The sequence below is a fragment of the Taudactylus pleione genome, unplaced genomic scaffold (genome assembly GCF_031769625.1).
Source record: "Taudactylus pleione unplaced genomic scaffold, aTauple2 ptg000019l, whole genome shotgun sequence".
Lineage (NCBI taxonomy): Eukaryota > Metazoa > Chordata > Amphibia > Anura > Myobatrachidae > Taudactylus > Taudactylus pleione.
This window is the reverse complement of record NW_028284421.1, coordinates 36520119-36592207: the sequence shown is the minus strand read 5'-3', so window position 1 is coordinate 36592207 and position 72089 is coordinate 36520119. Positions and strand designations below refer to the sequence as shown.

The following is a 72089-nucleotide window of genomic DNA, read 5'->3' as shown; positions in this document are numbered from 1 at the left end:
AAGTGTTTACTTACCGCCGTTTGACATCCCGGGGCTAGACGGACATAATCACCCACCCTATTGACAGCAACGGCTACCTCTTCCCACATTCTCCCCTTCTGGCTTAGACTCATATTCCTGTCTGCCTGTGGCAGGATGTCCACACACTTCTGTATCAAAACCTCCATCTCCTTTCTTGTGAAATGTGGCTGCCTTTTTTTTTGGCAGCTTTGGCCGGAATACTGGGCCCAGCAGCCTCTTCCATGTCATCCTCCTCACCTATTTGTGTAAATATTCAGATTTCACAAATTCACAACTTGCCCAATCTTATGTTTCAAATTAATCATTGATACAAAATGCATGAAAGACTTACCGCCTGACTCTTGGGCATTGTTTCCCTGGTCTGTCGCCATGTCTGAGGTCCAAACAAGAAATACACCAGAATTTTAATGTGTTTTCGTGACGTATTTATACATGCGTCCTTATTTTGCGGCCACATCATTGATTGTGCGTTCCTATGATCCCTCCTTAATTTGTGCGGGAAACGAAACACTATTTATGGCTTGGTGTGTCTCGAGTCGAGGTGGCGTTTTTGGATTGTTGGAGGTTACCTTGGCTGGAGTTTATTGATTACGTATAAAGGAGTTGGCGGTTGGAGATTATTTTGTTTGGTAGATTTGCGTTTTTATTTTCCGTTCTCTTTGTTGGTTTATATTTTTTTGACCTCGTTTCTTGATTTGGTAAGTTTTGTGAAGTCTAACTTTTGAGCAATTGTTGTTTCATTGTGTTTCTTCTTTTTTTTAAATTTTGGATCCATAATTTCATCTATTTTAGCTTTTGATTAATTTGGGACCCAAAGACCTTTTGATTTGGACTCTTATATATTTGCTCTTGGTAAGTCCATTTTTTATCTTGTATTTGCAAACTAATTAGCGCATTTTTACTACTTACTATTGTGACTTGTATTTGCGAACTAATTAGCGCATTTTTACTACTTACTATTGTGACTTGTATTTGCGAACTAATTAGCGCATTTTAAAATGCTTATTAATCATTTTAACTTTTTTGAGGTTGCCCTTTCGCTTTTTGTGCAAACATTTCAACCCATTTTGATGTACTGTGTGCAATGTCGTTTTGCTGTTTCGCCAAATGTGTGTTTCGCATATTTTAAGTTTGGTCTAGCACAAAATTTAGAAACAAAAATGCACAGAGTGAAATTTGACAAAGAATTTTTGTGATTAATTTCAGTTTGGACGTATCATGACAATACCCCGGCATGTAAGCAGCAATGGATGGTATCATCAAGCTAAGTTGTTTTAATTTCCTTTTGGGGTGGGTCAAAAGCCTTACATTGAAATCTTTGAATTTCAGGTAGATCTGGGGCGGATTGTTCTGGCCATGCTCCCGGAAGCCGACCAACCTCAATCTCGTCCCAGGCGTAGGCATCGTAGGCATGCAAGGCCCCAGATATTTCGAACACGTGTCACCCTTTTTGGAATGCCCGGTGATGAGGTTTTAAGACACTACCGTCTACCTCCCAAAATCATCATAGACACTCTCTCATTAATAGAAAGTGATCTTGAGTGGTAAATTGACAGTCCAACAGCAATACCACCACTTACGCAATTTATGGCGGTGTTACATTTCTGTGCCTCAGGATCGTTTCAAACAACGGTGGGAATAGTGGCGGGCATCTCCCAATCCTCCTTTTCCCGGATCCTGAGGGCAGTGATGGAGGCACTTTTCAAGCACCTCCATCATTTTATTCAAATGCCTTTGGATATGGGTGCCCTTAGTGTGGCCAAGGCCAATTTTTACCAAATAGCTGGCTTCCCACACATCATAGGGGTTGTGGATGGTACTCACATACCACTTCAGCCTCCAGCACGGCTGGAGGCCATATTTCGAAACAGGAAACACTATCACTCCCTGAATGTAATGGTGGTATATGATGCCTCCCTCCAGATCCTGTCCCTGAATGCTAAATTACCAGGAAGTGCACATGACTCGTTCGTCATCCGGCAATCAGGGATATGGCATAAATTAAACAACCTACAAGCTGGTGATGCGTGGCTTCTGGGTAAGTGGAGACCTTTAGTACATAACAATGTTAAGCTTGATACACAGTGTTCCTGATGTTGTCTATTATTTTTCACAGGAGACAGTGGATATCCTTGCATGTCCTGGCTGCTCACTCCTTATTTGGCTCCCACACCAGGCCCACAAAGTGCATATAATTCCGCACTTACAGCCACCAGGCAAGTGGTGGAGCACTGTATCGGCCTTTTAAAAGGCCGATTCCGATGCCTCCACCGCTCTGGTGGCGAGCTCATGTATTTGCCGGATATGGTGTCGAAAATTGTGGTCCTGTGTGGGATATTTCACAACATCGCCATAAGGAGTGGTGTCCCAATGCAGCCAGAGGATGCCTTACCTGAGGATGGCCCCCCCGAGGTTATTCGGAGGTCAGTATGTGGGGGGGGGGCCATACGCGATGATGTGGTGGCCAGATTTTTTAGGTAAGTTTTAACAAAACAACAGTGTTTATACCTAATGTGTTTGGGTTTGTTTGCGAACATCTAATTTTTTGTTGTTTTTTTCACCATCTTCTGTTTGTTCACATAATCTTTGGCACTCCAACGCTCACTACTTCCTGCTACCCTTACCAAACCTGGATCTGGACATTTTGGGAATATATTATGGAACCCATATCGCAACGCCATGTTTGTGGAATCATGTTGGCATGGTCCTTCGTCAACCAGTTCTTGATTTGTTGTTTTTGGTTTGTTTTTGTTTGGTATGTGTTGTATTTGAGATTATCACTGTGTGTTTTTTTTGTGAGTGACCACTTTGATTTATCAGTTATGTTGTGAATAAATGTTTGTAGAGTGAAATGTTCTTCCTTTTTTTGGACGTTACCAGCAAGTGTAACCAGGTTCACACACGTTACATTTGACTAAGGGGTAATCCAGTACTGTCGCCAGTTGAGCTAAAATGAAATATGTTTTCAGGTTCCAAACCCACACCAAAAGGAAGCCTGTACAATCATTTGGCTTTGTAAGATTGGCCTAAGCAGCTTGCACACCAACTAGGAACCTGTAAAATGTAGAAATATCTAATTGACACTACACCCAAAAAGGGAAATTACATTGTGACTGTTATGTGTTTCTTGTGGCTGTTTTACATACAAATACAAAACACAATCTTACTTTAAAAAAATGGAAATCCTTGCAGGAACAGTCTACTTATGTCAGGGTAAACAATCTTTGGGTTTGAAAAAACGAATTAGCCAGAACGTATGTTCGAAAAATACAATTTATTTTGAAAAAGAAAAACCAAAAATAAAACTACTGACGAAGGATGCCAGACAGACGGTCAAGGGCCACGAGCACCCCAATTATATGTTGGCGCATCTGGGCCACACAGTCTTGGACTTCTTGACGACGCCTCTGTTCCTCTGTGGGTGAGAAAAGTGTGTGGATTAATACAACAATAGGGAAACCACATTAAAAATTAAAAAACACAACGAAATCACTCCATAAAAAAAAAAAAAAAATGAAATGGGGGCTGCAAAAAATACAAGGCCTATGTACAAATTCCCACAGGTGTGATATGTGTATGTTGAAATCAGCAGGAACAGGTAAAGGCAATCTGCTAAATCACCAAAAGTCTACCCAAAAACCCCGAATAAAGGAACGACACATGATTACATACAAACAGTTTGTGCTTAAAAAAAAGGCTAAAGAAAAAACATACCGGTAGACAAAACGGCAGCTCCGGAAGTCCCACCATCGTCCTCCTCGGAGGACCCTCCATTCCCCAAAGATCGGGGCGGGGTTATTACGGACTCCGGGGAGGGGGTAATTGGAAGAGGGGTGGTTGGAGGAGAGGGGGAAGTGGGACGGAGGGGAAGGAGGCCCGACATTTCCGGGAGAGGGTCTTGGAAGGCTGGGGAGGAGTGGGGAATAGGGGAATTATTGGGGGTGGAGTGTTGGCTGGGGGTTGGGGAGAGTGGGCGTGACCGCCGTCTGGCCGGACGGTGACGGCGTAGTCTTGGCTGTCCCCCTAAAAGATGTAAAACAAATTGTGGTTAGTTTCAGCACAAATCCTGGCCAAAAAACAATTTAAAATCACCCCCACCAACAAAAAACATGCAAATATGAGTAGAATGAATAAATATGAAATAGAGGGAAAACATGGCCATGCAAATATGAGGAGAATGAATAAATATGAAATAGAGGGAAAACATATCCATGCAAATATGAGGAGAATTAATAAATATGAAATAGAGGGAAAACATGGCCAGGCAAATATGAGTAGAATGAATAAATAGGACAGACATGAAAACATGCACACGCAGTTTGGGCCACAAAGACAAACATGAAAACCACAATACATAAAACTTACTTTCTGAGATCTGCATGCGAAAGCATGCCAGCAAGCGGGGCGTTCGCCGTTGCAGGTCCGACCACCTGCGCTCCAGCTGGCCGATGTTGCGGCGTGAGCCGAAGGAGCGCAGGCGGGCCCGTGCCTCCGCATATGCGGAACGCTTCTGCCGGTTGGTGATGGGTGGAGGCTGGCTGGTGATACGCCTATCCATCACCTCCGTTAGCACCAGCAGCTCGCGCCTGGTGAATGCGGAGACTCTCATGATGGCAATGGTGTTTTTCCTAAAAATCATTTTTGATAAAGTGGCCAAAAAATTACTGATTGGCTAATATATTTGGGAAATTAACAGGAGCAATTCTATTGGTTAGTGTGAGTCATGTGTTCGACAGGGCCAGAAATCTCTTGAGAGTTATGATAGGCTTGATGCAGTGACATGCGTAAGCAAATTTAAATAAAGAAATGAACCCCGGGACATATGCGGGGATCCAAAGCAATAGAACAATTGTTTCATTGTGGGTAACATGTTTTTTGAGCAATAAAAGCGAATGTTTAAGCCGTACGTATTCTGCGGGAAAACACAATCACGGACAAGAGTAAAGTTTCTTGCATTGTGTTGAAAAAAAAAAAACAATTAAGCTAATTGATACATTGATTGGCATGATACGATTGATGGAGGTAGGCAGAATAAAGGAGCAGGTAATCGACATCTGACAAGGCCACTTCCGGTTTATACTTGTGCGTGCGTTCCCTTCAAGCCATTTCGGGGATGTACGCTCGCTATTTCGCACGCTCGTTAGTTAGAGGAGGGGTCGTCTGAGTTTGGGGAGGATTTTTAGATGCGTTCGAAAATACGAGCGAGCCCTTGAATTTAAATATTTTTGTACATACGCCTAACGTACGTTCGCCCGCTTGCGAGTGGGTCTGAATCAGGGCCACTATTTGCTATTTAGCTACTTTACAGTTATTCAGGACAAGATAAGAGATTTCCTGTTAAAGGGAATGTCCCTAAATGCCCTCTCTTTATGACTTATGTCCTACTGATACCAGTCAGCCTTCTGTTATGGCAATTCAGTATTATATATATATATTTATATTTTCTGGTTTCCTGCTGCTTAACAGTAATGTTACACTCCCAACGTGAGATAATAATTATTACTCCGGTAAAGTCTTTTTATAATCCTCCAGGGACCCCCTCTATGTGGACTGAGTGGGTATGTGTGAGTGCTGAATAGTGGTTACTCACTGTAGTTTCACTGCTTATTGCTACCGCTTCAATCAGCGCTGCTCCTGCTGTTCGTATACCTCAGCGCTGCTCCTGCTGTTCGTATACCTCAGCGCTGCTCTGATTACCAGCGCTGTGATGCCCAGCGCCTTAGACACTAGGCCAGCCCCGCCTCCTGCATCGATCCTCTCTCCTGCTCCCCCTGATGGATGACGGCTTCCGCTGCCTCAGACAGGAAGTGCCTCCTTCACATGCAGGGACCCGCCCAGCTCACACCTCCTCCGGAGCCCGGTCACCCGGCACTCACTGCCGGGATTCCTTTTATGACAGAGTCCAGCTCCGGCGCCCCACACTGGCACCACTACCGCTGACCAGAGCGCTCCGTGCAATTCAGTCCGATGTGGGCTCTGGAGGGGGGAACATCAGTCTGCCCGCTAAGCACTAGCGCAGCCCTATTTATCCCTACCGCCGTGCGACTCTCCCCTTCCCGCTCACAGCGCGAGCTCTTCTCCTAACTGACAGCTCGCGCTGCTTCTGGCATGTTCCACTCCTAGAGTCCCCTATTGCAGCCAATACTGTGTGCTAAAAAAGTCATGCACTGTCTCTGCGGTGGCCTTGCCCACCCCCTCACAATCTATACAATAATATATACAATTACCATAAATACATATATTAATTTAACATTCACAATTACCACATCTGGTACAATTACATCAAGGTGCCAGACAGCACTCTCTATCTAATTGGGGTACCTCCCCCTAATGTGTGCCTACTCTAATGTGAGCCTGTTGTTAATATGGCTACACTCTCCCCCTGGTAATCTATGTAGATCCAGTAAGTAGATTACCGTCACCTAAACATATTTACATATAATTATTTGACAGTTATTTCAACCCCCAATCCTAGTGTATCCGAAGTAGGGCAAATTTAAATCTATGCTGGGGTATATTATCCTATTCACTCTTCTAGGCTCCCCTAAACGATCATATGTCAAAATCACTGGTTGGTTTCTTTGCCTACTAGGCCTTACCCTATTCCCCGATTCATTCATGTCACCATCCTCGTGGGCAGAGCAGCTTTCTCTTAAACTTTCTCCATCACTCTCCATAGAAAGTTTGTTATCAGTTTCGCATATAGGTATACTATCCCCTACATTCCCAACCCTTTCTGGCAGAATTTCAGGTAAGTATTCAAGTATAGGAGGACCCGCCATGTAGAAATATCCTTGTCTCTCATTTTCAGTTTCTGGTTCTTCTCAATCACTTAGATCCAAATGACTGATATTTGGTTTCAACGTCTTTTCCGGTATATTTCTTTCAGAAGTCAACAAACCTGGAGGTTGAAAGTTATCCAACCGAATTTCATTTCCAATAGGAAGCAGGTGTTGCCTATGGTAAGTATACATTTTATTAGACCACCACATAAGGTTCTTCCTTCCACCGGTTAGCTATCTTAAATTTCCTAGGTATCCCTAATTGTCTAAGACGTACTCTATCTCCAGGAGCTAGTTCCTGATTGCGAACCCTCCGATCATATAGTGTCTTATTTTTCTCTGCAAGTTTGTTAGCTGTTCTGTTGGCCAATTCAAATGCTGTTTGCAATTCGCTCCTAAGATTTTCTACATACTTAATATGGGAGATGGGAGATTTAGGTGTTGGACTAATCCCCTTACACACATCTATAGGAAGTTTGGCTTCCCTTCCGAACATTAAAAAATAAGGTGATAGTCCTGTAGATTAATTTTTTGTGCAGTTATAAGCATGAACTAATTTGTTAATATATTTCTTCCACTTGTTCTTGTCCAATGGGTTTAATGTACTTAACATATTCAACAAAGTGCGGTTAAACTGCTCAGGTTGAGGGTCACCCTGGGGGTAATACGGAGTGGTTCTGGATTTTTTTATGCCACAAATGTTACAGAGCTCCTTTATTAGCCTGCCTTCAAAGTCTCTCCCCTGGTCTGAATGCAGCCTATTTGGTAGGCCGTAGTGTATAAAAAATGTGTCCCATAAGGTGTTAGCTATGGTAACTGCTTTTTGGTTATGGGTCACATAAGCTTGTGCATATCGAGTGAAATGGTCTGTAACCACCAACACATTACATTTCTTTCCAGCATTAACTTCTAGAGATAGATAGTCAACACATACAAGATCCATCGGTCCAGTACTTTGGATATGTCCTAATGGTGCTGCTCTGTTTGGTAATATTTTCCGTAGGATAACATTTCCGCATGATTTACAGTAATTCTCGACCTCCATTCGCATATTGGGCCAATAGAATCGATCTGCCACCAAACCAAAGGTCTTTTCAACTCCTAGTTGGCCATGGTCATCGTGTAGAGCATGCATCACTATCTCTCTATATTTGTTAGGTAGTACTATTTGAAGTTTCTTTTTATTTCCTGCTTTTAGATCACCTCTGTATAAGAGTCCATTTTTAATAAACAATTTGTTTCTTTGCTTACGTAACAACTGAGCTTCTTGGGATGAATGGGAAGATTTAGTGGAACTGGCTGTATGTTGGTTCACTTCTATACATAAAGGTCCTATCTCTGGATCTTTCAATTGTTCCCATTGTAATTTTTTGTGGTTAACTTTAGGTATCCCTTCCAACTCATCCACACTTAACCAGCAGTATGAGAGAGGCAGAACTTTATCAGATGCCCCCAAACTACTAATCATTTCCTGGCAGTTTTCAATGTCGATTCTCTTATTGTGACACATTCCTTTGACATCCTCGGCAGGTACTTCTATCCATTCTTCAAGTTCATCAGCCACTTGATTCAGGATTCTGGACAAAGAGTCAGCATCAGCGTTATTTGCTCCAGACTGGTATTTTAATTTAAAATCATAGAGAGCCAATGCAGATAACCACCTATGTCCTGTGGCATCCAATCGGGCAGTGGTTTGAATGTAGATTAACGGATTATTATCCGTGTGAACCACAAAAGAAGCCCCATTAAAATACTCATGGAATTTATCCACAATGCACCATTTGAGGGCTAAAAACTCAAGCTTATGAGTGGGGTACTTTCTCTCGCTGGATGACAATCCTCGACACAAAAGACACTGGCCTTAACTGATCTTGCTGAGTCTGATACAATACTCCCCCAATTCCTTCTTGGGAAGCATCCGTATGCAAAGTATATGGTTACTCAGGGTTGGCGTATGCCAATACTGGCACGTTTGTTAAATAGGTCTTAAGCTCCACAAAAGCATTCTCGCAATCTTGAGTCCATCTACTTCCAAAGGATTCATTATTCTTGTGATATGTTTAAGTCTCTCTCATGGGTTTAATTCCAGATGTTCCTGTAGGTGGGTACCCTTTAGTCAAATCAGTCAGAGGTTTGGCGATTTTAGAGCAGTTAGGCACAAATCTGCGGTAATAACCGCAAAATCCTAAAAAAGAACTTAACTCTTTAAGCTTGGTGGGTCTTGGCCAATTATTTACAGCTTCAACTTTTGATGGGTCCGTGGCTATCCATTGTCAGCTAACGATGTGACCCAAATATCTCACCGACTCTTGACAAAGTCGACACTTATCTAGGGATAATTTCAATTCCCCTTCCTCTAACCTATCCAGAACTTTCAATAACCTTTTGTTGTGTTCTTCAAGCGTGTTTCCAAATATGATTATATTATCCAAATAAACGATGGCCTCTCTATAGTTCATGTCTCCAATGATCCGATCCATTGTCCTTTGGAAGGTGGCCTGAGCTCCTTTTATACCCTCGGGCATCATCAAAAATTCATAAAATCCCAGGGGGCATATGAACGGAGTTTTTCTCCTGGTCTTTTGAACTCATTGGTATTTGGTAAAAACCACTTCTTAGGTCTAACACAGAGAACCACGCACTACCCTGTAAACAATCTAGGGCTTCGTCAATTCTAGGCACTACATATTGATCTGGTACGGTTCTCTGGTTCAGTGTCCTATAGTCAACGCACATGCTCACATCACCGGTTTTCTTCCATGCAATCACAATTGGAGACGCATAAAGACTGCGAGACTCGATGATTATCTGGTTCTCAAGCAATCCCTTTAAGTGTAATCTAACGTCATTGAAATCAGCAGAACATTCCCGGAATGATGTTTCATCCATCAATTTAATCTGATCTTCTGCTCCTTTGGCTACTCCCAAGTCCCATTCCCCTAAGGAGAAAACTGATTTTCTTCTTTCTAATTCATGTATTAAATATCCCATGTCTTGTAGGGATATGTCGCTATTGCGGAAACACTCAGCAAACCCAGTTTCTCCATCATATCCTACACCTCCCACCCCTGTCTGAACATTCCATGTATTAACTGGAGGGGTCCTCTTGTTTTCTTGACACCATTCAGCGAGCATGTGATCTATGTTTCTGTTAGTCCCAATGATAATGGGAAGTTCACTCCTCCCTCCAGGAACTTCTGAGCATATTAAAGCGATATAAGGTACCTGAACTTCTTTGCCATTAGCACTTGCTACTTCTAACATTACTTGTACATATCCTAAATAAGGGTATTTTTCGGTGCTTAACCCCCAGATGACTAGTCCGGTTAAAGATTGTATGGAAGCTTCAGACAGATGTTCACAATACCAGGACTCAAATATTATAGACACTTGTGAGCCGCTATCTAATAGTACATCACATGGGTTTCCATTGACCTTTGCAGACACAATAGGGGCGGGTCCCAACAAACCTTCTGGTAGAGCGCCATTCCACCAAGTGTTCCCCATAGCGCACACACTGATTTCTAGTGGGCCTGTGAGGGGGTCACAGACCTTCCTCGTCCGTTTCCCAGCTCCCTGTTATCTCTGTTTTGTTCAGCATGAGGATGAACATTGTCATCAGGCACAACATTCTGGGTACATTCATAGGACATATGTCCCCTTCTCCTGCACCTATAACACCCTCTATTTATAGGCTGGACTCCTCTGCCCATACCCATATTTGTAATGGTAGAGGTATTCACCCCTCGCCATGTAGGCTTTGCACTTTGTGAAGCTATAAACTGGTCTATTATTGCATTCTGTTCTTCCATTAATTTAAGTATCTTTTCCTCAAAGGACGTTTGTTCTACAGCGGTTACCACCACTTTCACTTTTTTTTACAGTGTTTTCTCGTAATTCTATTATAGTTTCCTCTTGCTTAACTTCTTTCATTAATTCATTAAATGACAGAGGTGGTTTCCTTATTTCTGAGCACCTAATTTTTTGAGCTACAGGGTCTGATGTTAGATCACCCCTCAGCAATTGCTTCATTCTACTCTCATCGATATCCTCCTTTTTTAACCCATCCTTCTCCACTATCTTATACAATAGTTTGTCCAGTCTAAACAGATATGTACTCAATTTTTCCCTTGGCTCCTGGAATGTATGATGAAGCCTAGAGATTAGATCTCCCACATCTTCCAGCGTCCCATAGACATAATCCAATGCCTCAAAATAAATGTCTATGGTGGCATTGGATTACTCCTTCTTGTAGCCTGAATAACCCCCATAGCTGGTCCCCTCAGGTTTTCTACTACCCTTTGTTTTTTGATATGGTCAGGGCATTTCCACTCTTCAGTCTGCTGTACTGCCGCCTCTTTCCATGCATCGTATGGTTCCTCCCCAGCAGGTACTGGCTGTATACCGGAAAAGATTCTTAACCTCCTATAGCTTACTTCATAATGCCATCTCTCTAACTGAGTAACTACCCCTTCCATGATGTTCTCAAATTGACTCCCACATTTCTCTTCACTACTATTCGTATCTCCTCCACCTTCTCTCTCATTATTTTCTCTAGTGGAGCTAACTCTTTGTGATGGTAAACCTGTCCCCTCCTGTTCCCCTTCCTTTGGCCATATTATGTTCCATGTTCTCCCAGAATTATAATCTGCGGTCATCATCATAGGGACAAGATTAGGATCTAAATCTCCTTCTATTTCTATGAGCATGGCGCATACCAATTCTAATTCTCCTCTCCACTTATCCACTCTATGAGGGTGTATAATCACATATAATGTTCTGACTTGTTTAATTACATATTCATCTGTGAATTCAGAAAAATTCCCTCCCGCAGCAAAACACCTTTTTGGGTCTACCCCTTTCCTCTGACACCATAAGTACAAGTCATTCCCATTTAAACATTCCATTTTTAATTTTCCTTTCTTGGTAGCCCTCGTATCTCAGCAGTACGCCTCCAAAATGTAACCCCCCCTTTACTCTCTAAAAGGGATACTGGGTTTACTGCTACTCAATATGGTATAGGTGCCTCCACCCAAACTTTATTAGGTTGTCTGGGAAACCGTGCTAACTATTTGTGTGGTTCACAATAGTTAATATACAATTCTCTAATGTACGTATATAGTTATTCAATATGCAAAAATTATATAACAATACTGTTATTTTAAATTTACCACCTGAATCCTTCCTTCCTTGTTCAGGAAACGGTTGTCATGGTACTTTCTGAATATCTGCTAAAGTAAGTATTATTCAATGACAGTCATAAGTTAATTTATTTTATAGCAGATAATAACAAGAAGTATATTCAGGGTATTAATACATTATAATATAGTTGTATATATCATTCAAACAGTATACATTTGCATAGAATACCACATCGGGTATAGAGTTAAAGTATAAGTTCATAAAATGTAAATATTGTCTGTAAATGTTATTGTGAAATCCTCGTTTAACTTGGTGATGGATTTCCTGTATGTAACTTTTATAGTCGCTGATGAACTCCAAGCTCCTACAAATGCAACTTTTAATGTGTCCTCAAAGTTCAATTCATACACAGTTACTAAGTTGCTAATTCTGCAATTAATTTGTCTCACACTTTAATAACTTGTCTCCTGTGAGATTAGACAATACCAGGGCATAAGATGGTGTACAGTAAATTATCCTGACTCACACAGGCTGCTGGGGAACTTGCGGTAGAATAAGTTTAGTTGCCAGAAAGGTTAATAATATCCCTCTTCAGATCCTTGCTCTACTCTGAATTATTGCCACACAAAGCTTTTCCTCAGAAGACACTATTTGCTATTTAGCTACTTTACAGTTATTCAGGACAAGATAAGAGAAAGTCTCTAAATGTCCTCTCTTTATGACTTATGTCCTACTGATCCCAGTCAGCCTTCTGTTATGGCAATTCAGTAATATATATATATATATATATATATATATATATATATATATTTATTTCTATTTTCTGGTTTCCTGCTGATTAACAGTAATGTTACACTCCCAACGTGAGATAATGAATATTACTCCGGTAAAGTCTTTTTATAATCCTCCAGGGACCCCCTCTATGTGGACTGAGTGGGTATGTGTGAGTGCTGAATAGTGGTTTCTCACTGTAGTCTCGCTGCTTATTGCTACCGCTTCAATCAGCGCTGCTCCTGCTGTTCGTATACCTCAGCGCTGCTCTGATTACCAGCGCTGTGATGCCCAGCCTCTTAGACACTAGGCCAGCCCCGCCTCCTGCATCGATCCTCTCTCCTGCTCCCCCTGATGGATGACGGCTTCCGCTGCCTCAGACAGGAAGCGCCTCCTTCACATGCAGGGACCCGCCCAGCTCACACCTCCTCCGGAGCCCGGTCACCCTGCACTCACTGCCGGGATTCCTTTTATGACAGCGTCCAGCTCCGGCGCCCCACACTGGCACCACTACCGCTGACCAGAGCGTTCCGCTCCGTGCAGGTCAGTCCGATGTGGGCTCTGGAGGGGGGAACATCAGTCTGCCCGCTAAGCGCTAGCGCAGCCCTATTTATCCCTACCGCCGCGCGACTCTCCCCTTCCCGCTCACAGCGCGAGCTCTTCTCCTAATTGACAGCTCGCGCTGCTTCTGGCATGTTCCACTCCTAGAGTCCCCTATTGCAGCCAATACTGTGTGCTAAAAAAGTCATGCACTGTCTCTGCGGTGGCCTTGCCCACCCCCTCACAATCTATACAATAATATATACAATTAAATACATATATTAATTTAACATTCACAATTGCCACATCTGGTACAATTACATCAAGGTGCCAGACAGCACTCTCAATGTAATTGGGGTAACTCCCCCTAATGTGAGCCTACTCTAATGTTAGCCTATTGTTAATATGGCTACACTATGATAATGAAACCTTAATGTGCAAAACTGTAGATATTGGTTATCTAGTGTATACTGATAAACTTCTGTTACACCCAGATCTATCTGCACACCAATATCTACACAACATCTCTTATACCAAGATCTACCCACTGGTATAGTCACAACTAGTTATAAAGTTGTTATACACTAGTTATACACCTTCCCATGATGAGCAACCATTTAATAACTGATTCCCCTGCCCTTCCAGCTATTTCCTCTACATCCCCCCTCCCTCTGCCCCATGCACTTCTTGTGCAGTACTGGTTACTAGTTGGAGTGCCACACCTTCTCTGTCTGACCGTACTGTACTGTATATAGACAGAACATTGCTGAACTAGAGATTGTACCGTCATATTCACAGTCCAGGCTGCTGCTGCTGTGACAGCCAATGTATGTATGATAAGACAAATGACAAATAACACTGTGATTACATATTATTTATCTCTCTCTCTCAATCAAAATAATTTTAACTACTAGATATACATTTGTCTCTCATTTGTACTACTAGATAATAATATGTAATGGGATTAGGAGGGCAATGTGGGGAAAACTTTAAGACAATTAAATATTTAGTGAATGTACAATAGGCATTGTGTGCACATGTGATTGTAAGACCACGTAGATTGTTATGCTCTATTCCTTCTTAAAAGCAGAAAGAAAGTTGTTACATAACACAGATCTCCGTTTTCAGTGAGATGCAGCATAAACCACACGTTCATCATAGAGAAACACATTAGGAAGTAAAAGGGTTTATATCGGAGCTTTTCAGCTTGGGTGCTGATAGTAGTCATTATTAGTATTTTCATTTTACAGATAACCACTGAGCAAACTTTGGGTGTTAGATATTTAATAACAAAGTGCAAAATAAAGAAAGTAATTAGTTTTTAATCAACCTAAGATACAGATATATTTATTAAACATAATCTGTGCTGCTCCCTTTTAGTTGTATTAATTAGAGATGTGCGCTGACTCCCGTGTTTTGGTTTTGGATCTGGATTTATCTTCATGTTTTTATTTTGCTTAACCACCCTCAAATGTTTTGGTTTTGGTTTTGGATCTGAAATTTAAAAAAATTATAAAAGTTTTAAAAACAGCTAAAATTAAATATTTTTGCAATCCAAAACCCTGAAATTCAGATTTAAAATTCAAATTCCAAATTCCGAACCGATCAGAATGCTTTTGCATCTCTGATTTTATCGGACCATGCAGCCAAAAATTATCTGGTCGGCACCATTGTTGTATAGTGTGTACTTAACATTACACTTATGATTCCTGATTAATGGAGCTGATAAAACTTCCATCAGTGATCATACCAATATTATGATTTACTTTGTGTATATTACCCCCAATTTTTTTCTATTGTCATTGGTACATAAGAAAGAAGATTTTACCTGCTGTATTACAGAGGTGTCTTATTTATGTAACTCCTGCTCACCGGTACTGTGTGGGCTGCAAGCTCTTTTGATGCTATCTTTTGCATGATCTATTAATGGTGCCTCCGTCCAAGCAAAGTGTTTATAATATGACAATACATTTTAAGGATTCAATGCATAAAAACACTGTGACGATGTGTTTACAAAATACAACAATATATGTTTTATTACACAGGAAAACTTCTGGGTAACTCGTAAAGGAAAGAATTATTGTTATGGAATGTTCAATCAAGAAATACAAGTTCCACAAAATGATAACAATAACAGTTATGCTGCCCATCCACTAGAAGACAGGCACAAGACTGCACCTATTATGACACTGTAATCGTGCAGTCTTTTGTCAGTCTGTGATGAGCCTACACTGAACGTTCAGTCGTTCAGTGCAGGCACATCAATCATCTGCAAACATGGTGAACCTGACGTTATCGTCAGGTTGTCCAGCATGTTTGCCCGATGATAGATGTCTAAACGACCAGCGGGAGTGCGCATCACTGGTCGTTTTAGACATTTTTAAACGATTTGCAAACGATGATTGAACGATAACGTTATCGTTCAATCGATCAATTTAATCGCCTAGTGGATGGGCACCTTCACATTACCATACACAAGTACATAGTATATATACCTTTTTAGCAAAGTTATCCAAAGAGAAATAACAACTCCCTCAATATACTACTTAACACTTTCTGCTGCAAGTAACTACTACTCTCTTAACGTGGGTACACACCTGACAGATATATCTGCAGATGATAGTCGTTCATACACACTGAACGGCCATCATCTGCTTGTGCCCTCGGGTCCCGGCGGCCGGAGGGCTGGTCAGGGGCGTGTCCCGCCCCCTTCCTCATGGCTGCCGCTGTGTGTGTATGGGCGGTCTGCCAACCGCCCATACACACCTGCCGATGGACAGATATGTCTGCAGACAGACATATCTGTACATCAGCTGTGCTGCATAGCCAATGCGACATGTCGTGGGTACATACTGGCCGACGTGCAGCAGATATATTGGCCAATCAATTGATCGGCCAATGTATCTGTCAGTGTGTACCCAGCATTACACACTAAAGGTGCATACACTCGGGATGATTTCATTAATGACAAATCGTTCAAAAAATCGTTCAGTTTCTGAGGTATAACGATGAACGAAAACTACAAATGCGCGCTCTTGTTTGCGGCAGGTAATCAAGATGCATCTGCGTGAGTGCAGTGGCGTCACAAATAGGCTGCGGGTCGCACTTGGATGTCACCCCCTGAGGGGTGACACAAAAGTGCCGACTTCTCCTCAGTGACAGGAGCTGTGTGCTGCACTGTAGCTTTACATGCAGCGCTCAGCTCCTGACACAGTGATGGAGCTGACACTGCAAATAGACTGGTCCCCGTGGGCTGTCTGCATCTACGGGACCACCAGAGTGACTAAAATGGGGGTTTGAGCAGTGTGGCCACGCCCCCTACCAGTGAGTCCGCGCCCCTACCTGAGAGATCACGCCCCTTTTTTTTACCAGTGCACTGCTTTTCCTCGTGCACTATACTCTCTTGCCCGCACCGGGTGCCACCCAGGGTTAGGACACTACTGTGTGAGTGATTTTTACTGCAACAGAATCCTTTGATCTTCCTCCAGATACAGTCAGGTCCATAAATATTGGGACATTGACAGAATATTCATATTTTGTCCTCTATTCACAACCACAATGGCTTTGAAATGAAACAAACAAGATGTGATTTAATTGCAGACTTTCAGATTTAATTTGAGGGTAATTACATCCAAATCAGGTTAATGGTGTAGGAATTACAACGGTTTCTATATGTGCCTCCCACTTTTTAAGGGGCCAAAAGTAATGGGACAAACTAAACAATCCTAAATCTAACTTTCACTTTTTAATACTTTGTTGCAAATCCTTTGCAGGCAATTACAGCCTGAAGTCTGGAACGCATACACATCACCAGACGCTGGGTTTCATCCCTGGTGATGCTCTGCCAGGCCTCTACTGCAAATGTCTTCAGTTCCTGCATGTTCTTGGGGCATTTTCCCTTCAGTTTTGTCTTCATCAAGTGAAATGCATGCTCAATCGGATTCAGGTCAGGGGATTGACTTGGCCATTGCATAACATTCCACTTTTTAGCCTTAAAATACTCTTTGGTTGCTTTTGCAGTATGCTTCGGGTCATTGTCCATCTGCACTGTGAAGCGCTGTCCAATGAGTTCTGAAGCATTTGACTGAATATGAGCATATAATATTGCCCGAAACACTTCAGAATTCATTCTGCTGCTTTTGTCAGCAGTCACATCATCAATAAATACAAGGGAACCAGTTCCATTGGCAGCCATACATGCCCACGCCATGGCACTACCACCACCATGCTTCACTGATGAGGTGGTATGTTTTGGATCATGAGCAGTTCCTTTCCTTCTCTTCTCTTCCCATCACTCTGGTACAAGTTGATCTTTGTCTCATCTGTCAATAGGATGTTGTTCCAGAACTGTAATGGCTTTTTTAGATGTTGTTTGGCAAACTCTAATCTGGTCTTCCTGTTTTTGTGGCTCACCAATGGTTTGCATCTTGTGGTGAACCCTCTATATTCACTCTTGTGAAGTCTTCTCTTGATTGTTGACTTTGACACATATACATCTACCTCCTGGAGAGTGTTCTTGATTTGGCCAACTGTTGTGAAGGGGTTTTTCTTCACCAGGGAAATAATTCTTTTGTGATCCACCACAGTTGTTTTCCGTGGTCTTCCGGGTCTTTTGGTGTTGCTGAGCTCTCTGGTGCATTCTTTCTTTTTAAGAATGTTCCAAACAGTTGATTTGGCCTACACCTAATGTTTTTGCTATCTCTCTGATGGGTTTGTTTTGATTTTTCAGCCTAATGATGGCTTGCTTCACTGATAGTGACAGCTCTTTGGATCTCATATTGAGAGTCGACAGCAACTGATTCCAAATGCAAATGTCACACCTAGAATCAACTCCAGACCTTTTACCTGCTTAATTGATAATGAAATAATGAGGGAATAGCCCACACCTGTCCATGAAATAGCTTTTGAGTTGATAGTCCCATTACTTTTGGCCCCTTAAAAAGTGGGAGGCACATATTGAAACCATTGTAATTCCTACACTGGTCACCCGATTTGGATGTAATTACCCTCAAATTAAATCTGAAAGTCTGCAGTTAAAGCACATCTTGTTTGTTTCATTTCAAAACCATTGTGGTGGTGAATAGAGGCCAAAATCTGAAAATTCTGTAAATGTCCCAATATTTATGGACCTGACTGTAGGGCAACATAGAGCATACCATGTGAGAAGAGTAGTTCTGGCAGGTATATTCTGACTTTGGCAAGTGTCTGTCCTTGACTCTTATTCATTGTCATTGCAGTATAATCGGAAATTGAATCCGTTTGATCGTAAAATGGAAGGTGATGTCTCTTGGAATCAGCGCAATGTGTGGCAAGGTGTGCAATGACCTCTTATGTTCTCCGCACAAAATTTCAACAGATGTTGTATTTGTAAGAGCGACTTTACGATCATATGGCTGCCATTGACTAAAACTTTCCTTGTGTTCAGGTTCCTAATGAGCATCACAAATGCACCCTCTTTTAGTCATAGAATGTGAGGCAGAAGTACATTCATCCTGTTCGTGTGCAAAATTCTATTGGATAGCGCACTCTTTCACTCTCATCTTCAGTCGCAACTGTGTCAAGACTGAAATATGCTCTCTTCTTCTGGAAGTTGTTCAATGATCTTGTTATTGATCTCAGAACAGTGGGGATTCTTTAGGCAAAGGATTGCTCTTTCTTTCAGTTCGTATTCAGACAGGATTTGAATGTTAGTGCCATATATTGTTTCAATAATGTCACTATTGCATAACATTTCATTTGGTATTTGAATGAAAGGTGAATCTAGAAAATTGGCATTGCCAGAACCAACCGCAGATAAAAATTCGGTGAATGCGACCTTGTTACGGTTTGTACACATGGGAGCAGTAGATTGTTACCCACGTAATTACACAGACTCTTTATTTCATCACTCTCTCATTCATGTGATACAGAGATGTCAATTAACTCTGCTAATATTGTTATGGTTACTATTTTTAAGCAGACTTGCCTACCCTCCCGATATCCGCGAGAGCCTCCCGTTTTAAGATGGGAGCTCCCGCTACCCCGGAAAGTAAAGAAAACCTCCCGGTTTCCCGACTGTGCAGTTGAATATCCAGGCTGCGCATGCGCGAGTCTGGATGGGGCAGAGACGGGGCTTGAGTGAGGAGGATGTAGCAACGTGACTTTGCTACTGCAGTACTAGAGGCTGGCCACTGCGGGGTTGTGAGCAGGGGTGGCTGCCTAGCACATAATCAGACACAGACTCCCTGCAGTGCCTTCCCACCCGGGGTCACATGGCAGTGACTGCAGGCAGCAGCCTCCTGTCGTCCTTCCTCTGATGGTTGACGCTAGATCCTATGTGGAGAAAGGACCTCTGGGACGTATCAACCACGTGACCACTGCAGGAGGGCTGGACCGCTCCTGCGTTACCATCCACGTGGGCATAGAGGGGGAACATATATATGTGGCGAGCGTAGCGAGCCACAGTGCCCGAAGCGTGGCGAGTGCAGCGAGCCCACGAGGGGACACTTTTGGTTCCCCATTAGCATCCCCGCCCCTCCTCCTTTCATGCTGGGTCACGTGGGTGTGACGTCACAGGTCCATTAGAGCTCTCTAGTCTAGACCTAACCTTCCTCTGATGGCTCTAAATAAACCGATCCCCTAGAAAAACAGTAAATGTAAGTAGCAGACACTCGGGGACTTTTGTTTATTGTATGACAGAGCTTGCAAAGTAACAGTAAACTAAGCAGCTTTGTTTACTGTTGCTTTGCTCTGCGCAGATGGTTCCCGTGGATGGAAGGATCGAGAGTGAAGGTTGGGAATTACCTTATCTTGCAGGGTTGTGATCTGTGTGGACAGTTGTCTGGAATGACAGACAGTCTGCACTCTGCAGGTCCCCACCGGGAGGAGAGACTGCCTGTCATTCTGGAGAGCTGTCTAATGAGATCATAAACTTGCAAGATAAGGCAATCCAGTTAGTCCAGACAGCCCCAGCTTCTCACTGAACCCCCTCATATTCACTAAAGTGAAAGCCCACCCTTTTACAAAAGACTACCATACTTCTACCTATACTGACAATGGTGCACCCTTGTTACTGTCCCCATAGTTCTGTCTGTTTTCTATTAGATTGTGAGCTCTCTCACCAGCAGGGCTCTCCCTACCCTTTGCTCTCAAATCTGAATTTATTTTGTCTAACTTTAATGTCCCTTCTTTATGCATACTCCATTGTCTTGGAATAGTGCTACTGTAGCTGTGAAATAATTTACAACAATAAACATCCAGCCATATTTTAGAAAAGTGTATGCTTGTTTTGTTATTCCAATGCTTTATTTTAGTTTATGCATTTTACATATGTTTTCACCTGCCTCTGCAAGACACCCCCCTTAGTGGGAATAGATGCCCCCTTAAGTGAAGCTAGATACGCCCTTTGGTCGGAGCTGGCCACGCCCCCTCTGTGGCGTCCATGCTGCGGATTTTACTACAGCCTATAATCTCCCTGAAACTAGTTTTCAGAAGTAGGCAAGTATGTTTTTAAGATATCAATGGACTCGATTCAATTGAACGTCAATTAAATAGTGCTGGGAAGGAGCTCCCAGAACTTTTCAATTCAGCGCGCTGCTAAGGATTTCTTCTTGTACCCCTTCAGGGATACAGGTGCGATGCTGTTTTATGCCCTTAGTGCAGCGGAAACAGCATCGTGCCGGGCAGTTTAGTTGGAGAATGCATGTTCTTGCAACTAAACACCATGTTTAAGGTGCAAGGGCCGCAAGAATGGTCATTTTCCGTCCTAAAAGTGCGCTGAATTGAATAGCTCCTGGAGCTCCTTCCCAGCTCTATTTAATTTGCGTTCAATTGAATCGAGCCCAAAGAGTTATGAATTAAATGTATAGATCATATGTACTGTGTTATTTTGCACTACTGACTAATGTTGCCGAACATGTCATAATATCTTCTTCATTCTCAGCAAGATTGCTGTAATAATACTGTGCATGCCATCATCGCATTAAGAGCCGGGTCGGGCCCAGGGGCAGGGGAGCATGGCCTAATCGCAAGAGGTGTGGCCACGCCCCCTCAGAAAAAAACCTAATTGCAGCACCACAAAGCAGCACTGTGCGCCTGGGAGGGGGGCGCTGTGAGCCCCTCAGTCCAGTGCAAATCTGGGGGTGGAGGTGCGATCAGTGTGATCGCTCCCCCCCACAGGCAGAGTAGACTGCTGCTGCTCAGCAGCAGTGAACAGTCTCCCGCTGCAGCTCAGGACACAGCAGTGTGTTCTCACTACCCGTATTTCTCTTATATTTTCGCCTAGATCACTCACTCCGCTCTTTTACTAAGAGGAGTCACCTCTTTCACATATCACACACACATTGCAATTTAACTTTCTTTATGACCATGTGGATGAATTAGACATTACCCCATGTAAATTATTTCTACAGTGTATTTATAATTATATATGCAATTGTGTTCCTTTAAGTCTATAGTGCTAGTGCTTTGTAATATATTAAATTAAAAGATGTATTTTCATTTTGCTTATATCTATATATACATTAGGAGCGTGCCTTGGTATATAGTACTGTTTCTTCTTCTCCCTTGTTGTTCTATATGTTATCAGCTGTGAGCAGAACTGAGGAAAAGTCTATTTTCTTGAATACTCTGCACTTTTCAACTGGTGTCAGAAGATGTTTTCTAAAGTTTTAAGTAGGCTGCAGTAGGCTGTGCTATAGGGCTGAGTCTGGGTACTGCTTATCTCCGGATGGCTTGATGTCAGCAAGAAATCTACTCGGCTCACCCTACTCAATTGCCACCACTCATCACTCATCTTCATCCAGCTCTGACGCCTCCTATGACGCAGCTCCCTGCTGTCAGCTGCCATTCTCCTCACAATAGAGAGCTCGGGCTTCGTCTCTCTACATCAGGTACCTGACTCAGGCTCCCTCCTTTTCAGTCGTTACATCAGGCCAACTGCTCACTGCCCACTGCGCACTTCTTTTCTCTGCAGCACTGGCCCTAAACGGTTTTAGGCAGCCACAACCTTCTGGCAGATTCTGGCCCACACCGCCAATTATGCAAAAATACACATATTTAATTCATATTTGTGGTACAATAATGTATCATAACAAATTTTACAGTCAGGTCACTTATACTGGTTTTATCCTAAATAGGGATTACATTTAATGCAAATCTAATAATGGCCATGACTGCTGAACTCTGTGGGTGTGATTACGTCATAGTGGGAATCACCTGCACCACCCATAGCATAAATACATAATTTTTTGCTGAATGCAATTAAGACATACAGGGGACTATTTACTAAGCCGTGTTAGGAGACAGAGTGAAAAGTGATAAGAAGTGATAAGGTGCCAGCCAATCAGCTCCCATGTGGTCATTTTTCAAACACAGCCTGTGAGATGATAGTTGGGAACTGATTGGCTGGCACCTTATCACTTTCCACTGGTGCCACTAGGGGGGGCGCGGGCCGCAGTAGGTGACATCAAAATAGCAGAGCTGCTCTGCTATTTTGGTGTCACCCCGTGGGATGGTGTCACCGTGACATGGAGAGAGGCAGGGAGAGATGTGGGCTGCCCCAGCAGCTGCAAGAGGGCTGGGGAAGCCCACTATGTGCCGAGAATGGGGGGTGGTAATGCCCCCAAGATCGGCACACAGAGGGGGTGTAGCTTCACGAGACAAGGCCACACCTTTTTTCACAAAGCCACACCCCATTTCGGGTGCAATACAGCTACTCCTGCCGCACCAGGTGCCATGGAGGTAAGTGATGCCTATGTCACTTTCTTATCACTTTTCACTCTGTCTTCTAACACTGCTTAAAATAGACCCCTGAGACACCTACTCTGAGGTGTGCAGACATTTTTGAACAATGCCATGAAAGTAATCCTGGGGAGTGGGGAATTTCACTTGTTGGAGGGGAGCCCATACATACCACAGCGGTGGAGAGAACGTGTTCTGGGTGTATATATCTGCTCTCAATACAACATGTACATACCCACACAACAGAATGTAAGCTCTCAAAACCAGGGCCCTCTTACCTCATGGGCTTCTCCTTACTTATACTTTCTTGTACTCCTTACTCCCCACAAGGGCACCTAACACTTGATTGCTTACTCCCTGTTTCATATTTTGAGTGTTATAATCGCTAATGCAGCAATGTGTATAAACCATGTCCTTGTCCTGCACTGTAATGTACTGTAAGTCACTGGTCTCACTTATTTGTTTATGTACTTTGTAAGGTACTGCGGAACACTTCTGGCACCATATAAATAAAGGATAATGGGATTGATTCAGCACGGATCGCAATTGCAACTGTGTATGCAGATAAAGCGATTCTTAGCCACTGCGCATGTGTTTGCACCACACTGCACAAGCGCGGCGATCGCACTGTGATTACGGATGCAGAGGAATCAATCGCAGAGTGACTGACAGGCTGTAAGCATTTGGGGGTGGTGATGGGGAGTGGCTGGAGAAACACAGGCGTGTCTTTCCATTTGAATGCTGTTGTATGGGCCTGCATACTCACTGCGTGCAACGAGACTTGCAGTTTCTGTGATGGGTCAGAGCTGCTGTAATTGTGCGTGAGGGGCCGATGTGCTTCGATGTTACCGATGTATACGCAGTACTGCGAGGTATTACAGATATGAGAGAGCAGCAGTGGGGTGTTTCTATGCTGGCTGAGCTGGGGCAGGCAGTAACATATTTTCACAGCTTCATTGCGTGCGATTACGCAGCTGTATTCGCAATTGTGATCTGTGCTGAATCAGGCCCTATAATAATAACAGCTGAAGTTACATAGGTGGTGCAGCTGCTGTGGGCCAATGTTCATATATGTCTTTTGTTATTTTAAAACATTATGTTTAACTGATCGGCCATTCATTACAAATGACACTACAGACAGCAAGTCAACTTTAAAGTAAGTAAGAATAAAACACGTGTATATATGAGACAGGTCTGCAAACAATTCACATAAGAGAGTGAACATATGTAACAAAATATACATCACGAGACCAGGGGTGTTTTAAGAGAGGAGGGGGCCCATGTGCAGCCTCCGTTTGGGTCCCCTCCTCTCTGTCAGATCAGTAGATTCTGGCTTTGCGGGTCTCCGGGAAAATGGCGCCAGTGCCTTTTTCCCAGGGACATCTTTTCTGCTCATGCGTGAGTCACTGGGAAAATGGCTGCCGCTCTTTTCCCAGTTACTTTTTGCTTTTTGCCGCTTTACTCCGGTCTAGCGCTGCAGAGCAGTATACCGGAATCTGCGGAAAGGTAAGTATAACTAGTATGGGTGCAGGGTGTATGGTGTGGGCCCTCCTGTACCCAGGGGCCCGTGTGCACTGCATACCTTGCACCCATTATAAATACGCCCCTGCACCAGGCTGTGGTAGGGCATCAGTGTCATGAACACCCAGGACTACCTCTAGTGGTATGATGGCATGCACCAGCTCTTCATATTCTAAGTAGTCCATCTAAAGAGGAGAACCACCAGTGGTCTGCCCTGCAGCCTTCCTCATTTCAGCCATTTTCAACATCACTCTTCTTTTGATGTGTGTGGACCCCCGTGTTTTGGTTTTGGGAAAAATACCCTCAAATGTTATGGTTTTGCCAAAACCAAAATAAAGTGTTTCAGTTTTAGTATTGGGTCTAGATTTCTTTAAAAATTTATAAAATCATGTAACTTGCACCTGTTTTTGTTCCTGTGTTGTATTATTAATACAAATAACAATCATTTCCAGTAACTTTTTACCAATTTTGGCACCTGAAGGCCAGGTCAGAGACTCAGAATGAGCTTCTGCACAGAAGCTCATTCTGGCTACAGGAGGACACAAGATGGCCGTGGGAGGGAATGCTATGCTGCGCATGCTCAGCTCGGCCACTCCTCCCATGGGCCTTTGCGGAGCAGAGCCATAAGTGACAACTCACAACTCCGCCTCCATATTAGTCGCCACAGCCCAACGCCCCTTGGACCACCAGGCATCTGCAGCAGCATCAAGAAAGAAGGCAACAGGCAGGCACTGACTGCAGACAGTCACGGGAACTCCCACTCCAGCCTTTAGGTAAGTAAGCTAGACTGCGAGACAGAATAAGAGGGGCGGCAGGGCATGTACCCACTGAGCACTGGGCATAGAGGGGTGCTGGCCATGCTGCTGAACCTGACTCTGAGGGTCTGGGGCTGTGTGTGCATCAGAATTCCAAAACTTGTCAGAATCCCGGCGCTGGCATCCTGACCAGCGGAATCCCGAAGGTAAGTAGCGGGGTTGGGGGGAGGGTTAGCGTTAGGCACTAGGGGGAAAGTTAGGGTTAGGGACTAAGAGGGGAGGGTTAGGTTTACAGTGCGGGGAGGGGGAGGTTAGGTTTAGGGACTAGGGGGAGGTTAGCGTCAGGCACTGGGGTGGGAGGATTATGGTTAGGGTAAGGAGAGGGGGAGGGGAAGTGTTGGTATTCTAACCCTGTTGGGATTCTGACCACCGGGTTCCCGAGCGCTGGCATCCCGTACACATTCCATACTAGGTAGTATATGCTGGCTTCTACCAATAGGAAAATGATAGGAAGTATTTCTCAGTTACAGAAGTTTTTTATTGCATTTAGAAGTCTGTTTGACTGTAGAGTCTATTGTAAAGGGACAATCCGACGGGGTTTTAGACGGAAAAATAAATTACAGTATGGTTATCGTCTGCAATTTTCAATAAACACTCAAAAACGATGGATAGTAATAATTAATTTAGACCATACAAACTGGTGATGTTCAGCGATTTGGTTTAGAAGTCAAACACACTTTTTTAGACCTACGTCTATTGCCCTGAATGTCACTGCCTCGGATCAAGTGATTGCCTCCTTACATTCATCTTTTCCCTTCAAATTGTATACTTTCCACATTAAATACTTGGGAATTTTGCTGTCACATCAAATTAACCAATTTATTTCCCTTAACCATGTACTGCTATTATGCAATATTTCTAGGGATCTAGAGGTGTGGTCCTCACTGAAAGTTTCCTGGATAGGTAAAATGAACATTATTAAATAAATGTTCTTCCTCGCATACTCTATCTTTTGCAGACATTGCTGGTGGGGGTCCCTTCCAACTTCTCGGCCGATACTCATACAGTTATTTGCCAATTTTTGCGGAAGCCTCAATTTAAAAACTCTGCTTTTTAGGACCAAGCTCTAAGGGGGAAGCAACTTCTGATGCTTTCAACATACTATCAGGCTATAAAATTTTGCATGATTTTGGATTGGGTGAAGGGTTCTGAGGTGAAACAGTGGGTGGATTTGGAGGTCTAATCCCCAGTACCCCTGAAATATTTACCGTGGTATAACAAAATTCCCAAGTCTGCGAATACAACTATTGGTCCTACACTGAATGTATGGAGAAGGGTGAGATCTAAAAATGACATTTCTTCTATAGTTTTGCTATAATCCTGTTTTCGTACTTGGTACCACTGGTGATATGTGCTCTACTTGGACGACTGTGGGGATGGATAGAGTGAGCAATTTAGTTGCTAACAAATAAACCATTTAAGTCCTTTACCGATTTCCAAGCTGACTGTTCTTTGCAAGGGAAGGACTACTGGGGCTTTTTACACATCCTTCACTTTTTGTCTTCTATAGGGGACATTCACGTAGCAGGTAGAAACATGATCCCTTATGAGACTATGAGGGGTATTCAATATGGGAGCGAAAAGTCCGTGCTGGACTTTTCGCTCCACATCGGAGATTTTTCAGGGACAAAGTATCGGGCGCGCGCCCGCTTTATCCCCGTATTCAATATAAAATCTACGAAAACGGGACCTGGCGAAGTGGGATTTTCGATAAACTACGAAATTTTCCTGGAAAAAATTGTAGGACCCCCCTAAAGTTGTAAAAACATGGGGGATCACTATGGGTACCCCTGTTTTAACCTGAAAATGAAAGTTGGGGATTTAAATAGCCGCAGCAGGTGCTTTTTTCCCGACATTGAAGAAGTGTTGCAGAAGAGCACTTATTTTTTTAGTTTTTTTAAGTGGTCCCATCAAATATGGGGTACATGAAAATGGGTACTAGCATATTTTTATGTCCCTAAAGTAAGTTTTTAAAAATTCTGCAACTATGCACCTGCCGCTAATAGCCTATGCTAGAAAACACCTGCCGCATACTTGTAGAATAGCCCTGAACCTATTTCCCTATTTTTAAACACTTTTTTTTCAAATTTTTTTTTTCCACCCAATTTTTAAATTCATTTTTTGGGGTGTCCCTATTTTTTTATTTTTAATTTTTTTTGACACAGTTCTTTTTGAAATGTCATTCCCAGGGGTGCAGGCTATTTTTTTTAAGCCTGCACCCCTAAACCCCAATTCTGCACTTTTTTTCGCCACCTATTCAGTGGTGAAAAGTTATCCCCGTTTTTTTTCAAAGACTTTTCGAACCTGCCAAAAGTCTTTGAAATTGAATACAGTGTAAAACTAAAACCTGCGATAATGACGTCATAGGTGCGATATTAACGCAAAAGTTTTCGCTCCATATTGAATTCCCCTGTCAGTGTACACGTAAGGTGCCACATGCTCACATGATCTCTGGTATTTACAAAATTCTCATTCGAACCCTGTTCCCTACTGCTCTTTCCTATACCGAATTATGGGACAGAGATTTAGCAGCAAAGGAGATAATTGGAGTCTGGGGGCCTCATACAGCTGCGTGCATTGCTGAAGGCAGATTCCCGATTATCTGGAATCTGCACACGCGCAGGACTCGTTCTGTGCATATGCATGTGGAATAGAGTTTAGGCCAGAAAGTTTATCCTAAAGTAGGTTTATTCAGGATAAGAGCGGTAACACAATGTAATACAGAGTAAGCAGTTATGTCACCAGAAAGCTGCAGTAGTGATATCAGCAGTACTACCTGCCTGGAAAACCATGTGCTGCACATCCGTCTAGTACATCACACAGTCACAGAGACAGATAGCGCACTGGGGCGTGGAGTTGCAAATGGTTTACGGTTGCCATCTTGGTAAAGGTGGCTGCCTAGCTTCAATACAGGAGCAGGAGATAGCACTGGAGTGCACTCCTCTCTAACACTCACCAGTATTCTTAGCTCGGCTGTTGCTCTCTCTTTTCTGTCTGCCCTAGATGTCTGCCTGATTCAGACCCGGTCGCAAGCGCTGAGCGCTCGCACCCGGGTCGATGGTGGCCCAGAGCACATGCGCACGATGGAGCCGGCTCCGTTATGCGCATGCTCGAGACCCGGATAGCGACGGGCAATCCGTCGCTCCAGGTCTCGTACCAAAGGGGATGTGTTGTCAATGTTAAGTGACAGCACGCCCCCTTTGGTGGGCGGGCCGGGGGGGTGGCTGCCCAGACGGAAGGCTTTCCCATGGGAACGCCTACCGTCTGGGGGCGGCACCACTGACATCACAAGTGATATCAGTGGGAGAGCTTTCGGCTCTGTTTGAGCCGAAAGCTCTCTGGGGCTTGCGGCAATGAGACCCTACCACAAGGGTCTCGTCGCAAAAGCCCGATGGTCGCGATGGTCTTGTCTGTCTTTGGTTTTCAAGCTGAAACATGTCTGCTGTGATGTCCTGAAGAAGGTCCTACATATATATATATATATATATATATATACAGTATATATATATATATATATATATATTTGACAGTGTATGATATCAGTAATCATTTCCTTTTACCCTCCCACTCACTATTTTGTTTTTGTTATTTACAGGAAATATGACAGCAAATGAAGATTACAGCGCTCTTGTTCATGGTCTCTCTAGTCTGGATTTATCTGGGAGCAGTGTGCCTTGCAGTCTGCTCCTGACTGGTGACAATGCATTCCCAGTGCTTGTGAGTCCTGGAAAGCATGTCCTCATTGCCGCCTCTAAGTACGGGAAGGGCCGGGTAGTGGTCATGTCCCACGAATCATATTTGAACCAACCACAACTTATGACTTTCCTGAAGAATGCAATATCCTGGCTGACACCATCCCCAGAAGCAGTAATTGGTGTTGATAGCAGCCTAAGTCTCCTTGCACAGACCCTCTCTACCTCTGGGCACAAGGTTGAGATGATGACTGGTCTGAAAAAAGATGTAGGAGTTCTCTGTACAGATGGTTATAACGACAGTCAGGTACAGGAGATTGTCTCATTTTTGAAGGAGGGTGGAGGTCTGCTTATTGGAGCCCAAGCTTGGCACTGGTCCTATAAACACAAACAAGATAATGTTTTGTACCACTTTCCTGGCAACAAAATTACATCTGTCGCTGGCGTGTATTTTACCAGCAATTATGGAGAAAAAGGAAACTTTAATGTTAGTGATAAAATGCCATGGAGCCCACTCTACAATGAGTAAGTAGCACAGTTGTTAATGTAGTTATGTGCAATGCAATGCAGCTGTCAATGTATCATCATAGTAAAACTAACTCTACTATTAACACATTTCTGTGGTTCAGAAAACTATCAAATGTAAAACCTTCATGTCAGGTACTGGTATGATTAAATGACAGTAACATTGTGTAAAAAAAATATTAAATATTTAGATTTATCATGCCACCTGAATATAGTTGTGCTACTACTCAATGGTAGCATGGTGTAGTATGAAAAATTAGTACATATGGACAACCCTTTCCACTTTGGGCAAGAGGAATTCACTATCAATTATATGTCAAAATGTGATGGGGTATATTTTACTAAAGTGTGGGTTTTCAGAAGTGTAGATGTTGCCCATAGTAACCAATCACCTTCTAGAAGATAATAGCTAGAATCTGATTGGTTGCTATGGGCAACTTCTCCACTTCTAAAAACCCTCTCTTTAGTAAATTTACCCCATTGTCTCAGATAGAATCAAAGGTTACATGCATCCCTACTGAATATATTTCTCTGTCACAATGTTCAGTGATCTCCTCAATGTTCTATTGACTATGTATTGGTGATTTTTTACTGTGCTGATGTTTGTAACTATGTTCTTTTCTACAGTGTGGATTTCTCAGTAGACTTAAAGCTTCTTCTGCAAGGCATTACCAATCTTGACATCAGTGGTCGGAGTATTCCCTCAGAACTTCTGTTGCTTGGACCTTTGACATTTCCGGTTGGGATGACCGATAACTATAAATGCTTTATTGGAGCTGCCTACTATGGCAGAGGTCGGGTTGTTGTGGAGTCTCATGAAGAGTACCTGTCTGAACCTAAGCTTAAGACCTTCACTGTGAATACTATTTCGTGGCTAGATATGGGTAGAAAGGGCAAGATTGGGGTTAATAAGGAACTGGGAGGTCTCTTACATATTTTGCAGAATGAAGGACTATCTTGTGTAGCATCAAACTTGGTTCCTGGCCTCAGTGTATATTGCTGTATGTCTTACAGCGACATTGAGGCAGAAGAAATCCAGCAGTTTGTGGCAGAAGGAGGAGGCCTGCTCATTGCTGGCCAGTCCTGGTATTGGTCCTACTCCAATCCAGATGTACTTTCTCAATTCCCAGGAAATAAAATTCTCAACAAGTTTGGGATTACCATTCTGCCGATGACAATTGGAAAAGGAATTTATAAGGCTTTGGATCCTCAGGCAACTACTAACACATATCATTTCCCCAGAGCAATCTGCCAGCTTCTGAGTGACCTGAGGAGTGGAACAGAACTGAAGCCCCCTCTGATCTCTTGGTTGTTAAAACTCAGACAAGATGTCTCATGTATTATGAAGCTGCCATCCAGCCCTCTCATATCATTGCTACAGCAAGAGCTGGTGCACCTTGTACAGGGATACAGTATGCCAAACGTTAAGGATAATTGTCAAGTGAATAGCAGCTCAAAAGAGGCTTTCATGATGTGCCTGGCCCAAGAATTCAGCAGCCTGGATCTACTGGATGACAGTGTTGATTTGCATAAAGCCCCTGTCACAGTGCAGATTGATGCAACAAATCTCGGTATAGTGTATTTTTCAAAAATGTAAAGAATAATCTATAAGATCTATGAATAACCGCATTAAATAAAATTTATTTTTTAAGACCCATATTTTTTGGGCCCATACACCTGAGCTGTGACACCGGCACAATTGGCAGATTGTCGACCAAAACCACCAATCCGTGGACTTTGATGATTGGTGATCTGTCAGTGTATTGGGGAAATTCAACATGTTAAAAATTCTGACTCACCGATTCTGACCATTTTCAGGTGTGGCTCAGGGAATCCAAATTTTTCAACATGTTGAATATTTCCGATCCCCCAGCCCTGACTTCGACACAAAATGGGGCATTGCAGCAATCAGTCGCAGATGTATGGGCCCCTTAGGTTGGACCACTTTGGGTCATCTGTTACAGAAGGCACAAAACACTACAGTCCACAAGTACAGTACTATTACAAATACATGTCTTCACTTTTGTTATACATCTTCCCATAGAATTCTGTTCTGGTACAGAGAAAGCTACAATCATTGACAATCTTTTGTAATCTTCTTGGTTGTTCAAAGTGATTATTGAGAAATATAGTGACACCGATACTTTGCCCAGGTGGTGATGCATGGAGAAGTACTGGACTCTACCTTCCTCCCAGGATAACAGCAACACTTGTGTTTCCAGCTTCAGCTGTGGGGAAAGGTCTCCAGGTAATCTTCAGAAGTACTCCTCTGTTCTTTTGTATTTTTCTCTTATGGGGGTAGATGTATGATAGCGGCACTTAACGTGCCGCTATATCGTTTCCTGCTTTGCCTCTTTACCGAGGCGAAGCAGGAAGCACTACCGACGAGATGTAAGAACATCTCATCGGCCGGAGAGGGGGAGCGTTAAATCCCCCCTACGGCACTACCCGCTAGACAGCAGCGCATCAGCCTAGTGCTGATGCGCTGTGTCTCTGTCCTGGCCAGCTCCACTGAGCATGCGCGGGATCTCGCAAGCATCGCGAGATCCCCGCGTGCAGTCATGGAGCCGGCAGCCACCACAGCAAGGACAGCGCTGTCCCTGCTGTGGGGATAGGCTAGTGCCAGGCTGTAGCTGTCGATAACGACAGCTACAGCCAGCCGAACGGTCATGCGGTATGACCGTTCGTACATGGCCCTGCCGCTCGGCGCTGCTATCTTGTAGGTAGCAGCACCAATAATGACAGGGGCGCATAGCGCCCCTGTCATTTACCGCCCAGACCCCCGATCATACATTGGGGAGAAGCGGTATCAGCACACATAACGTGCGCTGATACCGCTTCAGGGCTTCATACATCTCCCCCATAGTGTGTTGCATGTTTCTTATAATGGTTTGGATCGTTGCTCTCTTTAATTATCAATATCTCTTATCTGTCCCTCTTTTGGAGAAGCAGTTGACTGTATGGCCCATATCTCTCTGTCTCTTGAAATTTTAAATTCTCTTTTATGTAAAGTGTCATATGTAATTCTATAACGTTATATTTTGTGGTCATTTTGATGTGAATAATGAGCAGTGTGCCATGTCAGTTTGTACACCAAGGCCTGCTGAGACACGGCCATGTTGACAAATATAGTGGAAAGACAGCACTGGTTTAGTGGGAAAAGCAGTCCCCCAGGATAGCTGCACGAGTGTGCAGGTTTACCAAATATCAGTTTAATTGTACTCACAGATCACACACAAACCATAGGCGATAATGGAATCCCAATAAAATGGTGTATTTTTTATTGTTCCATAATAATATTTAGTCAACTAAAACAATTTCCCATATAACATGTGCAAAATAGGATTAGGAAGTGAGGACAATTTTAATATATTAAAAGCATTAAGTGTTTAGCTAGATACAAACAATTCTTTTAATCTCCTACATAGTGTACAGTGGGCCTGATTCAGAGCCGCTCGTAAGCGGCCGCTCGTTCGTTCCGACTGATGTTCGCACAACTGCACATGCGTATGGATTTTAATACGCATGCGCGAACCAGTCAGTGCGGCTGAAAATCGTTAGTTCGCTAAATAGCGAATGCCTGCTATTTTGAGTGACAGGAGGAGGCGTATGTGGGTGGTAACAGGGGAAGGTGCTTGAAAACGTGAAGTGGAGATCAGAACGCAGGCGTGCTTAAAGGTCAAAACGGGCGTTTTATGGGTGTGCATAATTAATACAGGAGCTTCATTAACCACGTCACTTGGTTGATTTATAGTCAGAACTGCTCGCAAGATTGTGGTAGGAAAAACCAACCACAAGAATAGTGAGCAGTTCATACGCTGTTCGATGTACTCGATTAATCTATTAAATAGCGGACATGACGTATGGTGCGAGCGGCCAGGGGGCATCTTTTTCAAAATTACGACCGCAAGTTTTGTTCGCTCGTTCAGACATAGAGGCATGAACAGACCGCAAAGTGCGAACGGTTCATTTGAATAGCCACCCCTTTTTAATGAACGAGCGAGCGCAAATAGCGTCCGGCTCTGAATCAGGCCCAGTATCTTTTGATAAAGTATAGATACATTGGGCCTGAGTGGGACACAAACTGCACGCAATGCTGATGTCCATGTAGGTGAAAGATTATTCGCAACTGTGCATGGGTGAAAGATTCTGTAAAACCCAACAGCACATGCTTTTCCCAGAGTGTACGCACAAAGGTGCTACTGCGATCGGCTCAGACAGTATCAGAAATTAAGGAGCAATTAAAGGGCTGTTCCTGGGCGGTGACTGGGTGGTGGCGCGGGCGTGTCAGTGAAAGCGTCTGCGTTCTCAGATGCACAGTCACTTCCACAGAGGCCATGTTCAGATGGAGAAACTGCACATGCCATAGGGCTGGTGCAAGTGTCAAAAGTGTGCGCAATGGTGCACCAATGGAGGCATGTGAAGTATCACCAGCCGTGTTACAGCGTCCAGAGATGCTAAAAATGGGCGTCTCAGTTACTCATTCAGGCTCATGCTAATACACTATTGGAGGGCTGAATCAATTAGGACAGTGGATCCCGAACTTTTTTGAACCACGGCACCTTAGAGTATCAGCATTGTTTTCACGGCTCCCCTAAGCCAAAAATTTGTTATTGAGAAATTCAGAAAAAAATGAAGTAAGTAGTGAAGTAAATTGTGCTGACCTGTCATCCTTAGGGTCAGTTATGTGGTGGTGGACAATTTTGCACTTCTATTAGTCCACATATTTACATTACATTGACCATTAATAATTTGATTTGGTGCTGAACTACCAACCTGAGGCACCCCTGCAAGTGTCCGGAGGCACCCCGGGCTGCCAAAGCGCACAGTTTGGCAAATACTGCATTAGGGGCAGATGTACAGAGGCTATATTGTGAAAATTTTGTGAAAATGGCAATATTCACGTGGTTTTAATGTTCATTTAATTTTACAATATGTATTATTTTGTTAACGCTTTAGATGTCACAAATCTCTGCCATAAAAAGTTTCAAACTGTAGAACTTTGCATTTTTTTTTTAAAAGTGATATTATATAAAATGTGAGAAGGCCACCCAGTGCTGCTCTGAAACACAATTATTTGTTAAAAAGATTAATAAAATATATTATGAAAGGTTCTTCTGTCCGATAACACCAATCCAAGTCCTTAGGGAACTTCAAGCAATCGATGTCAACTGATATATCCCAATGAGAGTATGCTCACCTCAAAATGGTGAAAAATGTGCACATAAAGGTATCTTTAAGGAGATCTTCTAGATTTATTCAGGGATAACCTTTGTCCTACTGTAATCGATGTTCCATGGACCCTCAAATAGAATCACAGAGAGCGCACTCCCATCGTGTAAAGCAGTAAAGCAATTTATTCACAATAAACACGTAACAAACAGCACAGGACAAAAAGATATGTATAATAATAATAATTTTAAAAATCCCCCTTCTGGGTATCCTGCGTACCGGAATGGGCCTAGAGATAGGCACTGTAAAGAACGGGGGTGGATAGATGTTAACCCGGGTACATCTCCTCCCCGATCAGTCCAGAGAAAATCCTTTCCTAGGTCCAGCCAGGCAGCAGTAATTTCTCCCACACCACCAACGCGTTTCGGAAACCTGTTCCTTCCTCAAGGTGTATGGGAGAAATGGAAACTAAAGCTCCTTATATACCTGAACACATGATTGATAGTGTTCATTAGTAAAAACACCTGTGATCCTAATGATACATTTTTTAAAACAATAAATGCGTCAAAATGACCAAAAACTCTGCAATATCCACATAACATACATGATGATAATCCCAAGACCCTAAAACAAAACAATCTTTAATAATAAATATATAAAAAATATATAAAAAACATGTAAAATCTCACAAAGTGTCCCCGATTGGTAAGAAACAAAGTGCGGTGCATAATCCTGGCATAAGGCTATCCATCCTTAATGATCCAATTATTTCATTGATCCATTTCCTGCTTTGTTAGTACAGAACGATGTATCCAGAATGTAGCTGCGACGTAATATCCGGTGCGCGGAATCTAAAACCGGATGTCGTTTGCCGTCAGTGAGTCCATCTGGCTTGACACGCAAAAAAGGTATTTCCGGGATATGACCCGCAAAACCGGAAAGTGTAACAATGTCTCAAGACTGACTGTAGAACGCACAAGCGGAAGTCATGGATGGAACGGAGAAATTGCTCCGCAGTGTAAATATCAATTAGCCGCGCGCTCCGTTAACTCTTTGTTCACTGCATCTCCGTTCACTAAATAATACCATGGGGATGGAGATTGGTCTCAAAAAGCTGATAACACTGCAGGCACAGGGATACCTCATAATAAAGAAAACATGCAGTAAGAGAACAATATAAACAAACACCTAATACATTCTAAAATTATAAATATTATAAAAACCACTTAGTCTCAAAGTCAATATTGAGACCCCTTGGGGTCAAAGTGCGTAGATCATAAATGGTCTTCATTTCTAGCCTGGCTAGGTCTCCTTCCTGATCTTGGGTTCTCCATTTACAGGGAGATATCTTAATGCCACAAAAAGAAATTAAATATTTAGGATCACATAAATGTTTATCTTTAAAATGGAGGGGAACACTATGAGTTTCAACACCCTTACGGATATTCCTACAATGTTCTGAGAGTCTTTCTTTCAGCATACGAGTAGTTCTGCCTACATACTGACTCCCACAGCTGCATTCCAGTAAATAAACACAATTCTTGCTGTGACATGTAATAAAATCTTTAATAATATATGTCTTCCCTGTTTGATTTGATTTATATTGAGTGATTTTACTTGTGGGGCTCTTACATGTTTTACACATCATGCAAGTCCCACATCGATGGAACCCCTCGGTTTTAATCATTTTCCTTGGACCTGGTTCGGAGGTCATACTACGTACCAAGGAGTTGTTTAAATTATCAGCTCTTCTATAAATAAAAGTGGGTTTCTTCTCAATAAACTTTCTTAATGCTGGATCTCTATATAAAATCTGCCAATGCTTAGAAATTATGTTCTCCACTTGACGAAATTGATTATTGAATTTTGTAATGAAGGGGATACATTCCTTGTTATATTTTTTATACCCTCCATCTTTTTTATTAAAAAAATCATTCCTATCAGAATTTCTAATTTTTACACGTGCATCCTCAACTTTTCCAGCATCATAGCCTTTCGCCACAAAATGTTTTTTTTAAATTTCTGATTGTTCTTCGTATTCTAAAATCTCCGTACAATTCCTACGAATGCGTTGGAACTGTCCCGCAGGAATACTTTTTAACCAATTAAAATGATGGTTGCTAGTGTAATCTATGTAAGAGTTGCAATCTGTAGGTTTAATGTAATTCCGAGTTAATAGACATCCATCCTTTATATAAAGTGTCAAATCCAAAAAATTCACTTGGTTAATACTAATATCAAAAGTTAAAACAATATTCTGAGTATTGGAATTAAGGGATGAACAAAAAGTGTCTAAGGATAATCTGTCACCTTTCCAAATAAAAAAGATGTCGTCTATATAGCGTGTCCAGAGCACTAGACTGGCCCCAAGAGATGGATCCTCAAATATCGAAGTGGACTCCCAATGGGCCATAAATAAATTGGCATAACTCGGAGCCAGTCTAGTGCCCATGGCTGTCCCAGATACCTGAAGATAAAAATCGCCTAAAAACCAAAAAAAGTTATTGTTTAAAAAGAAGGATATACCATCAATAATAAAAGATTTTTTATCCTCTGAGATGTCCTCCTTGTTCAAAAAATATTTAATGCCCTCTAGACCTGCTTGATGTTGTATTATGGTATACAGTGAAGTAACATCCGCAGTGACTAGAAACCAACCTGCCTCCCAAACAATATGTTTCAATCGTTCTATCAAAGCTAAGCCATCTTTCAAATAAGAAGGGGTTTTGTGGACTAATGGCTGAAGTAGATGGTCTAAAAAATGTTTCTGTATTGTATTTGTATTTCTAATAGAAAAACTAATTATAAAGGAAGGCAAAATTTGGTGGGAGTTGGTTTCCTTAGAAAAATATTTAAGTGAAGGAATGATCCCAAGGGGTTTAAGGCTTGATAAAACCCCATCCTTCAATACAGAAACTGAAGAATTTAAAGAATCCTGGTTTAAAATCCTAGACTCATGTTCCAAATCTCTGATGGAACTTATCATTCAGGAAAGGAGTAGAGAATTGGTTAAAATAGAAGAGGAAATTAAAATATACTTATCTCTTGTTAAACCCTTTTCAAATTCAGAGGATTTTAAAACTATGGAGGAAAAAATAACTATTAGAATAGAAAAAAGTGAAAGGGAAATTATTTCCAAAAAACGGAAAAAATATGGAAGGGATAAAAATGATTATAAACTTGGTTTGCAACATCATATTACCAGGAAAGAGATTCAATTCCAGGATAAATATGAAAGGAAATCGTTCCCAGAAGAAAAATCACTTAGTGTCTCTGGACCTATATCCAAAACCCCTTATAATGATAGATTGATAAATAAATCAAATATTTACAATTATGGGGATTCTAAACAAGAATGGGATTGGGATCATAAGAGCCCCTCTGTAAGAAAGCAATATTATGGTAGAAGATCTTATAATCCAGGTGGAGATGTTTACTCTAGATCAAAAACAAACTTTCGAAGAGGTTTTAAGAGCTCTCGTTCTGGCCCTTATGAGGGAAGATATGATGATGATGAGGTCTCCCTTAGGAAGGGTTCCTTTTCAGGAAGACCACATCAGGATCGTTTTTTAGGAGAGGGTCGGTCTCAAATGAGAATGCCCAACAGAAGAAACAGAGAAAATGTGGGAAGAGAGGAGGAAAATGTAAGCATTTAAATAGTAGAAGAAGGATTAGACAAAGAAGAAAAAAAGGGGCTGATAGTTCTCCCCCAAATATTCACCCTCTTGGGGAAAAATTGGACACTTCGGACTCAAAGTCGAGTACTAAGATTTATAATCTCAGTAAGTATGCCCTAAACCAATATGAGATACGGGTCTTAGAAAAAGGCCTAAAGTTTGCCCCTAGTAGTAGGATGGACCCCTTTGAGGTTTTTATCGATCTTCAAAAATTTGTGAGGAAACTTGCACTTAAAAAGTTCTATTCAGAGAAAAGTGAGGGTATGGAACCCATCCCAGAAGGTCCAATATCAGTATTTAAGAGGAAATCAACATTTAATCCACCATACAAGAAAGGATGTTTTGTTGAATCATTCGAGAAACTAGTGAAAGAAGATTTAGAATTGCTGAAACCAAGGAAACGAAGGGACATGAATTTGTCAAAGGAAGAACTAGAAGCTATTAAATCACTAAAAAAGAACAAGGAAATAGTTATAAAACCCGCAGACAAAGGGGGGGGGGTTGTAATTATGTCAATAGAGGATTATAATGCGGAAGTCTTAAGACAATTAGGGGACTCCAACACATATAAGAAGTTGAGAGGTAACCCCTCTGAAAGGATTGTAAAAAACTTAGATATCCTTTTGGCTTTATATGCAAATAAGGATATCTACTCAGATTCAGAGAGACTATATATGAAAATAGAAAAACCGTCAATACCGGTACTATATATCTTGCCCAAGATACATAAAAATGCTGAAAAACCCCCAGGGCACCCCATTGTGGCTGGAACCAACTGCTTGACCTCAAATTTATCCCATTTTTTAGACCATCTACTTCAGCCATTAGTCCACAAAACCCCTTCTTATTTGAAAGATGGCTTAGCTTTGATAGAACGATTGAAACATATTGTTTGGGAGGTAGGTTGGTTTCTAGTCACTGCGGATGTTACTTCACTGTATACCATAATACAACATCAAGCAGGTCTAGAGGGCATTAAATATTTTTTGAACAAGGAGGACATCTCAGAGGATAAAAAATCTTTTATTATTGATGGTATATCCTTCATTTTAAACAATAACTTTTTTTGGTTTTTAGGCGATTTTTATCTTCAGGTATCTGGGACAGCCATGGGCACTAGACTGGCTCCGAGTTATGCCAATTTATTTATGGCCCATTGGGAGTCCACTTCGATATTTGAGGATCCATCTCTTGGGGCCAGTCTAGTGCTCTGGACACGCTATATAGACGACATCTTTTTTATTTGGAAAGGTGACAGATTATCCTTAGACACTTTTTGTTCATCCCTTGATTCCAATACTCAGAATATTGTTTTAACTTTTGATATTAGTATTAACCAAGTGAATTTTTTGGATTTGACACTTTATATAAAGGATGGATGTCTATTAACTCGGAATTACATTAAACCTACAGATTGCAACTCTTACATAGATTACACTAGCAACCATCATTTTAATTGGTTAAAAAGTATTCCTGCGGGACAGTTCCAATGCATTCGTAGGAATTGTACGGAGATTTTAGAATACGAAGAACAATCAGAAATTTAAAAAAAACATTTTGTGGCGAAAGGCTATGATGCTGGAAAAGTTGAGGATGCACGTGTAAAAATTAGAAATTCTGATAGGAATGATTTTTTTAATAAAAAAGATGGAGGGTATAAAAAATATAACAAGGAATGTATCCCCTTCATTACAAAATTCAATAATCAATTTCGTCAAGTGGAGAACATAATTTCTAAGCATTGGCAGATTTTATATAGAGATCCAGCATTAAGAAAGTTTATTGAGAAGAAACCCACTTTTATTTATAGAAGAGCTGATAATTTAAACAACTCCTTGGTACGTAGTATGACCTCCGAACCAGGTCCAAGGAAAATGATTAAAACCGAGGGGTTCCATCGATGTGGGACTTGCATGATGTGTAAAACATGTAAGAGCCCCACAAGTAAAATCACTCAATATAAATCAAATCAAACAGGGAAGACATATATTATTAAAGATTTTATTACATGTCACAGCAAGAATTGTGTTTATTTACTGGAATGCAGCTGTGGGAGTCAGTATGTAGGCAGAACTACTCGTATGCTGAAAGAAAGACTCTCAGAACATTGTAGGAATATCCGTAAGGGTGTTGAAACTCATAGTGTTCCCCTCCATTTTAAAGATAAACATTTATGTGATCCTAAATATTTAATTTCTTTTTGTGGCATTAAGATATCTCCCTGTAAATGGAGAACCCAAGATCAGGAAGGAGACCTAGCCAGGCTAGAAATGAAGACCATTTATGATCTACGCACTTTGACCCCAAGGGGTCTCAATATTGACTTTGAGACTAAGTGGTTTTTATAATATTTATAATTTTAGAATGTATTAGGTGTTTGTTTATATTGTTCTCTTACTGCATGTTTTCTTTATTATGAGGTATCCCTGTGCCTGCAGTGTTATCAGCTTTTTGAGACCAATCTCCATCCCCATGGTATTATTTAGTGAACGGAGATGCAGTGAACAAAGAGTTAACGGAGCGCGCGGCTAATTGATATTTACACTGCGGAGCAATTTCTCCGTTCCATCCATGACTTCCGCTTGTGCGTTCTACAGTCAGTCTTGAGACATTGTTACACTTTCCGGTTTTGCGGGTCATATCCCGGAAATACCTTTTTTGCGTGTCAAGCCAGATGGACTCACTGACGGCAAACGACATCCGGTTTTAGATTCCGCGCACCAGATATTACGTCGCAGCTACATTCTGGATACATCGTTCTGTACTAACAAAGCAGGAAATGGATCAATGAAATAATTGGATCATTAAGGATGGATAGCCTTATGCCAGGATTATGCACCGCACTTTGTTTCTTACCAATCGGGGACACTTTGTGAGATTTTACATGTTTTTTATATATTTTTTATATATTTATTATTAAAGATTGTTTTATTTTAGGGTCTTGGGATTATCATCATGTATGTTATGTGGATATTGCAGAGTTTTTGGTCATTTTGACGCATTTATTGTTTTAAAAAATGTATCATTAGGATCACAGGTGTTTTTACTAATGAACACTATCAATCATGTGTTCAGGTATATAAGGAGCTTTAGTTTCCATTTCTCCCATACACCTTGAGGAAGGAACAGGTTTCCGAAACGCGTTGGTGGTGTGGGAGAAATTACTGCTGCCTGGCTGGACCTAGGAAAGGATTTTCTCTGGACTGATTGGGGAGGAGATGTACCCGGGTTAACATCTATCCACCCCCGTTCTTTACAGTGCCTATCTCTAGGCCCATTCCGGTACGCAGGATACCCCGAAGGGGGATTTTTTAAATTATTATTATTATACATATCTTTTTGTCCTGTGCTGTTTGTTACGTGTTTATTGTGAATAAATTGCTTTACTGCTTTACACGATGGGAGTGCGCTCTCTGTGATTCTATTTGAGGGTCCATGGAACATCGATTACAGTAGGACAAAGGTTATCCCTGAATAAATCTAGAAGATCTCCTTAAAGATACCTTTATGTGCACATTTTTCACCATTTTGAGGTGAGCATACTCTCATTGGGATATATCAGTTGACATCGATTGCTTGAAGTTCCCTAAGGACTTGGATTGGTGTTATCGGACGGAAGAACCTTTCATAATATATTTTATTAATTTTTGTAACAAATAATTGTTTTTCAGAGCAGCGCTGGGTGGCCTTCTCTTATTTTCTGTATATGTTTTGCAAGGTTAAGAGCTGGTGATTCTGTGGGTTGGACCCCGGCTGCCGTTCTTTTAGCGCAAGTCACATACCTTTTTTCTTTATTATATAAAATGTATCTGGTCATGCCCTTGCGCCTTGACAATCCTCGAGCCATCTTCGAGGACTTAATTAATGATGCTCTCCGAGACTTTCTGGGAAAGTTTGCAGTAGTTTACCTGGATGACATTTTGATTTACTCACAGTCCCTGGATCAGCATCTCCACCATGTCAAACAGGTGCTACAAAGGCTTTGCGAAAACCATCTCTACGCAAAGCTTGAGAAATGGGAATTCGAAGTTGGCAAAGTCTCCTTTCTAGGATATATCATCACCCCCAGAGGCTTCTCTATGGATCCCAGTAAAGTTCAGGCGGTGTTGAATTTGGTTAGTCCGTCGACTCTTAAAGCCATTCAACAGTTCTTCGGATTCGTCAACTGCAGAGGTTTATTGTGTAATTCTCCACTATCATGGTGCCCATAGTGGAGTTAACCAAAAAAGGAGCAGATACAGGTAATTGGTCACCCTTAGCTATCTGGACCTTTGATGACCTTAAGAAAGCTTTTACCTTTGCTCTAGTCTTTCATCACCCTAACCAGAGATGCCGTTTGCTGTGGAGGTAGATGCTTCTGAAGTTGGTATGGGGGCCATATTGTCTCAGAGGGATCTCCAGGACAACAAACTGCATTCTTGCTTCTACTTTTCTTGAAAGTTCTCTCCAGCAGAAAATAATTACGATGGGGAAATCGTGAAATACTGGCCATTAAGTGGGCTTTTGAGGTTTGGAGGCTTTGGCTGGAGGGAGCCAAACACCAGATCACGATCTACAATGTAAATAAAAATGTGTCCTACATTGAGGGTGCTAAAAGACTGAATACGCGACAGGCTTGTTGGACTCTGTTTTCACCAGCTTTAATTACTTTACTTTAATTTCATTCAGACCAGGAACCAAGAATACAAAAGTGAATGCCCTGTACCGAAGCTTTCTTCTGGTTCGACAGTCAGTGCCTTCGAACGACTCGATTATTCCTAGTACATGCATTCTTGCTGGTCTGACACAAACACTTGCAAAACCGATATAGCCTTGTCAATCTCAGGCCCCTCCAGATAAACCTTCTGGTCTTTTCTTCGTGCCTGAGAAATTCAAAGGAGCAGTTTACACTGACTTTTATTTCAGGAGGGCCTCTGGCCATCCGGGGGTCTCCAAGACTCTTGAAGTTATTGTCCTGATCTGTCTGATGGCCATCTATAACTCAAGATGTTCGAGATTTCACCCTGGCATGTGACATCTGTGCCAGGAATAAGGTTCCCCGTGTCGCTCCTGCTGGATATCTGCTTCCTCTTCCGCTTCCTTCAAAACCCTGGTCGCACATCACGATGGACTTTGTGGTGGATCTTTCGGTTTCATAAATATGTAATACCATTTGGACAGTGGTAGATCTGTTCAGTAAGATGGCTCATTTCATCCCATTGACCAAACTCCCCACTGCCAAGGAGCTGGCTTCTCTGTTTGTGTAGCATATTTTCTGTCTCCATGGTCTACCACAAGCAATTGTCAAGGACTGAGGTACCCATTTTTTTGCCCGTTTTTGGAAGTCCTTCTGTGCTTCATTAGGCATGAACATCAGCCTTTCCTCGAATGGGCAAACTGAGAGAGTAAATCAGTCCTTGGAACAGTACCTCCGATATTATGTGTCCAAGTGTTACAATGACTGGGTCGAACATTTACCTCACGCAGACTTTGCCTATATCAATTCTTGTCACACATCCTCCTCAGTTTCACCCTTCATGTGTATCAATGGTTCACACCCCAGGGCAAATTCATTTGATCCAGTCTCTGGAACTTCTCACTCTCATATATCTGTCTCACAGCTTCGGTTTGTCTGGAACAAGGTTCATCAGGGTCTCCTGAAGGAATCCTCCTGATCCAAGACTGTGACAGATTAGCGTCGGAAGCCTTGTAAGTTGAAGGGTGGCGATTCGGTTTGGCTATCCACCAAAAACCTTCAAACTTCTCCGACCCTCTCAGAAGCTAGGCCCAAAGTACATCAGTACCAGTAGCCTTCCATCTCAGACTACCTAGGACACTCAGGATTAATAATACCGTCCATTGTTCCCAGCTTAAGATGACTATATTATGAAAAAGATTTCAACTCAGATGTCCCAGAAGACCTTCTTCTGTGGATATTCAGGGTCAACAGGAGTATATCATCGAAAAAGATCTTGGACTCCAAGTTTGTGCGGAGACACCTACAGTTTCTGGTCCATTGGAAGGAGTTATGGGCCAGAAGAAATGTCTTGGGTCCCTGAGAAGTTTCTGCATGCTGCGAGACTTTTTCTTCTACAGGAAGTTTCCAGAAAAACACGGTTCCAAGGGTTCATTAACACCTCATCAAGGAGGGGGTACTGTCACAAGCCACCGTCGTGACTTGTTTCCATCATGTCATATTCTCCAGCCACAGAGTCTGACAACCTCCCAGTCACCAGGCAATGTGGATGCCAAACCAGGACGGCATCCGCGGTTGCTGGGAGACCAAGATGCTGGAGCTGCTGGGTCTGCCGGATAAACATGCAGTGTCCCAGCTGTCAGCTGTCCATCAATCTATGCAACCACAGCTCATTGGTGGAGGATCTTTAATAAGTCTGCCTGTGCCGGTGCTACATCACCGGTGATAGTTTACACCTCATGTGTGAATCCTGGTTCCTGTCAGTCTGTAGGTGTCTCTGTCTGCCAGTATTCTGCCAGTTTGTGTCTTGGACTGCCCTGTCTGTGTTCCTGAACATCTTTGTGGTTTTGTATCCAGTCTCAATCTGCAGTGTCTCGGCATCCACAGCATTTACCTCTTGGTGGCGACTACCTCCTCTGTCTTACACCCATCTATGGCTGCCGCTCAAATTACCATCCTCTGCAGTGCTGCTTGTGGTCTAGCTACCTTCTCCACATAGGTGGCAACTCGGCACCAGTGCTGAACCTTGGCCCTCTAGATTGCACCACTGCCAACAAAGTTGCACCTTGGCCTTCAAGGTCGCATTTCACCCCTCAAGGTAGCACCACTGCCAACAAAATTGCACCTCTGCCCTCAAGGCCGCATCAAGGACCCCAAGATCACACCACTGCCAACAAAATCGCACCTCGGCTCTTAAAGCTGCTGCTAGGCCCGCAAAGCCGCATCTCAGCACCAGTGCCGTACCTGGGCCCTCAAGGCCGCATCGTCTTTTCAAAGACATCCTTAAGCCCTGAAGGCCACACCTTGATACCAGTGCCTTATTTCGGCCTTCAAGGCCGCATCACGGCCCTCAAGTTCACAACACTGCCAACAAAGTCACACCTCGCCCCTCATAGCAGTACCTAGACCCTCAAGGCTGCATCTCGGCACCAGTGCCGTACCTGGGCCCTCAAGGCCGCATTGTCTTTCCAAAGAAATCCTTCAGCCCTCAAGGCCACACCTTGACACCAGTGCCATATTTTTTTCTTGTCGCCAGCAGCCCTGCAGATGCTGTGGTTATATTTTAATGGGGGCCTGGAGCTGCAGTTCCATCCACCCCATTGTTAATCCTGCCCTGCAGATATAGTGTGGTCGTACACTGTGACATATCTGACAGTGTATGGCCACCATATCTGCTGGGTTTCAGGCTGTAAGATAAAATGTCGGTAGGTCTGATAGACATTTTATATGACAGTGTACACCCAGCATTATGCAGAGGCAATATCTCAACTTTTCTACTTATTGCAGAAACATATATTTTGCGATTTTGTATTCACTTTGATACATTTAGGTGAAAAGTCTTTTATTTTTGATAAAAAGTAATAATTTTTACATAAAAAATGTGATACATCTGCACCATAATCTAGGATTTATTATTAATTAAATACATTTCTGCTTACTATTATGATACTTCTGCCAATATGGGTTCAAAATGTATCAGCACAATTGCTTAAAAGTAGACATTTGTGTAGATCCTCGTGTTTTGGTTTTGGCAAAACCACACTCAAGTGTTTTGGTTTGGTTTTGGTTTTGGATTTCTTTAAAAATTTATAAAAACAGCTAAATTCATGTAAATTGGACATGTTTTATTCCTGTAGTCTTATTAACATCAAAAAAATTCATTTACAGTAATTTCCAGTCAATTTTGACCTCCCCTCATGAAAACACGAGGGGAAGACTTAAATGCAATCTAAAATACACAAGATCCATTTTTTAGATCCGAGTTCTGAAGGTTCTGCTTGGAACCCCAAAGTGATCCGATTCGGGACTTGGTTTGACTCAGAACCCGAAAGCTTGGGTGTGTTTGGTTTTCAGAAAAAGAACCACCTGGGGCATATCTACCCCTTGGCCAGGATGGCTCCCTTGGCCAAGGGGGGGCACCGTCCGGCCACTCTCGGCCAGGGGGTAGTAAACCCGCCAGCACCTTGTCCAGTGATGATAGCTACATCAATAAGCTGCTGCTGCCGAGTTCTCACCCGCCCATTATAGTGTGTGTATATATCATAATATACACACACACTATAACGGGGCGAGTGAGAACTCCCACTCCCTAGTACTTGGTTGCTGCTTGTGCTCGTCTATTGACTGATCGTGATCCATAACGTCTCACGGCGCTGATATTAACACGGTGGCATGGCATGGCACCTACTGAGTGTTATTGTAACACAGTGCTACTACCTGGCTGTGACCACACACAATTTATTAAAAAAAAACTTTTTGTTTTTTAACAAATGACAACCACTTCACAGTGCCAATCACAGTGCTGATGTTAATGGTGGTCTGTACCTACTATACTGTGGGTTACTGTACATTTGCACTTTAATAGGAAACATTCAGTTACTATATATTGATGAGCATTGATTATAATGTAGTGAACTAGGTCATTTAAATTTTACTTCCATTATCTGCTTGGTGTTTATTACAGGTGCAGGTTGGCTGTCAGTCAGATGACCTGGGCGCAGCAGAGAATTGGTATCGTGCCCCAGTGGTTATTCGCAAAAAGAATGTTCTTAGTGAGAAGGTTGTGATATCCTGTATCTGGGGAGGTCTGCTATATGTTATTGTCAAAGAGAAAAGCCAACTAGGTATAGTTCCAGTTAAAGTCTATGGAGGAGAACCAGCTCCAACCTTTATAAATGGTAAGTATTTGGCTCAAGCTAATGTTTACAGACATGCAGGAAAATTACCCTTCATTAACATATGTTATGTAATACTGCTTCCTTAGCATATGGCCACTTCATGGATTAGTATATGTATGTGTACAGTATGTGTGTGTGTGCAAACACACACACACACATATAGATATATGTGTGGCGTGAGTCTCTCCTATGTCTACACTCAGGGCCTGATTCTGTAAGGATCATAATTGCAAAGCTGCATGCAGGCTATAGATATATGATGTATGCACACAGGCTATAGATATATGATGTATGCAAGCAGGCTATAGATATATGATGTATGCACACAGGCTATAGATATATGATGTATGCACGCAGGCTATAGATATATGATGTATGCACGCAGGCATCTTTGCAATTGGAGATTTGGAAATGCAGCAGGAGGTATCACGCCTACTGTAAAGTGTTGTGCTATCTGCGCTATTTAATAAAAGGAGGTAAAAAAAGTGGGGACTGTATGGTTTCCTGGTGAAAGCCACAGAACAAAAAAAAAAGGGCGGGGAGAGGTGATAGTGGCTGCCACAGATCAATTTGATCTCCTTCTAGATCACTGTTAATAATTGTAGAAATGTTGGGTTTTGATCTTATAGGGCGCACACGGGAAAGATAGTAGGATGGGAAAGGGATGAAGGGTATAAACAGTATTTATATGATTATGTCTATGCTGTATATATCGTATAATGAAAAAGAATAATGAATGAAGTTCTATCCATCCATTTATTATAAAAACACAACAAATAAATATATGTAGGTTGTGGTGTAATATTCTGGTATGTAAATGAGAGAATTAATATCAGATAAAATATAAATTCAATATAATAAGGTAAATAAATCCCAAAGACAACTACAGAAACACACTGTACACATGGAAATTAGTATCAGTAACAATGTCTCTGAATATCACTATAGGTTGGCTACAATGGCCCTCATTCAGAGCCGCTCGCTATTTGCGGTCGTTCGTTCTAAAACAAGGGGTGGCTATTCAAATGAACCGTTCGCTAATTGCGGTCTGTTCACGCCTCTAAGTCTGAACGAGCGAGCAAAACTTGTGGCTGTAATTTTGAAAAATACGCCCCCTTGCCGCTTGCACCATACTTCATGTCCGCTATTTATTAGATTAATCGAGTACATCGAACAGCGTATGAACTGCTCGCTATTCTTGTGGCTGGTTTTTTCAACCGTTATTTTGCGAGCAGTTCTGAGTAAAAAAAAAACAAGTGACGTGGTCAATGACGCTGCTGTATTAATTATGCACTCCGTTAAAACGCCCGTTTTGACCTTTAAGCACGCCTGCGTTCGAATTCCACACCCCCGTTTTCAAGCACCTTCCCCTGTTACCACCCACATACACCTCGTTCTGTCACTCAAAATAGCAGGCATTCGCTATATAGCGAACAAATGATTTTCGGCCGCACTGACTGGTTCGCGCATGCGTATTAAAGTCCGTACGCATGCGCAGATGTGCGAACATCGGTCAGAATGAACGAGCGGCCGCTTATGAGCGGCTCTGAATGAGGGCCAATGTCTTTTTCCCTGCAGATAAATCTTCTGATAGGACTTTCAACACACTTCTCAATAGTGCCTCCAATAAAAGATGAGGGAAAAAAATAAATATAAAACTAAAAAATTTAAAATATATGACAAAAAGGAAAAATGATAATAAATGTATCTTAAAAGAAAAGCAAGGTGGGGAGTTGTCAGATTTGTGTTCTGTCGGTGCGCGCACCTCCTACCTCAGTCCATGTATGGATGCCACATGTAAATCCTGATGTGGAGATGGCGGGTGTTCGAGCAGCCGCCGCCGTAACACCCGTGTTGCTCACTCCCGTCTGCTAAGGCTCCGCTTCCGCCTGCCCGTACCAGCAGAGTCGTCGCTGTGCAAGCGCTCCAGTAGGGGAATTCTCCTGGAAGTGGCAACTCTGTCTGTGTGTGCTGGCTCTTCTGTAAAGTCTGGATATTCTGGATACACAGCCTGTTCATGAAAAGCCGAGCTCTTGCTTACATGACCAGGTAACATGCAAGAGCTCGGCTTCCCCGTCCCCAAATGGCAGCAGACAGTCCACTGCCAGTTTGCAAGTGTACTCGCAGACCTGTTCTGCACATGCGCAAATTCCTCATTTCTATACCCTGTTTACATTTTATATATACAGTATAGCAGAAGTCCAGATAGCACTCACAAAAAAAATATATCTATGCTGCTGGGGTGCGTAGTCTCAGGCATCACTATAAACACAGTCCAGAGCTAGCCATAATATAAGCAAGTATAGAGAGAGCACTCACCAATCTTCTTTATGCAAAAGTATAAAACTTGTATTTTATTCACTCACATAGCGGCATCAAAGTATATGTTGACGTTTTGGGCCTCACATGACCCTTTGTCAAGACCCAGAGACCAGAATATCACAAGTGGCAACCACCATCAACCACCCTTATGGACTTATGAATGCCAGATACATCCACACCCACCTAATCAAATAAAAAACTGACCAGTATATGCTCCTATTCCTATAATTTCACATATGCATGCCATGGATCACTGCTCACCCTATTTTGCAAATCTAACATTGATAGGCTGTCAAATCCTCCATTGCCATTTTAAAGAATATAAGATACAAAGGAAAATGTACATCTGCACACATTTTGGATGCCCATATTTGGCATCCAAAAGATTAATATATCTAAGCTGGGGGTGCTGCCATTAGACAAAAAGTACTGTTATAATTGTAAGAAGAAGGAGAGAAAAGTTTGTCTTTTTATATGGCACACTGACTGAATAATAATAAAATATATCATTCTTTATTAGGTATACATTAAAAAGTTCCAATAGGAACCTGATCCAGCAAAATAAAGGTTAAAAGAAAAGACAAAAAAACTATACAGTATATAATGGTGTGCCTATTTGTAATAAACAATGTGAAATAAAATCAAGAAGAAACCCTGCCGTGTGTTTTTATTTCTTATTTGTTATTGTTATTATTAGATATCTATGCTCTGTAATTAAAGAATTGATACTTGTAGAGCTCTGCAATTATTACCTGGGAGTGGTGTAATTTTACTTGAGATAGAGGGTTCAATTGGTAAGTAAACTTATATATCTCCAATCCCACATATGGCTAATTATAATATTATAGATACAGTGATTGCAATTAATACAGTGGAAGAATATATTTCTTATACATGAAATATACTAGTATGACCATTAATAATTGATGTCTTACTGTATATTAATGTCTGGTTGATTAATAAGGAGATATCTTTATTATCCGATATGCTTATGTCTTTATTTATTTGACATGTTTCAGCAACTCCTTAATGATATGTTGCTACTATGATATCTACCACAAATCTCATAATGTGAATATTTGGTATTAATAATCACAGTTGGTGGAATTTAATGCAGGGATTTGTCTGTGTACAATCTGCTCAAACAGCAGCACAAGTGTTACTAACTCAAATTTTGAAACACTGTTACCAGTTGCTGCTAGTTCAGATGCAATATAGATACATGAGCTCAAACTCATTGAGACATTCTTAAACATTCTGTCACTGGGGAAAATAACCCAGTGAGAGTTAGATGTTGTTATTAATACTTAATATATCAGAGATCTGTCTTAGTGTTTGATAACCAGACCACAGTGTAGATGTCACAAACACTAGTTATGAGATATTATTGCCAATCTGACAGATAATTGACTGTATATTAAATATTCATACTCAGACACAGTATAACGTAGACACCCAGCGGGCGTGTTACCCGTACTATATAACCAGGTCACAGTGTCAGTATTACCACTGAATATTAAACCCTATTATCAGTATAGTGGTTGAATAAACATACAATGAACAAGCAGGCTCACATACCCTATCTAGTGTCCTGTAACTGGACAATTATTCTATCTAATTTTACTGAGCAAGGATTACACATGGCAAGGCATACTACCGACGAGTGTTTCACTGTAAGCTGTGATAAAACCTTCAGACAAAGGGGGCAATATTTTTCTATGGCCTAAACAGATGTATGTTGGTGAGCTCAATAAACAATTAAATGACAGTAGTTACTATCAACAACTTGTCTTTAACCCTACCTCAAAGTTCCTCAAACAATACAATGATTTAATAACTATAGCTTTGAATAATGGGGTCATCAAAAAATGTGAGTTTCACATTCTGAAATTTGAGAAACCTAAGACATCCACGCTATACCTTCTCCCAAAGGCGCACACGAACGACAAAGTCCCTCCCGGGAGACCTATTGTATCAGAAGTGTGAAATCTTACAGAGAATGCAAGTATATTTGTGGATCAATACCTACACAATCACGTATTAACTTTACCATCTTATGTGAGAGATACAATGGATGTTCTAAACAAATTACAGGATTTGAGTGTTAATGTTGGAGTTTGGCTAGTTTCCTGTGATGTAGAAAGCTTATATACCAGTATAAAACATGAAAATGATATTCAAGCAGTAAACTATTACCTACACATGGGAAAACCAAGTGAATTCAATGAGTTTGTAACCACCCTACTCCATTTTGTATTAACCAAAAATTATTTCGTCTGTAATGAATGCCACTACCTCCAGGTTAGAGGGACGGCAATGGGGACAGCATGTGCCCCCACTTATGCCAACCTCTACCTGGGGTGGTGGGAGAAGGAGGTTGTCTTCCATGAACAGTATAACTACACTGATGACATCCTGATGTACCTCCGTTACATCTCCGATATTATGATATTATAGGAAGGTGACTGAAATAAACTGGAGAAGTTCATCTCAATCCTGAATGATAATGATCTTAATTTGAAATTAACATGCAGTATGAGTCAAAAGAAATTAATTTCTTAGACCTGACAATCAGGATTGATGAAAAATGTCAAATCACCACTGACATATTTAGGAAAGAGACTGCTATGAACAGCATACTGCACTCAACAAGCTCTCATCTACCTGCTACTAACCAAGCAATTCCAAAAGGAGAAATATTACGAACTAAAATAAATTGTTCCACTCCAGAGGTATTCGGATTTCAGAAACAACAACTAAATGAAAGACTTAGGAATTGAGGATACAGTAACAAATTAATTTAAAAAACCATTAAGGAGACTGAAAAAACATCAAGAGAAACATTGTTGAAACCAAAAATGAAAGAACAAAGAGAGGAACCGATCAGATTTGTGGGAACCTTTACCTCTCAATGGAGAGAGATTAAATATATTCTTCAAAACACTGGCCAATATTACAAACGGACAACAATCTGGTGAAGATCTTGCCCCCAACAATATAAATGAGTTGGAGGAGATCTCACAATATAAAAGATAGGCTAGTGCATAGTCATATGACCCTGAATAAGAAGCCACTATTTAATAAAAAAAGGCTCATATCAATGTGGACGATGCAAGGCCTGCATATATATGACCTCCAAAAAATGGTTTTTCGATAAATACAACAAAAAGTGGATGATTCAAAATTACATTACCTGTACCATGGTAGGGACAATATACCATCTGGAATGTCCCTGTGGGAAGGTCTATGTAGGTAAGACATCCAGACCTCTTAAAGTAAGGGTACTAGAACACACCGGAATGATCCGGAATCCGGACAGCAGTTGCCAGGCATTTCTACAAATACCATGACAGCAACCCTAATGCCATGAAAGCCTTTGGAATGAAACATGTCCAGATGGGAATTTGAGGGGGGAATCTTGATGAAGAGCTACTAAAAGAGGAAACCAGACTTACGTTCCTGATGAATAGACTGTATCCAAGAGGTCTAAATGAAAATAATAGTTATGTTCCATTCTTGGAAGAATTTCCAAAACAAGCTAAAGTAGTCTTATATACATCTTATAACTTATAGTTATTTTCACTATAATTTATGATTTAGTTTTGGATCATGCAGTATATATAATATTACAGCCAATTTTTGTTCGGGTCAGTCAGTACGTATACACATCCTCACATATATATATTAATTATCTCCTTCCTTATGAGAAAATGATTCTTTATTACTATATGAACCATTGGGATTCAATATAACTACCATACTATGACTATTTGGAACAAACTATAGATTTATTAACTCATTACTACCTTATGAATTATTGAAGAACACTATACCTACCGAATCATGAGTACCTAGAATCAATAGATATAATAACTATATATATAGCAACGCAACCAAAGAATGAAACATTGGTGACACAATTGTTGAATAGTTTATATTCAATATGAAGATAAGCGCTAATAGCTATTTTCTATTTTTTCGTAAGATTCTCTAAAATAGACTATATCTAGTCCCATATATATCTTACAGTTTATTGTCATCTCCGTAAGAATATATGTTCTAGTCTGTGATTATGTAGTACCAGCTATTGATATGAAAATCCCCTGTTGATTTATGTTCCATTGGTGAATACCATATTCATCGGATCATGAGTACCTAGAATCAGTTTTGGGTACATTAATTGTATACATATTAGTCTAATAATGAAGTGAAACACAGTGGTACAATACATTCCCATTAATCTAATCATATTGATTAGATTGACAGTATCTGTAATCATAATTCCTCTGCATCTTAATCATACCACTAATAATTACATATTTGGTAATATTAATATTAACTGGGGCTGATTTTAGTAATAATTCATCTTATAACAGACCCCACAGTGGTACAATGGATTAATGAAGCAGATCATAGAGTTTTTAGTCTTTTTCAATAATAATTGCTACTAAACCAAATAAAATTAATACAATCTATATCTATATATAATATATATATAATTACTTTTTATCCTTATTTAATTTTCCTTTATTGATGACCATAGATGAGGTCACTATAAACATAGTAATATATTATCCCACCATTCATTTCTTTATCTTCTGTTATCACTTATTAACATACTAATTTTATTATTATATTTTATATAATTTTTATATTTTTTGTATCCCACTTTTATTTTCATTTGACAATCACATGAAAAAAATGTTTTAATATATTTTTTCACTTATGCACCTCTTTAGTAACTATTTTAATACCACAATTGTAATATAATTTCATAATATTTACATGATTATATAACATAAATTTATAATTAATTGTCACTCACTATAGTTGCACGTTGTTATAATAAACTCACTTTAACTGTATTACACTCGCATGAATAGATTCCATAAATATTTATGATTCAGTATTTGTTTCACATAATTTATATTAATCTATTTTATCATCATTCCACATTATTATTATACACCTTTTTACACTTATGGATACTAAGCTTTTTCTTTTTATCTCTTCCCCTTTTTTCATATTAAATTATATTAAATCTCCGTATCTATTGATATTTTCTATTCAGTATTTTTATGAGTTTCCAATTTCATTACAATGCAACAAATAAATTCTTTATTTTTTCCCTGTTGATTTCTATTTTTCTTTTTCTTTCTTTTGTATACATCGATACATTAAAAGTAAATAATGTGCCCCAACTATGATCTATAGCGTATCCTTATAGAAATGTTAATTACATCTAGGTACAGTACTATATTTTAATAGGGGATTATATTTCATGGATGCCATTAAATAATAGTTTAATGTATGTCAAATTGATATCTATTGAACTAAATAGTAGGTTAATAAATACCAAATCGGGAAGTAATAGTGTCAATATGAACCAATATATGATTGGAGAAGGAGAACACACCTTCCACCTCCAATGCACATACACTTGAGACTTACTAAAGTCATATTGTTCAATTTGTACCTTGTGACCATGTGCAGTTTTACCGACAGGTAAGGATACATCCTTTACCTATGAATCCTGAGACATCACGACTCATTGGATGAGATACGAATCCCACAGTGATTTCACAAACTAATACGGGATTGGTCCTTGTGACCACATGACCAGGTAAAAGCTTACAGCGAAACGCGCATCGGCAGTATGCCCTGCCATGTGTAATCCTTGCTCAGTAAAATAGATAGAACACTTGTCCAGTTACAGGACACTAGGTAGGGTATGTGAGCCTGCTTGTTCATTGTATGTTTATTCAACCGCTATACTGATAATAGGGTTTAATATTCAGTGGTAATACTCACACTGTGACCTGGTTATATAGTACGGGCGACACACCCGCTGGGTGTTATCACACTCAGTAATAAACCAGATACAATAGAATTTGACCATAATATCTGCCAAGTTAGAGGAAATTATACTATGTCTGAGTACGCATATTTAATATACAGTCAATTATCTGTCAGATTGGCAATAATATCTAATAACTAGTATTTGTGACATCTACACTGTGGTCTGGTTATCAAACACTAAGACAGATCTCTGATATATTAAGTATTAATAACAACATCTAACTCTCACTGGGTTATTTTCCCCAGTGACAGAATGTTTAAGAATGTCTCAATGAGTTTGAGCTCATGTATCTATATTGCATCTGAACTAGCAGCAACTGGTAACAGTGTTTCAACATTTGAGTTAGTAACACTTGTGCTGCTGTTTGAGCAGAATGTACACAGACAAATCCCTGCATTAAATTCCACCAACTGTGATTATTAATACCAAATATTCACATTATGAAATTTGTGGTAGATATCATAGTAGCAACATACCATTAAGGAGTTGCTGAAACATGTCAAATAAATAAAGACATAAGCATAATAAAGATATCTTCTTATTAATCAACCAGACATTAATATACAGTAAGAGACCAATTATTAATGGTCATAATAGTATATTTAATGTAAGAGAAATATATTCTCCCACTGTATTGATTACAATCACTGTATCTATCCTATTATTATTAGCCACATGTGGGATTGGAGATATATGAGTTTACTTACCAATTGAACCCTCTATCTCGAGTATAATTACCACCTCTCCCAGGTAATAATTGCAGAGCTCTACAAGTATCAATTCTTTAATTACAGAGCATAGATATCTAATAATAACAATAACAAATAAGAAATAAAAACACACGGCAGGGTTTCTTCTTGATTTTATTTAACGTTGTTTATTACAAATAGGCACACCATTATATATATTTTTTTGTCTTTTCTTTTAACCTTTATTTCACTGGATCAGGTTCCTGTTGGAACTTTTTAATATATACCTAATAAAGAATTATATATTTTATTATTATTTTTCAGTCAGTGCGCCATTTAAAAAGACACACTTTTCTCTCCTTCTTCTTACCATTTTAAAGAATCAAACAAACTTAGCACATGCGTCCCACCACCGTGGAAAGCACAGCCGGCAATAATCATTCACGCCAGAGTCATGGTGACCTGCGAGGTACTGTATATAATTAAAACAATCAGGTGGCCATAAACACAGCAGCCGCTTATGTGATGACAATCCGCGTAGTCTTCTGTAGTTGGTGCATTAATGGTCTCTGCTTTGTATATTAGTCACCAGAATGGTCTCTGCTTTGTATACTTGTCACTGGAATGGTCTCTGCTTTGTATACTAGTCACCAGAATGGTCTCTGCTTTATATACTATACATCACAATTGTTTCTGCATGTTAAACGCTGAACTAAGGGGAAGTGCAGGTAAGGGTCCTTTCGTCAATATATAGAACTCGTACAACAAAATAGTATCCAAAATGGCGTTAATGTGGTTCACATCCAGAGGTAAAAACTTTCACAGTCCAGTCACTTCAAAAGAAATAGTCTTACTTTTCTTCAAAACGATATAGTAGAAACACTTCTTTATTCTCAAGGTTCAATACTTCATCCATAATCAGAAGTCTCAAACTCTTAAAAAGAAGAAAAATGGCCACCCATAGTGTAGTAATTCTCATATATAGGAAAATAATTTATTTATACATTAAACTCATAATATTTAAAAACATAACAGGCATATAACTCCACCATGTAGAGGATAAAGTCCAATGGAAAACTTGCTTCATAAGGGTTTTAACTTCACCTGGTCTGACAAGATGGTATACTGTCCTCAGGCAAACCGACGCCGGCTGTCAGTAACAAGAGTCCCCAGGTAGATAATTCTCCAGATGATAGCAGTTCCTTTAAAGTTCAATCACCTGCCTAATGCATTTCAGTCTCCATAAGACCTTCATCAGAGGTATGGTGACTGTATCTGAAGTCCTCTTATTTATACCCCCACCTAATGAGGGTATTGCATGCAGCTGTAAGCGCTGGTCCACGTGCAAACGCGCTGCCGGAAACCGGAAGTGACATCACTCCTTAACCGGAAGTGAGGTCTAGTCCTGCATTCCACCAAGATCTCCGTGCATTCCAGCAACTTCCGGAAACCAGAAGTGACGTCACTCCTGCGTGTGCCCGCACTGCCGAAAACCGGAAGTGATGTCATCCCAGACCGAAAATAGAGTCCGGTCATGCATTCCACCATAATTTCCATTCCAGCAATGCGTTCCAGCAATCTCCAAAACCGGAAGTGAGGAGACTTTAGGAGTTACAGGATAGAAAAATCCTCTTTTTGTCCCACATCAGATTAAATAGAATAGAACAAGTCCTCATAATGTCCAGATTCAGATAAAGATATATTATAAAAATGAAAAGAGAAACATAAAAATGTATAAATTATAATATTAAATACATTCATCAAAAGAAAATCCACAACACTGATATTAAATCCATGATAATAAAAGACATTAAGAGAACTATAAAACCCAGAAAATATTAAAAGGGGATAAACATCATAAAAATTCATATATCATAAAAAACATTTAAGTTCAAAATCCCTGTTAAGACCATTCGGAATTAAGGTTTTCAATTTATAAATCCATCTAATTTCACTTTGTGATAATTTAATATCTACAGTTCTGGATCTCCACGTGGGATTAATTTGTTGAATTGCCCAATAAGATTTTTATAAAACATTCTTTTGATTGGTGCTTTAACTTAAAATGGGACGATAAACTGTGGGTCTCAAGACCCTTTCTAATATTATATATATGTTCTGAAAGGCGGGTTTTGAGGCATCTATTCGTCTTCCCTATATATAATAATCCACATTTACACTCAAGGGCATAAACAACATTCTTGGAGTTACAGGTAATGAATTCCTGAATTGGGTACATAACTCCATTTCTATTAAACTCCTTTATTTTGCTAGTGCCCTTCGTCGTCGTAGTTTAAGAAGTCGTGGAATCCACATCTATGGAATCCACGACTTCTTATACTAGCTCTCTTTACATCTTCTATAGAGCTTTTCACTAGTTTACCTTTAAGTGATGGAGCCCTTCTATTAATGAAAGATGGATACTTTAGCAATTTGTCACCTGAATGGGTCCTTTTTTAAAATCTTCCAATTTATTTTAAAAATAGATTCAATTTCTTTAAAATTTGGATTAAAATCTCTGATAAAAGCCAATTCAAATTTTTGTTTATTTTCCTGATTTCTCGAAGCAATTTTCTCCACTAAAAGATCAGCTCTTTCTATCTCATTAACCTTGTCTATAGCTTTATTAATAGTGTAATGATTGTACCCCTTCTTTATAAAACATTCAGCCATTTCACCTATTTGTGATTCACAAACCTCTTTTTCTGTACCATTTCTCTTGATTCTAATAAACTGCCCAAATGGTATACCTTTAACCAAGGTGAGTTCTATTAATATAGCTATTTGAATCAGTAGGTTTTCTATGATTTTTAGTGAATATTTAATTCTCTTTGATATAAATGTTTAGATCTAAAAATACAATTTCATGTTTACTTATAGAAAATGATAGCTTAATATTTAGATCATTATCATTTAATTTTTCACAAAAATTATGGAGATCCTCTTCAGTACCTCTCCATACAAATAAGATGTCGTAAATAAAATGCTTCCAGAATACTAAGTTCGACCCCAGCTGATCTTGCTGCCATATGGCCCTATCCTCCCAATAGGCAATAAATAAATTGGCATAGCTGGGAGCAAAATTAGTACTCATTGCTGTACCAATCTGTTGAAGGTAATAGGTACCATCAAAGTAAAAATAGTTGCTTGCAAGGATAAATATGATACTCTCAAGAATAAGAATGATATATTTTTTTCTATATAGGAGAACTCAGCATTTCTTAAAGCAGTCATTATTGTACTTGTTATTTTCCCTGCCCTGCCCGTGGCTTATGTTTTTATATGGTTATGGATGTCCATGAAGGTTTCAAGGCCACAATATTTTCCTTTCTCAACAACAAATTATGTACTATGATTGTCACTGATCAAAGTATAAAACACAGTTCTTCTAAATTTTCCACAGGCCAGACCAATCTTTCATCCTGGTTGAAGGCAATTCGTAATTTTCCAGCACCCTGGACTGAGCTAATAACAGAAAACATTATCTTAACTGTCCCCTCTGATGTAGTTCGCTCATTAGAGAATCCAGAAGAGCTGTTGTGTCAGTGGGATAAGATTATGGGGGCAGTAGCTGAACTTGCAATGATTCCTAAGAAATTTCTGCGCCCTGAAAGAATTGTGGCTGATGTGCAGATCTCAGCTGGTAAGAGGCAGAAGCGTTTTGTAAAAACATTACAATCAGATAACGTGGTATTCTTAGCAAATTACATGTCTTAATGTATATTCTGGTTAAATAATGCCTCATGTAAAAACACAGGGCCTGATTCATTAAGTATCGCTATTGCGATCGCAGCTCCAGCTTCACAAACATCCGGTAACATCGACTACCATTGTTGCACGCAGTGAGTAATCAAGCTGCATATGCAATCGCAATGGCTATTTTATGTACACCCATGCAACGGCATTCAAGCAATCAATCTGCGATGGCTCTGCATGGTCTTCATGATTGCAGTGCGATCGCAGTTGTGCCTTCACACATGCATACTGCGATGCATACTCATTCACAGTATGCAACAATCACCCATTTGCATACACTTTAGCAATAACGATCCTTGCTGAATCAGGCGCACAGTTCTCATTGTTTCTACTATCAGTTACATAATTATTTAATGTATAGCTTATCTCTATAATATTTCTACAGGTTGGATGCATGCTGGATACCCAATCATGTGTCATCTAGAGTCAGCAAATAAGATAACAGTCCTTCAGGATATAAAAGATGGGATTTGGGGACCTATACATGAACTTGGACACAATCAACAGCAGCATGTTTGGGAGTTTCCTCCTAACACCACAGAAGCCACTTGCAACCTATGGTCTGTATATGTACATGAAACAGTGCTTGGAATCCCCAGGGATCAAGCTCACCCATCGTTATTGCCCAAAGAGAGAGATGCTTGTATCAGGAATTATTTGAAGAATGGAGCTAAATTGGCAGAATGGAATGTATGGACTGCTCTTGAGACTTATCTTCAGGTATGACAGAGAGTGATCCATAGAATAATACCCAATCAAGAATTGTACTGTCCATGACCAATGACATGTAATCAGTGTTACTCTCACTTTAGAATGAGGATGGCTAGATTAGGACTGCATAGCCCTTATTTGTGTGAAGAACACTCCTTGAACTTTGCCTACATGGGTATATCCCATTACAACCCATTCCACTTCTGTCATAAGTGTAGGTGCAATTGAAAAGCATATGACTATCACTTGTACTAATTATCAAGGCCCTGCTTGTTGGAGGGGCCCAGTTCCACCGCTGCCTTCCCTCACTCTTGTCAGCAGGCCCTCTCCCCTGCACACGCTGCTTTGTGTTGGGCTGCAGTGGGGCTATGGAGGCTGCTGTTGCAGTCTCCTCTACCTGTGCGGTGGTGGGGAGGAGTGATCACACTGATCATGCCCCAGCTTGGATTTGTTCCCACTCTCCCACACATGCACTGCAGTTAATATTTTAGATTATTTCCCTAAATGGGGCATGGCCACGCATCCTGCAATTAGGTCACGTCCCATGAACATTACCAGGGACTGAACTGGCTATATATGGGCCTGCTTATGCAATACTATTTGTAGCTGCACATAAACCACACAAATATTACTAATTAAAACTATGAAATATTCAAGATCATGAGCACTGGTCATTGTGGCAAATACATTTTTGTAGCCTTCCAAACTCTTAGACCAAGCACATTTCCAGTGAGTGAATGCATTCCTCTGGTCTGTGCAGCCATTCTGTACTGCTGGCACATCGGGAACCTGTTTTTCATTATTATATTACATTAGTTTTGTGACAGCACACCGATTTGATGGTAGCGCCAATTAGCCTAAACCGGACCCAGGAGACACACCTATATATGGAGATATAATCAATCAAAAGAACATACAGAGTCCAGGGACCAGTATTTGAATGCCGGTCACTGGACTCTGTTTGTTCTTTTGATTGAACACTGGCAACTACTGCCAGCTCCCCGGATGTAATCTACCTGGGTTTTCATCACAGAACTCGGAGTCAAGTTGCTGTAGGCTTTCATCACCGGTCGCACCTACCCAGTGGCGGAACTGACGGAGACAATGGAGTCAGTTGCTGCCAGGCTCCAGTCCTGAAGGGGGCACCTACTCCATTGTACCCCATTCCGTCACTGTCTTTCCTGCTGCTGTAACAGGTGAGCTGGTGAGCGGAGCACGACTTGCATCAGCTGCGCTTCTCCATCCTCTATAACCTGCTGACATGCCTTCTCTTCTGGTCACGGATGTCCTGGGACATCCGACCACGAGCCTGACAGAGGAGCTGGGACAGGCGACAGTATGGTCGGGCGTGCATGCAGAACTGAGGAGGACGGCATGGCGGCTGTCACTGTGTGGAGACTGGAGTGGACAGCAGTCAGAAGAGCAGCTTATAACCAGAAGAGCTGTAATAATTGCAGTATGACAGAACATAAATTGATCAATATTTCTGTGCTAGTGATGTTAAGATACAATTGTATCAACAAAACTTAGTAACATTAGAAGCCTTTTTTTGAGATATTCAGGAAGAAATTATATACAGGGTCCAGGATAGTTGTAATTAGATGTTTGCCAGTTTTTCTGTCGTTCCTTGTTATAACAGACTGAATGGTCTTGTAAGATGTTAATTAACAAATTATAGGATGGTGCAAATGGCTTTATGTAGACTGGCGTCCAGTACATGAACAATGTTCCAATATATATATATATATATATATATATATATATATATATATATATATATATATAGACGTCCCTCCAGATTATATAAAAGCTGGAATATCCATGATATATTGAGACTTAATAATGCCGGCTTTACCAGCTCTACCTGTTGTAGTTGTCTTATGAAAGTATCAGCAAAAATGCAACAGTGTATGCAACTCTATTAGTGCTGACGTCCAATAACGGATCAGAGTTCCATAACATGAAGGAGCTCCTCCGAGATGATATAAGGACCGGGGTATCAGTCCATGTAGCAGTTAGTTGCTATTATTATTTTTATATTATTCATGTTTGATAATCATATTACATGTACACTCTTGTGTATATGTGTAAATTTTTATGTATTAGATTATATTTATTTTAATGATTTACATTTATATTATTTAGGGATGCATATATATGTGTATGTGTGTACATGTAAACATACAGTCAGGTCCATAAATATTGGGACATTGACAGAGTTTTCATATTTTGGCCTCTATTCACCACCACAATGGCTTTGAAATGAAACAAACAAGATGTGATTTAACTGCAGACTTTCAGATTTAATTTGAGGGTAATTACATCCAAATCAGGTGAACGGTGTAGGAATTACAACGGTTTCTATATGTGCCTAAGGGGCCAAAAGTAATGGGACAAACTAAACAATCCTAAATCTAACTTTCACTTTTTAATACTTTGTTGCAAATCCTTTGCAGGCAATTACAGCCTGAAGTCTGGAACGCATACACATCACCAGACGCTGGGTTTCATCCCTGGTGATGCTCTGCCAGGCCTCTACTGCAAATGTCTTCAGTTCCTGCATGTTCTTGGGGCATTTTCCCTTCAGTTTTGTCTTCATCAAGTGAAATGCATGCTCATTTGGATTCTGGTCAGGGGATTGACTTGGCCATTGCATAACATTCCACTTTTTAGCCTTAAAAAACTCTTTGGTTGCTTTTGCAGTATGCTTCGGGTCATTGTCCATCTGCACTGTGAAGCGCCGTCCAATGAATTCTGAAGTATTTGACTGAATATGAGCATATAATATTGCCCGAAACACTTGAGAATTCATTCTGCTGCTTTTGTCAGCAGTCACATCATCAATAAATACAAGGGAACCAGTTCCATTGGCAGCCATACATGCCCACACCATGACACTACCACCACCATGCTTCACTGATGAGGTGGTATGCTTTGGATCATGAGCAGTTCCTTTCCTTCTCTTCTCTTCCCATCACTCTGGTACAAGTTGATCTTTGTCTCATCTGTCCATAGGATGTTGTTCCAGAACTGTAATGGCTTTTTTAGATGTTGTTTGGCAAACTCTAACCTGGTCTCCCTGTTTTTGTGGCTCACCAATGGTTTGCATCTTGTGGTGAACCCTCTATATTCACTCTTGTGAAGTCTTCTCTTGATTGTTGACTTTGACACATATACATCTACCTCCTGGAGAGTGTTCTTGATTTGGCCAACTGTTGTGAAGGGGTTTTTCTTCACCAGGGAAATAATTCTTTTGTTATCCACCAGAGTTGTTTTCCGTGGTCTTCCGGGTCTTTTGGTGTTGCTGAGCTCTCCGGTGCATTCTTTCTTTTTAAGAATGTTCCAAACAGTTGATTTGGCCACACCTAATGTTTTTGCTATCTCTCTGATGGGTTTGTTTTGATTTTTCAGCCTAATTATGGCTTGCTTCACTGATAGTGACAGCTCTTTGGATCTCATATTGAGAGTCGACAGCAACTGATTCCAAATGCAAATGTCACACCTAGAATCAACTCCAGACCTTTTACCTGCTTCATTGATAATGAAATAACGAGGGAATAGCTCACACCTGTTCATGAAATAACTTTTGAGTTGATAGTCCCATTACTTTTGGTCCATTAAAAAGTGGGAGGCACATATTGAAACTGATGTAATTCCTACACCGTTCACCTAATTTGGATGTAATTACCCTCAAATTAAATCTGAAAGTCTGCAGTTAAAGCACATCTTGTTTGTTTCATTTCAAAACCATTGTGGTGGTGAATAGAGGCCAAAATCTGAAAATTCTGTCAATGTCCCAATATTTATGGACCTTACTGTATATGCAAGCATGTATGTACATTTATAAATATTTATAAATATTTATGTATATATATATGTGTATTTTTTATTATCATGCATATATATATTTTTATTAAATAATATTTTTTTTATTATTCATTTAATATTTAAAATTTAATGTGTTTGATTGTTTTTTATTGATGTGATTAAGTTAATTATACACAGTCAGATTAATGGGTACTAGTGAAGGTTTATAGAGGTTTTTTTGAGTGCTGAATAACATATATTTATTATTCTATAAGTGCTTGGCAACGAATAAGCCTTACAATGTATTTCATGAAGGAGGAGTAACATTCTAAGTCCCTAACTATATGCAGCTGTTGGCGATTTAGCTACCCTTTAAATAAGGAGAGTCTGGGCCACACACCATTCACTTCCTGAAGAAGCCACTGACCTTTGCAATTGGCGGAGAAATGCGTAGAAGGATACACGGCAGCAAGTTGTAAGCTGCTTGTGTGATCACACTGCATGTGTGTCGGCTATCCATACTGGACATTAATTTTAGCAATCGCCGCTGTGGAGACTGCATGTGGACATACCTCAATGGAACAGAGGAGAAAGGTCCTACTTTTCAAACAAACGTGAGTGCACCACGTGTTGATAATAGCAACTAACTGCTATATGGACTGATACCCCGGTCCTTATATTATCTTGGAGGAGCTCCTTCATGTTATGGAACTCTAATCCTTTATTGGATGTCAGCACTAATAGAGTTGCATATGCTGTTGCATTTTTGCTGATACTTTCATAAGACAATTTAGTCAGCTACAACAGGTAGATCTGGTAAAGCCGGCATTATTAAGTTACAATATATCCTGGATATTCCAGCTTGTATATAATCTGGAGGGACGTCTCTCTCTCTCTCTCTCTCTCTCTATATATATATATTGGAACATTGTTCACGTACTGGACGCCAGTCTAAATAAAGCCGTTTGCACGTTCTATAATTTGTTAATTAACATCTTACAAGACCATTCAGTCTGTTATAACAAGGAACGATAGAAAGACTGGCAAACAGCTAATTACAACTATCCTGGACCCTGAACTATCTTGTATTAACCTGATATATCATTTCTTCCTGAATGTGTCAAAAATGGCTTCTAATGTTACTAAGTTTTGTTGATACAATTGTACCTTACATCACTAGCACAGAAATAATGATCAATTTATGTTCTGTCATACTGCAATTATTACAGCTAGTCATTTTGATTTTTTATGTGATCTGTCCATATATGATACCTTTAACTGCAGCTACCTATATTTATACATTTAAATTATTAAATATTAAACATTGATTTATTATAACTAATGAGATAGCGCTGCATTGTTCTAAAATAATTATATGTTTTTTTCTCAAACTAATAGGTAGAGTACAGCCTGTTGTGATTTTTGAAGCAGCAGTCTCATGGCTTTATAACAGCTGTGTGATTAATTCTATATTTATTACATACATCGCTAGATTATTTGCTCTTCTTATAACCAGGAGGAGTGTCTGAAAGAAATGGTCACACAAAAACAGTATAATATTCTACAAGTGCAAAACCTATGGAGGGAAGGGGTAGGGGTGCTTGGGGTGGCATTACATATTCCATATTCCCAGTCACCTTTGCAGATATAAAGAGCAAGATAGTGTCAAGATACACCTCCAGTACAATTATATGTATATATATTGTACTTGCCCGCACTAAGGCCCTGATTCAGAGCCGGACGCGCTGACAGAGCGCTCACTCTGAATCAGGGCGTCTTTTCTTTTTTTTATGGAGCGGCCTCCTGGCCGCTCGCATTGCTGTGGGTTACCACCCACAGCTAATGCGAGCGGTCAGGATAATGGTCACGATGGTCAAGACCATCGCGACCATCGGGCTTGCGACAAGACCCTTGTGGTAGGGTCTCGCGGCCGCAAGCCCCAGAGAGCTTTCAGCTCAAACAGAGCCGAAAGCTCTCCCACTGACATCACTTGTGATGTCAGTGGGGCCGCCCCCAAATGGTAGGCGTTCTCATGGGAACGCCTCCGTGTGGGCAGCCACCCCCCGGCCCGCCCACCAAAGGGGGCATGCTGTCACTCAACATCGACAGCATGCCCCCTTTGGTGCGAGACCCAGGGCGACGGATTGCTCGTTGCTATCCAGGTCTTGCACATACGCACGACGGAGCCGGCTCCGTCGTGTGCATGCACTTTGGGCCACCATCGACCCGGTTGCGAGCGCTCAGTGCTTGCGACTGGGTCTGAATCAGGCCCTAAGTGTCTTACAAATTTGGAGCAGCCAGCATAACCTATACTCTATCTTCTAATAATCCAGTCAGATGTGATCTGAAGAACTGAGTTTATTATTCGATAGAGGAACTTGCGTGGATGTACACAGATCAATGCGTATAAACAAGTGTGCACTTGTGTGCACATGTGTGATGTGATGAGAGATGATAAGTGATGGTAAAACATCAGATGCTGTACCAGGTTGAGCATATGTAATAATGACTGTCTGGGACCATGTGAGAAAGGAAATGGCTGCTTACAGCTCCTTTAGCCCAGAATGCAGACTGGGGATCATAAGTAACCTAACCCTCCCCTGTTCCTCCCCTAACCCCAACCCTTCTTTAGTGGTGCCTAACCCTAATCTCCCCCCGGTGGGGCCTAACCCTAACCCTCCCTTCCTGCACCCTCAACCTAACTGTCCCGGGGGGGTGCCTAACTACAACCTTCCCCATGGCTGCCAAACCCTAACCCCCGCTCTTTGTAGCCTAACCCTTCCCAGGGTGGTGCCTAACCCAAATTTTCCCACGGGGGGGCCTAATCCTAAACCCCATCCCCAGGCTAAGTAGTATACTTACCCGGCTCTTGACGATCTGGAGGGCGGGGGTCGGGATGTTGACACCGGTATCCTGATCTCCTTCGTAATATCGGCGTCGGCATTATGGCGGGCGGCATGGATTCTGGAGCTGGTAAATTAATGTGCATCCAATATTTTTGTCCTGTAAACACATATTTGGCTAATACTTTTTTAAAAGTCTACAAAATTGTTGATTTTTTTAAAAGTAGAAAATTATGTAAATAAGAGTTATTTAAACCTGATTCAATGTATTTTTTTCATAAAAATCTAAAATCACATTTAAATAGCTATTAATTACATAATGTGAATATATAAAATACATATATATATATATATATATACACACAAATACATGATATCTATATGTTTATATCTATCTATATATGGGATGCAATTAACATCGCGACAAACGGGGTACCGATCGCCGAGACAACACCGGCGGGGAAATCTCGACATGACTTGGGATGCCGACGCCGGGATCCTGGCAGACGGCATCCCTATCATAAGGACACCGGGGAAAGGTAAGTATCAGCCGCGGGGGTGGGGGGAAGAGTTAGGTTCAGGCAGCCCGGGGGGACAGAGTTAGGCTGCTGAGGGGGGAGGTTAGGATTAGGCTCCAGGCAGGGGGGTTAGGTTCAGGCACTAAGGGGGAGGGTTAGCATTAGGCACTAATGGGGGAAAGGTTAGGTTTAGGCAATTACCGGGAGGGTTAGGGTGCGGGTAGGGAGGGTTTGTATAAGGGTGCAGTAAAAAGGAGGGATATAGTTAGGGGGTATATAGGACAGGAAACATTACTTAGTGTTCCCCTGTCCGGATTTGACCCATAGGGATGCCGCTGTCAGTGTACTGACAGCCGGCATCCCGTCTATTGGTTTTTCATACCGATTCCCAATATACATATATACATGCATGCTCACACTGCCTGTGGCCAGTAGTGATTGGGACACATGGGAGGCAAAGCCGGAGCCACTGCTTCTGGTGCAGACTCAGCTGCACTAGAAGCCGGAAGGAGGGGGTGGAGTGCCGCAGTGATTGGGACGCAGGAGCTGTGGCTGCTGTTTCTATTGAAGTCATTTCTGTCCTGCAGCCATGCCGGGAGATGGGTACTTCTGGGTTCTTGAACACTGTGGCCTGCAGTGATTGGGACACACTGGAGGGGGAGCGACAGGTGCATGGGGGCCAGCAGGTCCCTCTAATATATGCGGCTGCTGGAAGTTTAGCTTCTGGCAGCTGCCTAGTGGGTGTTTCTGACTGTTCGCATCACATGCAACCATGTCAGGAAAAGCCCAGACTGTCGTGGTCGCATCTGATGTAACCATGCCAGGCAAGGGGTTAAAGATGAGCATTTATATATAAATCATTAGTCTATCATCCTCTACCATGAGCTCTCTAGTATTATCATCATCATTATCATTATAATTATTCTCCATTATCTCCTTTAAGCCCCATCCCTCATTAATCCACTCATCATCATTCTAAATTAAACTCTCTTTCTCTATTAATCAATAACATACTTTCATCATCATTGTTCTCCAAACACCCCCTTTCACAGTTATCATTCATTAATCATCCCATCCTCATAATATTACAGACTACCCTCACTCACTGCAACTATTTCCTTTTTGATTCCAGCATTTAATGCTGGTTAAGCTCTATTTGTTATTTCCCCAATATTTTTATTGTGTCTATAAAGAGCAAAACAGCATTCAATTATTTAGTGTATATTTAATTTATTAGTTAAACCAGAGCTTTATAAACTCCACCATTACAGTCCAGGTTTTAAGGATATCCATGCATGAGAACAGATGACTTAATTAGTACCTCCGTCAAATTGATTTAACTATCTGGATTCAAGCATGTATATCCTTAATACCTGGGGTCATATTTACAAAAGTTATATTTTTTATTCGATTTTATGTTCGATTTAACTCACCTGAAATAATAGACCTGCTTCATGCTGCTGATTTTATCCTGGTTCTTGTATGTTAAAGTGCTAAAATAAAAAAAAAATAATGTAGGGTCCCCCCTAAGAGCACAACCAGCACCGGGCTATATGAGCCGATCCTGGTTGGGAAAATACGGGGCAAAAAAAGATGTAGAAGTCCTCCATATTTTCAACAACCAGCACCGGACTCTTACTAGCAGGGGTGTAATGCCACAGCAGGAGGACATACAGGAGGTTTTCCAAGTACTTGCATGCGGGAGAGGCTTGCTAGGACCTTTAGTTTCTATGTTAAAGCCATCATTAGTTTAAATCTATATTTTACACCTATCAACCCCGCACCCACCACCCAGGTGTGTGGGGGACAGCCCTGGGCTTCAGGCCCGGCCTGGGTTTACCTGGAGAGGGGGACCCCTTTATTCGGGGGTCCCCACTTCCCCAGGAATCCCCATCCTGGGCTGACTATTGTGGGGTGCTGAATGCTTTGGCAGGGGAAGCTCGTGAAGTGGAGTAACGGCCTGGTGCTGGTTATTGAAAATATGGGGGACCCCTACATCTTTTTTCCCCAGTATTTTGACACCAGGACCGACTCACGCAGTCCGATGCTGGTTGTGCTTGGTGGGGGACCCCACATAATTTTTTTATTTTTTAACACTTTCATACATGTAAGACACAAAAATCGCCAGCATGAAGCAGGTCTATTATTTTAGTGATGTTGTGTTCGATTTTCTGTTTAATTTCAATTAGAATATTAGTAAATCAGGGGATCCTATGTTGATCTATGTAAAAGTACTGATGGTTAGACACTATTTAAAATTGAAGAGTATTCAATGTTATAATCAATTTCACATTTGATATTGACTTTAGTAAATCTCTGATGCTCAAAATCAAACGCGAATCGAAGGCAAAATCACCCAAAATTGACCAGAATCGAACTTTTGTAAATATACCCCCAGGATGGTTATATAGAGCAAATAGTGTTTTGCCATATCCAGCAATGTATCAGTTACCTGTATTTGTAAAATGTAAGTACAGTATATCAAGTATAATGTTATAATACATATTATTTATGATTTAGTTACAAGAGGGCTTTGGCTGGGATCCCTTCAAACACCTTTTATATGAATACCAGACAATTTCACATGTCAGCAGTATCAATAAGGATAAGATGAATCTTTGGGCAGATAAGTTCTCTCAAGCTGTCCATAAGAACCTGGCCCCATTCTTCCAGGCCTGGGGGTGGCCCATTGATGAGACGACCAGCAACAAATTGTCCACACTGCCTGAATGGGAGGAAAATCCCATGAAGATTTATGTTGCATCAAAGTAAAAACATGATTTTAATTAATGTATTAATTCACCTGTGCTTGTGCTTTGGTCAATGCTACCATTATTAAAATATTGAAGATACTGTACAGTGGATACAGCTTATGGTTCTTCAAATCATAATCATTGCTTTGTTATGCATAATTAAATAGTTATTGTATATGGTCAGGATTCTGTTCCTTTGGTTTTAAGTTAGGAGTTCTTAAAAATGTACTTGTGGCAAAAACGTACTCATGTGATAAAAGCTTACATGATAATGGGAGATAGGCATTGGCCAGCAGGCTGAGTGGTAAGAGGAGAGAACCAGGGACCTGACTAACAGAAAAGTACAGTTTTGATTTTTCCATCCATTAATTGAACTCCACCCTAAACAAATATTTTCCACTTTGGGTAGATTATTTTTTTAACAGGGCTGTAGTTTGCAGGCAGTGGGCATTTTTTTTACTGCATATACTGTATAACAGATGGTCTACAAACATATGTCATCTGTATATCAAAGTGGACTAGCAAGAGGCAGAATATACACATAGCAGTGTATCCTAAGCACCAGTGGAGAATTTTACTCAGGGGCTGCCCCCAAAGGGCTATCTCTCCAGTAAAAATCCGCCACCTCAATCACCCAAGTGTTTTGTACCCCCCCTTCCCCTGTGCACGATTGCGACTGAGTACTTACTAGTGCAGGGCAGGGAGCAGGAGACAGACACAAGGCCCAATTGGGAGATGGACGCTAAATAGCAACTATAATCTGTCACAGATCGCAGTTGCTAAAATTTGCTAATGCCTTCCACAGCATACCCGAGCATAGGGACACCCTCTGCTGCCTTGTGATATCCATAAGATGACGTGTAACAGCGTAAACATCGGTACAGCCGATGCACATTGTTTGGGCAGCCATGCTGCAAGTCTGACCAGCCGCAAACACTGCAGCTCTCCAGACACGCAGAGGGCTCTCATGCTGCACAGGAGATCGCAATGTCTAATTTATGCACGCCAATGTAACGGTGTTTAAACAGTCAGATACAGGTGCGTTCTTCTAACCACCCCACTGTTACCACCCCCACATGATGACTGCCTGTCACTCACTTTGCCAATGGTTCCTCTATACAAACATAATCACAAAACAATCGCTATGCATGCGCAGTGCGGCATTCATGCATGTGCAATAGCAAACAATCACTCATTCTGCGTAAATATCAATATTGCGTCTCTTTCTGAATCAGGCCCACAGACCCGTACCCTGTGTAGACCTGCCCTGTATGAGGAGGAGTTGGTTGTGCAGTGACTTCCTATTCCTACCTTGGCCTGCTAATCTCACACAGCAGTCTCAGGGGGATGAAACTCCTCCCCCTGTGGGACTGTCAGTCAGGAGTGTGATTAGCAGCAAGAGCTTCCAGTAGAAAGCCCACCCTGTATTCATCGCTGGTCATAATGTGCTTTTAGGGGCTGCAGACTATGCAGCCCTATGAGCTTTTACTGCAGCTATGCATGTGCAAAAACAGCAGGATATTTAACAAAGTAAAACTAAATTATATATTAATTATACTGCAATAAATGCATTGAGGTTTTTTTTTTCATAAGTGACCT

At 41.1% G+C, this 72089-nt stretch overlaps 1 protein-coding gene across 1 annotated transcript; it reads left to right on the top strand.

Annotated features, from left to right (window-relative positions):
• Positions 1-28912: 28912 nt before the first annotated feature.
• LOC148540547 (TRPM8 channel-associated factor homolog) lies at positions 28913-70510 on the top strand. The gene is made up of 7 exons (XM_088444303.1): positions 28913-29529; positions 30157-31100; positions 31683-31777; positions 47018-47231; positions 59506-59745; positions 60244-60578; positions 70258-70510. Exons 1-7 carry the CDS (start codon positions 28913-28915, stop codon positions 70507-70509), a joined length of 2697 nt encoding a protein of 898 aa, XP_088300429.1. The 3' UTR covers position 70510.
• The last annotated feature ends 1579 nt before the right edge of the window (positions 70511-72089 follow it).

Bases quoted from the DNA above. Each gene is read 5' to 3' on its own strand.
- LOC148540547 (XM_088444303.1), top strand. From the start codon at position 28,913: ATGACAGCAAATGAAGATTACAGCGCTCTTGTTCATGGTCTCTCTAGT. The intron at 31,778-47,017 runs GTAATCTTCAGA...TGTTTATTACAG, and splicing joins CTGTGGGGAAAGGTCTCCAG to GTGCAGGTTGGCTGTCAGTC. The intron at 47,232-59,505 runs GTAAGTATTTGG...AATTTTCCACAG, and splicing joins AGCTCCAACCTTTATAAATG to GCCAGACCAATCTTTCATCC.